Genomic DNA, 72,089 nt, shown 5'->3' on the forward strand with positions numbered 1-72,089 from the left:
GTTTCATGTGTCGTTTAACTTGTGGTTATTCAAATCAAATAATGTTTCAGGCACAAGCAGTGTATCGTCTTGTATAACGCCAGAAAGATTACTAACCGTGCTCGATTGGTTCTTGTAGTGAAGTGATATAGATGTGAGAGAGAGGAGCTGTCTATGATCTGTGGTGCTGTACCACGCGCACACTAGGCTACTGGAGCGCTTTGCTGCCTGATATATTTACTTATTAGTCTCTTTTGTTTATTTGATAATTTAAAGGTTGAGTAGCTATAATGCATAAAACACACCATTAATGATATTGGTAATGTGATGACTAAATGTGACCGCAGGGTACGAATTATGGGGTGCGGGAATTGGCTTGAACACCGTAAAGAAAGTCAAAACAAAAGGTTGGAGGGGGTCTTACAATTGCATAGTCTTCCTGAGGTTTATTACAAAGTTACGTGGCAAGTTAGTCGGAACGCCTTAAAAGATCCACACGTTTTGGCACAAATCGGCAGTGGAATTCCAAAAAACCCCGCAAGGTCTCGAGACGCGTTTTATTTTTTTTAATTGAGCGTCGCGTTTAGAACGCCACGTCATGCACAATATGATGCAAAAGAATCTCATGTTTACCAAAAAAAAAAAAAAAAAAAAATAGAAAAGCAGCGCAGAGGAATGCAAAAACGCATTCTGTGTGCACGGTCTCTCCCTTCATATGTATGGCAATTGTATTCCCTATACCCCTAAACCAATCCCTATCCATAATTTATCCCTAAAATCAGGGGGAAATGATGTGAATAACACTGAAGTAGAAGCACCTAACCCTGACTGAAAGCCTAAACTTGACATAAAGTGTAAACCTATCCCTCAAATCTAATTTGTTGGTTGGAATGTTGTTCCAGGGTCAACAAAGATGTTGCATGTTATTCACCCAGTTGCAGTAGTGGTTTTAAAGGGATAGTTCACCCAAAAATGAAAATGACCCTCACCCTCAAGCCATCCTAGTTGTACATGACTTTCTTTTTTCAGACGAATACAATCAGAGATATATTAAAAAAATGTCCTGGCTCTTCCAATGGCAGTGAATGGAGGACGAAATTTTGAAGCCCAAAAATGTGCACCCATCCATCATAAGCGCACTTCACACTTCCGAGGGGTAACGTTTCTCGTTATAGACTTCTAGTTCGTGAGTGGTGTTTTGTTTTGCTCTATCCTCTGCGCTTTCACGTTCATCAATACATTATGCGTCGGGTCAGGGGTTACTCTTTCGCTTCGCTTACAGTTTTCACTTTTTTTTTTTCAGTTTAGATTTTCACTTATTTACCTATATTCAGTGTAAGTCGATATTGTGGTTTCAGTGCTGTTGTTTTGTCCATTCACAAGTAAATCATCAGAATGTACATCCTGACATTTCTTTTCCTCACATGCTTAGGCGTCTGTTGTGAAGAGGCTGTTAACTGAAGATCTCATCTGGGATTTTCCTGTTGTAATACTAATGGACATCTCTGATTTACAACACCCCATTTGATCCCTCTATATCTGAACCATTCCCAGCAGCCCATTCTCCTCTAAAGCGAATCAGATATAGAGATGTCTCTCCGTAAAGAGCTTTAAGTCGAACTGACAGATACTTTTTAAAGACATTTCACATCTTTTGCTTGACGAAGAAACAACACAAGGTCACGTTAAAAGGTAGACTCCATGAATGGGAGAGTCCTGCTTCAATCAAACTGAGGCTTTTAAAGATCGCCCGATTCACAGTGCCATCTCCCATCTCCCGCTGACCCTCCGCACTCAACTTTCTGTCAGCATGAGTGACTCTCAGGATGCCACGTCTCCAGTGGCAGGCATAGGAGGTCCCGTTGCTTGTGTTTCCAAGGTGGAGCTGCGTGTTTGCTGCAAGTCCCTGTTGGACCGGGACACGCTCAATAAGTCCGACCCCTGCGTCATGCTCATGGTACAGAACCAAGGTCAATGGACTGAAGTGAGTTTTCCTTTTTTCCTCTTTATTGGGTCTTTGCACTGTTGGAATATTTATTTTACAATATTGGTTTTGTTTTAATGCAGTTTAGTTATAAATACTGGTCAACCCATTTTTATTTTATTTTTAATGGCCGTGGGCTGATATCTAGAGAGCAGATTCACCCAAAATGAGAATGTTATTGTTTACTCACCCTCATGTAATTCCTAACCTGTATGACTTTCTTTCTTCTGTAAGAGAAAAATACAGCCATTAAATGGGAAAAAAAGATGCAATGAAACTTAATTGTGACAGAGGCTCTCAGCCTCAGTGGTTACTGTGATTTTGCCAAGTAAGTCATGTTATTGAATCAACATATTTTGTTGATCATCTGAACATTTAGTCCTAACCCTATCCCTAATACTCCTAAACCAAACCCTACCCATAACTTATCCCTAAAATCAGGGTTAAATGATAGGTGAATAACACTGATGTCGAAGCATCTATACCTGATTGTAAGCTTAAAGCTGCAGTCGGCAAGTATGGCAGATTGAGGGGACTTAGCCAAAATGTTGAATGTTTACAACTCTCATGCCCCTCCCCCACTACCACCGAGCACCCTCCCATCGAGTTTGTGCTCGTCAGTGCGTGTGCACTAGATTTTCTGTGAACGCACCCGTCTCTTCAGCATCGAAGCATCATTTTCTTTTCCTTGGTTGTTTTGGACCTCCTAGCTCTGGTTGTTAACCGAGGAACTGGAAGCTTGTTAGTAGATTTTCTCTCCGCCATCACGCTTCGTACAATCCAACACACCTGCGAACTTCAGGCGTGTGCATGTGATATTGTAACGTGCGCGAGGGGGGATCTGTGGCGTGTGCACGAACTGTGATTGACAGTCAGATCTCACACAGCCCTGCGCTGATTGGACCAGAAGAACCGGGAGCGGTGGATTTTTGCAAAACAAATAACAGGCTCCAGGTGGAGGTAGAAGCGCAGGATTTTTCTAAAACCGGCTGATTTCTGTCGGAAGATAGTGTCGGTTTCAGAGAATATGATCAAAAAAATCTTGCCGACGGCAGCTTTAAACTTGACAAAACTGTAAACTTGTCCCTCAAATCTAATTGGTTGATTGGAATGTTGTTCCAGGATCAACAAATGTCGATCCAGGGGCATGTTGTACTTGGTGAAATCACATTCACGCAGTTGCAGTAGTGTTTTTTTCACCAAGTAAAACATGTTCCTGGATGAACATCCTTGTTGATCCTGGAGCAACATTCTAATCAACCAATCAGATTTGAGGAATAGGTTTACTGAATTTAAACAGCAGAAACAGCAATCAATGAGCAACTCTCATTTCCCTCAGATTTTAGGGATAAGTTATGGGTAGGGATATGTTTTTAGACAAGAATGTTGTTCCAGGAGTATCAAAAAATGTTGATCCAGGAACATGTCTTACATGGCAAAATCACAGCGACCCATTTGGTATCATCCTTTTGCCCTCACTTATCAGTTTACAGACTAATCAGGCCTTAAATGTATGGACAAAGTGGCAAAAATACAAAGGCAAACAAACGGCAGTGTTCAAAAATGAAATCATTTTAGAAATTGTATGAAAGAAAGTCAAGTTTGGAACAAGTGGATGAGTAAACAAGGACAGAAATAATTTTTTTTTTGGTTAAACTAACCCTTTAATGATAGGAAATAACATGTACACAAAATTGCTGAGTTAGAATCCAATTTGTTTTAAAGAAAACACTTACACTTCACAAAAATATTGGAAAACGGGCAATGAGCGCTATTTACTGACAAGGTCAATACTTTGCAAATTACCAATATTGACCAATTAATTGGCCTGGCCAGTAGGGTTTGAAATGAATGGGGCAAAAAGGCCACCAAAATGAATAAAAAAATGCTCCAAAACTCAAAATGTAGTGACAAAATAAAAATGCCACTGTATAAGATTTGTCTCATATTTATATCATATGATAGAGGCTAGTTAAGCAGTATCACATGAGCAAGAGGGCCGTTTTCCCAAATATCAGCATGATAGTCTGAAGTAAGTACATTGGTATTGTATTTTTAAATTGTACACTTGTAGTGTGTAGCCATTGACCTCTTTCATGATTCAAATTTAAAACAGGCCAAAACAAAACAAAAGTGTTGCATTTGAAGGCTTTGGGTTAAGAAGTGTTGGATGGTTATAATTTCGCACAATGCCTTCAGATGACATTCTGATAGTAGGGCTTGATTGTGAAGGTTGACTGGGCTGTTCAAAGTGCATGCGAGTGGGGGGAGTGGGCAGTTTTTGGAACGAATCTAGGCAGGGAATTGTCGCACACCAGGAAAGGGCGCTTGAAGCAAGGAGAAAGACCACTCTGGTGTTTTTTTTCCATATCAAAGCAGTCACTGTGAGGGGAAAAAAATTATCTGGAGCCACAGCAGTGGTTCTGAAGACAGCTCGGCAAAGCTGCGAAACTGTCTACAGCAATGTGTCAGGCTGAAGGATGAAATCTTAATCCTGGCCCCATTATTCCAACAACTGTGTCACGTTCAACATCACAGGGAACAAGAGAGATGCCATCCTGCATCAGCTTGCATTTCAAAAGATTCCTTTTAAAGCAGGGACACATAAAACAGGAAAATGAAAACGAAAAAGCCATTGAGAGGTTGTTGTAGACATTGAATGAATCATCACTTGCTTCGCTTTCCAAGATGTTTTTGACAATCAACATGAGTTGAATATCTTGAAAATACACAAAGATGAGTCGTGTTGCAAGGAAAAAAAAAAGCCTTTTCGTCAGTGTGGATAAGACAATCATATCCATAAATGCATTATCTTCACACTGTGTGCCAATGATTAAGTCTGACTGCAGCAGCAAGTTGTGATGGTTTTAGATGTATTATTGTGAACATGATTAGCTTTCGTTGTGAAGTGTTTGTAGTGGTTGATGATAGCCACTGGATGAACAGCCTCTTAAAAGGGATAGTTCACCCAAAAAATGAAAACACTGTCATCTTTTACTCACTGTCATGTTTTTCCAAACCTGTATGACTTTCTTTGTTCTGTCGAACACATAAAATATCTTTATTTTAGCTGTTTTTTCCCCATACAGTCAAAGTGGGATCTGGACAGTAGCCACAATTGACTTACTGTATTGTATTGGATTTGTACTTTTTAGACATTCTTCTAGCTATAAGTAACATGTCACCTACATGTCAACTAGCAGTCATTAGAGTATTAGTAAACTCTCTCCTTAATATCTGCTAACACATTATTTTGATACTGACTGTAAGTAACGTTGCAAGTACATGTCAACTTATTCTACTAGCTCTAAGTCTACTAATACTCTAATGAGAGTTGCAAATTAATGAGAGTTATTTGACATATTGCAAAGTTATTTATAGTTAGTGAAATGTCTAAAGTGGATTGTCGAAAAAAAACGTGAGAAAGTGAGTAATTAGGAATTTTCATTTTGGGGGAACTATCCCTTTAATGAACAGTGATCAAAGTGTGTTGTGTAAAATGAATGAATGTGAAATATTGAGCTTTGGTTTCGGAGAATCCATTTATTTTAATGCATTCTTCTGTGAGCATAGAAGATCCATATTTGACAACCTTCCGTGTCTCATGTCTCAATACAAGTCAAACTAATGACCGCTTTATAGAATGCTATCAGAATATTTACAGACTGCCGTATTAGAGGTGTCACTGCCATCAATATTCTACGCATAGAGAAAATATAGACTCACTGTGAATATCATTTGCATGGTTTTACACTTCAGTCAAAGAGCGGCAGTATTTATGTAATTAATGATTTTGATCTTTTCCCTGACATTAGCTTTTACACATTCCAGATTTCTTTTCACAGGAGCAGAAAAACCTAATATTAGACAAAGGCATTTTGCCAAAGTGAGCGCAAAAAATATATATGCAAGGCTGTTTTCCTGCCATCGTCATTAGTCTACATTTTCTGTCTTGAATGTCTGCCAGCCGATTTCAGGGATCTTGGCAAGTTGGCATGCATGTCTAGGATGTGTCGATATAGTCTAATTTTGCTTACAGGAGACCCAGCTTCACATATTCCACGTTCTCAATCCCATCCTATGCATATTCCCATGTTATTCCCATTACATCCCATGGCTTCTTAAATAAGTGGAACACGTTACATTGATCCATGATCATATTATCAGAATGCCCATGATAAGTAAAACATTAGGCTTTAATGTTCTCGTGTAAGCAATGAGCGTATGAATTGTCACAACATCACAATTGTTGCTGCTGTACAATTGAATGATCAAAGCAACAGATATGTTCACCATTGTCCTGTTTTGCTAAACGTATCCATTTAAATCATAGCTCGATGAACACGTTAGGCAGTTTTGTTGAGATGTCAAGTGGTTTGTAAAAAGCTTCCCAAATCTCTGACTACTATCAGTTTTTGTTATCTTCCAAATGCAGACCCTTCACAGCAAAAGCCTGATGTTAAAACTGGATTTAAAAATGCACGTTTTTTTAAAACATTACTTAGGGCACAAAATATTAATTCAGTATGTGTTTATGCACTGCACCGCAGAAAAACTTGAGTTCATAATTTAGTCCAGTGTATTACAAAAACAGATTTTCAGATATTCTGCCAGAAAATTCTTATGCAAAACTCTGAGTGGTTCGAAGACATTCTAAGCTGTTGTTAGTGTTGCTATGTAACTGCGTGTGTATACTAGGCAGCTGCTAGCATGGATATGTGTGTGTAGATGCCACATTCGACCAATCCAGACACTACGATGCGTCCGCCATCTTGGAACAGACAACATTTCAGATGCTGTTAGCACTCGCTGTTAAAATCAATAGGGCTTTTCACACTTGAAAAAGTTAACCCTGGGACATTCTAAACCCTGGGTAAATGGAATCCTGGATTATCTTGCTTCACGTTTCACACTGCTCATAATTAATAGTTAACAATTAATCCTGGGTATTCATAAGATGACGTTTCACACTGGTCGTTCGTAAACCCTAGGTTAACATTCTTATCTGCTGGTTGAGTATAACATTCTTATAACAGGTCGAGTGCTGCAGTCCAGTCAGTGACGCTGAGTCACTGACTGGACTGCAGCACTCGACCTGTTTACATAAAAGCCCCAGCATTGCGCATCCTAGTATTGCCGACTGTACTATCAAGTTTATACTGAATAGACATTTCGGACTATAAAGGAAAGAATGAAACGTGTCTTTTTCACTCAAATTGTCATGTTTTTTGTCAGCCTTTGACATTTTTGCTCTCAAACGCTGAATTTACTGTTTATATACAATGCACAGTGTTTCCGAGACTTTCCAAAGCACGCAAATTCGAGTTTGCGATTGTCTGTTGCTAAGCGTATAGCTGTAACATTCCAACACCGCATCGTTTCACACTGTACATGTTCTGCTCAGAAGCAGGGTTTCATAACCCCGGGTAAAAAGCGGTGCTAACCCCGCTTGTAAATAAGTGTGAAATGTTCCTTTACCCGGGGGTTAAAAGCGGAGTTTAGAACGACGTCTATTTAAGTGTTTTAAACCTTGTACGATATGATACACGAATAAGTGTTAATATTTGTATAGCGGCCCAAAATAAGTTGCTGCCTTAAATTTATAAGTACAATCAACTGGGATGATCAAGCAATTTCAATTTAAATGACATTAAACTGACTTAAAAAATGTTGAATCTTGTATAACTTAAAAAACAATTAGAAAATTGCTTAACTTACTTTGATGAGTTGAAGCAATGCAAAAACATATGATAACTTATTGATCATATAATTTTTTTTACAGCGTAGAAACAGCCAATAATGAGGTATCTATGTATATATATACAGTACTGTGCAAAAGTCTTAGGCATGTTAATACCCCCCCCCCCCCCCCCCAGTTTTGCCATTAATTGTAATAATCCAGTGAGATTTCTGTATGCACAAGGAATCTGACAACAGCCGGTATGATCTGATCTCACCATCATCGAGTCCGTCTGTGATTACATGAAGAAACAGAAAAAACTGACATCCAGAAGAACTGCGGGAACGTCTCCAAGATGCTTGAAGAAACCTTCCTGGGGGGATATTAACATGCCTAAGACTTTTGCATAGTACTGTATTTATATGACTGCTAAGGTATTCCGGGTGTTTGCTGCTGAAAAATCCGACATTATCCAGCAGGAATTCCATGTTGGTGAAGTCTGGTTTATTCTGGTTAGACCTGGTAGTGCTGGTGGAGCAGCATAGTCATTCTGTTTTCAAGGACACTAAGCTGGTAAACCCTGGCTTACTGGAAAAACATGGCTGTGGCAACATTTCTGCAAAATATTATGTTGCCTCTTGCACATTTCTCTACACTTTCAAAGTGAAATGTCCTGTGTGTGTCCCTAAAAGCGGGTTCAGTTTTATCCGAAACAGATGAATGTGAATCTGGCAACGTTTTATCACACTGGTTGCGTATGTCCAGTAAGTGGCTCTTAAAGGTTCATGGTTTATTGCATTTGAAAATAATGTACCACCTACACTAAATGCTTCCCTAAACCTAACCGATAGTGTTAACAAAAGCAAACTTAATATAAAATACATTTGCTTAAGCAACCATGCCATTTTAGCTTGCTTCTACAAGTCTTTGAGCTCTTTTATTGTGACTGGTGTTTCAGAGGACTTCACCAAGCGCTCCACATCACGATCTTCAGTAGTTTGTTGTAGTTCTCTTTCTTTTGCTGTGAAACGGCCCAGGGCCAGTGTTGCCACCAAGTGTACTCTCTGCACTGCATGCATAAGCTAGTGTATGCATAAAAAAATGCAAACCTATACATACAGTTTCCAGCTGAAATTAACAATAGAGACAGTAAAACACAAACATCTTGTTTTCCTTTTTTTACAAAAATTATGATTACAGGGGCAAATTATCTATTAATAATGATTTTCATGCGGTTTACCAGACATAGTGTCGGCTCAGATCCGGGCCGGACGTGTTACAGCACTTGGATTCCAGATGTGGAGCGCTTGGGTATGAGTCCTGTGAAACCCGAGTCACGATAAAAGAGCTTGAAGACTTGTAGCAAGCTAAAACGGCTTGCTTGAACAAACGCGTTTTGATTTCACGTTTGCTTTTAACACTATCGGTTAGGTTAAGTGTGTGTGGTAGATCATTTTCAAATGAATGAGCATTAACCTTTTAGCGCCACTCACCGGACATATCACTTTCGAGCTGCAATTATAAGCACCCCAGAAAGCAACATAGTGACGGCCCAATCCGGAGTGGAATCCACATGTACCAGATGTGGCCCGGATCTGGGCCGACACTATGTTGCTGTCTGGGACAACAGTAATAAAAAATGACCAGATTCACGTTAATCAGTTTTGGTTAAAACTCAAACATGCTTTTAGTGACACTCTCTAGACATTTCTCTTCGAAAGTATCATGAACCGTGCTAGAAGCAGCGTAATATCATCATGCAATTTTTCCAATGAGCCTGGGTTTGGCATATTCGTATGCAGCTATATTGTAACTATTCGTAACTGGATTTGACCACGTGGATTTTTGCCTCAATATTGTACTGAGTGCTTCTCTGGTGCTCTTGAGCCATTAGGTGTTCCACTATCTGCTCATGCAGCACCTATCAATGGGAAGTGCCATTGTAATGCAAATCAAGAGCTAAAATTGAGTGGGAGCTAAGCCTACTCGTATCTCTCTTTGCGCTCTCTTTCACTTACTCTCTCTCATGGTGAACATTGCATAGTATGTGTAAATTTAGCATATTCTGAAGCATATTTTACAATATTCTGTTGCACTGAGACCCTCAAGAACCTGCTGTGTAATCTCTCTACAACACTCTTAGAGACTCTGTCCATCACTTCCTTTCTGTCACTGCTTCTCTTAAACAGCTCCAACATCATAAAGCAGCCACCGTAAGGGGTAAAGAGACAAACACCGGCTCATTTAACAGCCCCTTTACATCTAACTCACTATGATGTTCTTCATGTTGACAATAAGATCCTCTTGGTTTCTTAACTCGCTGTACTTGAAGATTTGTTCCGCTGAACTAAGCAGAAGTTTGGCACCTATTTGTTTATTCAAAGCTTTTGACAATCTTAATATGGCGATAAGTCAAAACTCGCAGTGAGCAAACAGTAGTAAATGATAAATGTCGCCTCGCCTCACCTCATAACTTGAGAAAACAAGTTAGTTGGAAGGTTAACAATTTCATAATTTCATTTCAGACTCCACGTGGCATAGACGCACGATCCAGTTTTGGCTGTGTGCGTGAGTTGACTCAGCCAGAGTTTTCAGTATAGGGAATGTGTCTGATTTCGGCATGTTGTTGTCGGTGGTCGTTCCATAACTAGGGAGTTCTGTAACAAAATGGTTTTCCAGCAGCTGATGTACTTGGAATTGATAAGAGGTCTGCTTTCCTGTGATTGGAGGAGCCGCGGGAGGCATTGGGTGTTTGGAGCGATAGCAGAGACTCTAGTTGCAGCGGTTATGAACTAGCTGTAGCCTATATAGGGATTCAGAAACCATTCGGCCAGCGCAGTATTGCAGTAATCTAGTCGACAGGTTATTGGAAGTAATGCTTTCTCAATGTCATGCTCTACATCCAGGATGCTCCTCAAAAGTCCTCCCAGGAGGAAGTCGTTTATTTTAAATATAAACAGTCAAGTGCTATAAATCGTTTGTATGCAAATCTCTCTAAAACATGTCCAGGTCTATTGGAAAATTATATTTTCTATAAAGAAACTCTATAAAAAAAATAAAAAAACAACATAACATTAATGTAGACCATTCAATTTTTTTTGCATTGTGACATTTTTTTATTTAAATGAGCATAAATTAAAGGCAGTACGTGAAACTACTTTTCTGTACAAATACTACTTTACAGTATCTCATTATAGTATGAGAATTTGATGGGGAAATGCACTTAATTCTCATGAAAACAATATCACAATGGATTATATATTAATGGTCCTTTTCTTTATGCTGAATACAATGTCTTATTTCCTTCTTTTGATTATGGATGAATTATGACCTGGACATAATGTTTTTTTTTTAAGATTCGTCCCATACCAGCTCCTTTAGTTTGATTAACTACCACTCGCGCTATAAGTACGTATGACTTAGTTCAAGGGCACATGCATAGTAGATTGAAGGGCTGAATATTTTATATGTGAATCTGCATGTAATCGTTGAGAAAGACTCTGTCAAACATGGGCTGATGGAGGAGGGTCATTCCCTGCTTGATACATACACACACATTAGAGGTTTGAGACTGTTAATCTGATTTACTGGGAGTGTGATTGATTACCTCACATGCTGATTTTAAGGGGTTATTTTCCACATTTGTGTGACAGTAACAAATGACCTTTATAGAAATACACCAGAGAATGACAGTCGGTCTAGCAGTGTTTGGATGCTACTTTAAAACTGTATAATTTCCCACAGATTCATAACCAGACCTTCCTTTTTTAAAAAGTAGTCAGCTGCACTAAGCTACTAACAAAAATAGAAACTACTTTGACGCTGTCTAAGGAGGCAAAATCCCATAGCTTCCTTTTTTGCAAACAGAGCAATAATTTTCTGGCTCAAAACCAGTGACTTATTTTGGGATACATTTATACTAAATGGGATTAGTAAAACCATAAAAAAATGTGTCAAAAACAGTGATAAACATCAGCATTTCTATGCAGGGTCTCCAGTGATTTGGTGGATTGTTTATTTGAACTTATTGCAACTAAATGTCAGCTAACTCTCAGTAGAGTATTAGTAGACTGTTTGCTTAATATCTGCTGACTCTTTATTTTGATGATTTCCCAACAGTGACTATAAGTATCTTTGCAACTACATGTCAACTTAATCTAACCCTAACCCTACCAGTCTACTAATGCTCTACTAACACTACAATGATAGTTAATAAACATGTAGGTGCAACATTACTTATAGTAAACAGAATGTGTTAAAGGGACCATCGAAATAAAGTCAAACCCAAATTTCCATTTGAGTAGAACTTCCATTCTTTGTTGGTTCAGACTTTGCTTTGGTATATTGGAAAGTAAAGCCCAAATGCTTGTCTCGTTCAATGCCTATACTGATATTTTCAGATTGCATCTCTAAACATAACATTTTCTTAATGTACTTAATGTCTTGGAGAATGATGCATTAACTCCTACAGCTAATTGCCTCAGTGAGGTTTTAATTCAGAAATGATTGTATTTGCTCTGTTTGTTTTTGACGTGCACCAGAGAACAATAGCAAAGCAGGGGGAGGTGAGGCGAGAGACAGCTGATGAATGAGAAACGAGAACAAATGCATTTTGTACGAGAGCAAGGCCATGATCATCACAGCTACATGTGTGGAAGCTCTCAACAATCAGACTCATGAGGCCTTCATCCCCGCTGCCGTCGCTTCTTTGACTTCATCCAGGGACAGCGCACAAACAGACCAATAAACAACACAGCCTGTGATCTGACTCTTGATAATGTGGAGAAGCCAGACGCTTCCAGACAGTTTTCAGCTACTGGTGACTGATCTGTTGTTTTGTCTTTCAGCTGGACCGTACTGAGGTGATCAAGAGTAACCTGAATCCGGTCTTTGCTAAAGTCTTAATGCTGGACTACTACTTTGAGGAAGTGCAGAAACTGCGCTTTGAAGTTTACGACATCCACGGAACCCACAGTATTGGAACGCGCGATGACGACTTCCTGGGGGGGGTGGAGTGCACGCTTGGACAGGTGATGTCACTTTTCCTGTACAACTTATTTAATATTGCTAAAATACACTAAGGGCCAGATTTACCAAACAGGGCAAATTAGCGTGATTAACCTGGAAATGAATTGGAACTGGAAATTAACCCAAATCCCATAGAAGCGCCATTGGGAGTTGGGAATTTCTGCAGGTGATCTACTGGCAATCTGCAAATTAAAGAACAAGCTGCCAACTAATTTCCTTAACGTAATTTACTAAGAGCAGCACAAATTAAAAATAACTTGGCAAACGATATGTTCAGATAATATCTTCTTCTTCTTCTACCATGCACTCTCTGTTCTCTGTGATGCCACTACAAACTCCTAAAACTGCATATGCAATAAAGTGGTCATGAAATGGAAGTTTCCTTATTGTGATTTAAATCCGGCATCTCTAACAAGAGAAAAAAGTAGGGCGGGACATGATTTTGTCCATGGGGAATTGATTTGATGGTTGTGGTTTGCCATTGGTCGATCTCATGTGAGTGACAGGTTGCCCCGCCCTCGAGTCAGTAAGCACGTCATCATAGAAGAGATGTTATTTTGATTATACATTACGAGGGAACATGAATTAAAAATATATTGATGTGCATGGATGAATCATTTATAGTAAATACTCCATTAAAAACAATAATTGTCAATTTTGATTTCATGGTGACTTAAAAACCTTTTAATCTGTTCCATAGATAGTGGCCCAAAAAAAGATGGTGAAACCTCTGTTGCTGAAATATGGAAAATATGCTGGAAAATCCACCATCACAGTGAGTTGAAACAATCTACACACATAATTCATATTTAATTGCTGCTGTTCACATTTACACATTCACTGAAAGAGCTCTCCTGGTAGAAGTTTCATCTGGCTTTACTTAATTTTAGCATCCGCAAAGGCATTTTAATTTTGTTCCCAGAATAACAAAAAAACACAATTTGAGTTACTTTACTGGAGACACAAGACAGTCAGATAGCAGACATTGCTTGCCAGACCAACCACTGTTTGGCAGTGGTGTCTAAATCAATGTGTTCAGTTAGACAAAATCAATCACTGTCTCTCTTTTAGTATTAGGTCTGTAAAGGTTTGTTCACATCAATGATAACTATAAGGATAACTGTATTAGCGTCCACACCAACACATGATAATGCACATATTAATCGCATATCAGCTGAAAGAAATCACCCTGAAAGATATCGCAACTATATATTGTTGTTATCATTGTGGTGTGGACTTTTAATAATCATCCTTGCTGTGAACAGTCCTTAACTATGGGTGGGTTGTTGGCACCTACACTCACCCCTATACAAAAACAGTTTTGCATTGAGTTATCACTCAGAAGTGATATTCGTCACTGTCTATAGGACCACCCTTTTTTTTTTTTTTGAAGTGCCAACTAAATGCCAAATCCTGCCCACGTTGCTCATCACTATACTCAGAGGATGACTGCACACTACACAATTTGTGATTTTTTTCCTAATACTTCTGGAATGAAATGTCACTTTAAAATATTTCTTGATACAGTTGAGTGTAACCGCTAGTATGTGTGATGGCTGAGTGATAGATAATGTGGAATCTCTATAACACTGGTGCATTAAAAAGTCATCAGGTTTCAGGAATACGGTCTAACCTGTGTAAGGACTCTGTGTAGTTTGGGCGGTTTGACCTCCAACTTAAATTCTGCTGTTTGCTTGGCTCATATCATATAACACGTTACGTGCACTGGAAGTAGACAGGTCCTAGATATTCTTACAATATCTGCTAACATGGTGTAAAATAATGTAGAATATCAATTCCAATATGTGAAAATAGTATTTCAATAACAATATCACAGCTAGTTCAACTCAATTCAAACAAGCCACACATGCAAAACAAATCACATTAAAAAGTGATGCCCCAAGCTTTTTTTGCATGTTTCTATTGCAGGCAGACAAGGTTCATTCGTAAGACAAAACGTAATATCCCATCCTTATCATAGGTGTTGATTCTCTGCTTTCTCATCAGTTTTAATGCAGTTTCTCTGCAGACTAATGGCGTTTTCATGTTTAAACGCCACAGAAATGACTGGTTTTGCTGGACCTCCTCATTGGATTACACTTGGGTTGTAGATTTTTTTTTTTTATGCTGACGAAATCACATTTTGATCTGAGGTGAGACAAAATGGGATGGTTTAAGCATTTCACCCTCTCTTTTCTTTTCAAACAAACTAATAGAGGTCAAAGACAACTCAAGAAATGGCTTCCTTAATCAGTACTGTTCACATTCAATTATGTAGTTAAACATTTCCAGAAAAAAGCAAGTTAAGAACATTTACACTCAAGACTTTTGATCAAGTGCCTACAGTTTCTCTTCAGTTTATACGGTACTTATCTTTGTGTACCGTATAAACTGGATGAATGGAAGGACAGATGGACGGATGGATGATTGGATGAATGGATCAGCTGGGCTGAGCAGATGGATGGGAAGGGCAGTTGGTTGAATTGACAGATGGATTTATTGATTGGATGAGTGGATCGATGTATGTATCGGCTGGGCAGATGGACAGACAGATCGGCTGGATGGATGGATGGATGGATGGATGGATGGATGAACGGATGTATGGATGTATGGATGGATGTATGAATGGGTGTATGGATGGATGGATGAATGGATGGTATTTATACATCTAAAAACTCACAAAGATAAGATGGGTGGATGGGTGGATGGATGGATGGATGGATGGATGGATGGATGGATGGGTGGGTGGATGGAGGGTATGGGTGTATAGATGTTATCTATACATCTAAAAACTCACAAAGATAAGATGGGTGGATGGATGGATGGATGGATGGATGGATGGATAAATGGATGAGTGGGTGGATGGATGGTATCTATACATCTAAAAACTCACAAAGATAAGATGGGTGGATGGGTGGATGAATGGATGGATGGATAAATGGATGAGTGGGTGGATGGATGGTATGGGTGTATAGATTGTATCTATACATCTAAAAACTCACAAAGATAAGATGGGTGGATGGGTGGATGGGTGGATGAATGGATGGATGGATGAATGGATGAGTGGGTGGGTGGATGGATGAATGGATGAGTGGGTGGGTGGGTGGGTGGGTGAATGGATGAGTGGGTGGGTGGGTGGATGGATGAATGGGTGGATGGATGGATGGATGGATGGATGGATGGATGGATGGATGGATGGTATGGGTGTATAGATGGTATCTATACATCTAAAAACTCACAAAGATAAGATGGATGGATGGATGGATGGATGGATGGATGGGTGGATGGATGGATGATAGATAGATAGATAGATAGATAGATAGATAGATAGATAGATAGATAGATAGATAGATAGATAGATAGATCTAAAATAAAATGTTTAAAAAGCACATATGGATGTGGAGTCTGGGTGTCCAAATATAGAGTACAAACAATAACAGTATGTTGACTCTGTCTCAGCTAATCCCTTTCTTATTTCCCCAGATTCATGCAGAAGAGATTTCTGGGAACAATGGTTACTTGGAGCTTTCCTTCTGTGCCAAGAAGTTAGATGACAAGGTAAGGAGGGATGTTTTTCTTTAAAAAAAAAAATAATAATTAAAAATCAGGTTGTCAAGCATAAACAAATCACCAGAATTTACATTCATTAAAGTAGACTTAGTGACAGTAAATGATGTTCTTGGTTTGTAAAGCAGTGATTTTTCACCTTTTGAAACCAATAATCGCAGCTGCCAAAGAACCTTTCAACTCACTTTTAATGTTTTGGATTGTCCATTTCAGCCCTGTTAAGAGCCATTAGGGCTATTATGGCTACATAAAATCCCACTCTCTCGTTTTGGCTTTGGCATAATGTTTGAAACCCTATTCATTCAGTTGAGGTTTCCTAATGAGAATGTAAGCTCTGTGAATAGGGCTAACGGAGGGAGCGTAGGGCGGCTGGCTGACTCTCTCCCACACAGCTCGGCCCACGGCGCAGCTCTCTCCGTGCCCTGGAGTCCTGCAGGTGTCTGTACTTACACAAACGCCTCTGCAGCCCTCGTCCTACTCTCAGCACTCATCTCATCTGCTTCTCCTACTCTTTCCTCTTGTTTCTCCCGCCCTCCCTCTTCTTCTTTCGTATGCTGCTGTTCTCTTCCTCTTAGCCTGGGGCGACATGTGTGCTTAGCGGTTATCTTTAAAACAGCTTTTTTATGTTCATTCCTCAACCCTTTTTAAATCTGGCTTTCATGAATTCATACATCTCAAGTAATGAAGGGAAAAAGCAAATCAATATCTATGATTTGTTCACTCAAGCTTTACATCCCCTCAACCCCACATTAGGAGGTGAAATCAATATATCGTCTATTCATCTTTTTACAGTGAGACAGAAATGCTATTTGGCATCTGTTTCATGACAAAAAGCACAGGCTGTGATTCTGATTGGAGACGCTTATACAGTAAGCCAAAGCACCCACGCAAACCATTGGCTGACTGTAATTTTGCCAACTAGGACGTGTTCCTGGATCCTGGTGCTGGAACACCATTCCTCTTCCCTTTTAATCAGATGGATGGTTGGTTGATCTGAATGGGAAGCCCTAAACTCTAACAATTCCTCTTTCACTATTCCAAAAAATGATGCACCTCTTGATGGAAATAAAATGTTGTGATGTTATTTCCATCAAGAGCTGCATCAGTTTTTGGTCAAGATCTTCTATTGACAGTGCAAGAGTCCAGCACTCTGTAAAGTCTCCTCCAGCACATCCCAAAGACTTTCAATGAATTTTAAAGTCTGGACTCAGAGGGGCCAATTCATGTGTGAAAATGATTCTTCATGATCTTCACAACCATTCTTTCACAGTTTGAGCCGGGTGAATCTTGACATTGTCATCCTGGAATATGGCCATGATGAATGAATGAATGAAAAGCTACGCACTCCATCAGTTATAGGGTTAGAAGAACTGTTGCCAAACATATAACATGCTAGAAACATAATAATCACTGGAATAATGATCCAATCATAGACTCTATAGACCTATTAAAATCCAAACCGCAACTTTTTTTTTGGCCAGGCGGTGTATGTTTGTAATAATATAACTTGTGACGGCAATTTGTGCACCTAAAACATTTGATATGCACACAAAACAACAATCAATGCACGTTTCCTGCAATTGTCAATCTGTGTAAATACATTTATGCCATCTCTGTGCCTCTGGTTAAACTCACAGTATATCCACAGCTTCTATGCAGTGTGAAAACAGCTCTATACAAATGTATCCATAATATAATATCATTTGGGGCCCTCTCATATTCCATGCCTGTAGATAATCCTCCATCTCTTAAACTTAAAAATGCCTTAAACTAATTCAGCATGTCATCTCAAGTTTGTTAAAGTAGGGTTTCTCTTGGTAAAATACATTTGCTGACGCGGTAAAACGTGTTTAGAATATGGAACCACATTCTTTGCACATTGCATATGCATGAAAGCAGAGGCTACATGGTCACATCACTAATTTATTTCTGTACTAGCAACGAACTTGTCCGCCTGCCCAACAGAACATTAACTAGGCTAATTCTGAAAGGCTAATGATGGCAAATTCCATAAGGCAATAAAATTGAATTCTCACTTTCATTTCAAGCTATCTCTGCAATCAGCCCCGACATATTCATCAGCTTACCATTTTAATGCTCTTTTTCAGGGACGGGGATTTTATTGTCCCCCCTCTTGTAATTGCTGTTTAAATTGCAGCGCGCTTTTTCACATTTTTACCCTCAGGTCTGTTAATTATTGCTCACTGGACTTCATGTACTTGTTAGGAATTGCAATCATTAATATGGGAGTTCTGAATGTGTTGCAGCGTTAATATTAGCTGTATTACATGAGCTGATCGGCGTTTCTTCTTCACACTCATCTTCAAAATCCAGAGTTGGCTCCGTCCTGGCCCGGAAATCATAGCGAGAGGATGGCTGGAGTCTAATAAACGGCTAGGCAGAATAATAGCCGTGCTGCTATCTTAGGACAGGATCTCTCTGTTCAAATAACGCTGGCTTTCTCTGAATACAGACTGATATGATTTAAACAAAATGGACACGTTGGCAAATCAAACTAAATTGGACTTCATGACAGCTTCTGCACGTGACTCATTCTAGAGACGTCTGTGCCTTTATGTGAATGCCATTTCTCTTTATGAAGAAGTCGCTAATGCATCTTGAATCGATAAGTCGCCCTGGGTTATGTGACATTTATCAAAGACTCTTCACATGGCAATTTCTCTGTGATTTTTAATGCTTAATTTGGCGCTGTACCTTCACGTCGGGTTCTTTGCAGATATTAGCACATATTTTGTCTTTTTCAGGGGACATTGATAGCTCTATTTTTCCTCGGATCATAAAAGACAAGCACGGGATTAACCTTTAATCTGTGCATTAAGCCATCTGTTAAAGGAAAATGCCGTTAAGGTTCTTGTCTCATTGGAGTCTGGGAGCCTTAAATGTCTCCTGGGAATAATGAGCAGCCGGTTATCATCATCGGTCCATAGTGAACTTTGCAAACGCTATGACATATTTCAGAGGTGCGATGCATGTGATGAATGCGAACAACAGACAAATCACTTGTCTAAATCAGTCTTCACTCAAACCACTGGCAAGATGTTACCTTGACAACCAGATAGTGGGGGCACCTCCTCTTTCAGCGTCCCTGTGGAGATGTCGCACACTAATGCAGCGAGAAATGGGGATATTAAATGGCTCGTTCTTTGCTCTACCCATTTCTCGCTCTCTCTCTTCCTTTATCTCTCTCTGCCTAGTTCTCTCTCTCTCACATCTGCACACACTTAGGAACAAAGTCCTCAGTGGCTTCTCCGGAGAGCCGCAATTCAGAAACCTTATGTTGAATCATTGTTTCAGACAATATTGTTGATTTGATTTTCCACAGCTATGAGCACAATTGGCAGGAACACACATGGGCATGCACTCTGAAAAATAATATTGAAATATGCATTTTCCCCTGACCAATTATTCCACCCCAAAGTGTTATTGTACATCTGTATGTTCCCTTTACTATAGTTAAAGTGAACTCAGAATTTATTTTGTTGCCTTTATCCATATCAATATGGAAATATACCCCTAAAACGTAACAAAATACACTCGTAAATAGGGGTGTAATGGTACATGTATTTGTCCCGAACCGTCACGGTACAGACGTCATGGTTCGGTGCATGCATACAGTCAGGCAATGAATACAGTCAGCCACAGGCAATCCACACTTCACTTGGCACGCAAGAGCTTGCTAGTAGTCTATATGCTGAGTTTCAATTCAATTTTGGAAAGCGCTCCACAAAACTTCATGGAAAGGAAACCAGGATGGCAGAAAGTGGCATCCTGATTATTTTCTTTATTTTACAAAAGCACAATGTTTTTGTATTGTGAGTGTGCACAAATAAAAATAGGCTCTTTACAGTTTTGAAGGATGACCAACGTCAACCTGTAGTGAAATCTGTTTGGGGAAATATTTCAACCTCACACAAAACTCCTGATCGTGTGGATTTCTATTGAAATGACTGGATTTTGCCCAAGAAAATGTGCAGAACAATGGTAAAGGTGAAAATACCTTCAGAGTTAAATTTACAATCTTCAGGGGAAAAGGACCAGAATTACTAATAGCTAACCTTATTCACAGGACCTTTCATCGCCTATAATAGCGCGCATAGGTGTCAAGTTTTGGCTGGTTAGCCTGGCTAGAACAGTTAGCATGGCCATAACTGCCAATGGGTCAAAAAGCATATTTTTCCTTTGTCAGCCAATCAAAAGTAGTCATGCGTTCGAAAACAATTTTTGTTTAAATATAAATGTAAAAATATTGACATGATATTATCAGCATTTTTTTTTTTTTTTGATGCCAGTGATTGTTTTTAGAGGGCTTTGAAAAGAATGACATGGACTTTGTCATCACAGCTAGTTTTGTCATGAAGTCATGTTCCAGATTTATCAGTTACGTGACATTTATGGCTTTTTTCAAATTGCATACATCTGTGATATCGGCGTCAGCCGAACAACTAACATTCAGATGAATGTTAATGCTAATAGATAGCTTTTTCCAGGTATTGTAGATCTCTTTGATGACGTCAAAACCCAGAAGATTAATTCGCCCCTGGTTCTCTCAAGATTTTTTCTTCAATTAATGAGTAAAAGCCTGTGGTAAACATAGCTTAATGATATTTTGACTTTTTGTTCTATAACATAAACCCCCATTATAAAACCCCATAGAAAATTCTCTAGGGAACCAGTGGCGAATCAGTCTTCCACCACTAGATTGGCCTGTTAAAAAGGTTTTAACCTTATTTACAAAGGATAACCTAGATTACAAAGACAAAAGCCTTTTTTTGGTCCTCGCCCAACTTCCTGTTTCAGAAAATATCTTAATTCAGAAAAGATTGCATTCATAAATCCATGGGGGCTTTTAGAAAATGTCCATTACATGATGTGCTCCTTTGAATGCGTAGACTGTACTGAAATTATCTTGTGACTGTATAGGATCTCTTCAGCAAGTCAGATCCATTCTTGGAGATTTACCGGATCAATGATGATGGAACAGAACAGCTTGTACACAGAACTGAAGTAAGTAGTTTCATCCCATGGGATAATAATCTTTCTTTTGCCGTTCAATATTCCTATTTAGCTTATACAATGATATTGTTTTTTATCTGCAGGTGATTAAAAACAACTTGAACCCTGTGTGGGAACCCTTTAAGGTGTCTCTCATTTCTCTGTGCAGCTGTGATGACGAAAGGAAGTTAAAGGTGAATATTAATGGAATAGGTCACTCCAGAATGGGCATTCTATCACCCATGTGGTTCCAAACCTTTGTGACTTACTTTCTTTTGTGCAGCACAAAAAAAGATGTTTTGCAGAATGTCCAAGATGCTCTTTTACAATAAACGCATATTGTGATCAGTGGCTGTCAAGTTCCAATAAGGACAAAAATAAAAGCACATCAACATCAAAGTTGTCCTTTACGACTCCTGCACTAATTTCCAAATATTATGACAACAGTTTTAGGAACAGATCTGAAAATCTTCCCAAGTTTGAAAGTGCAAGAGTCAGTGGAGTTTGACAGAGGACGTTGACTTTGTTGATTACATTCATTACAGTCTTGGGAAATGCATGGACTACCTTTGTGGTGAATTTATAGTGCTTTTTCATCATTACTGACCAGTGATTGACCAGTCTACATCTGTTGTAAGACAGAATCTTGGACATTCTGCTAAATAACTATTTTGGTGCTGGTTAGTTCACCCAAAAAAATGAAAATTCTGTCATTAGTTACTCACCCTCATGTCATTCCAAACCCGTAAGATTTTCGTTCACCTTCAGAACACAAATCAAGATCTTTCTGATGAAATCTAAGAGATTTCTTTCCACTTTGAAGCTTCAAAAAGATCATAAAGAGATAGTAAAACTCTTTCTCAGACTTCATCAAAAAGATCTTCATTTGTGTTCCGAAGATGAACGAAAGTCTTACGGGTTTGGAAAGACATGAGGGTGAGTAATTACTGACAGAATTTTCATTTTTGGGTGAACTAACCCTTTAAATAATCCGTGCAGATTTGGTATGTCAAAATCAAACCTTTTGAGTGAACTATTCCTTTAAGAGAAATAATGACAAAAATAAAATCAAAATGAAACATGGAAACATAAGAGACACGTGAGTTAATGAGTTGTAATTGTCTGTGAACTGCAGTGCTTAGTCTGGGACTATGACTCGAGGGGAAAGCATGACTTCATTGGTGAATTCTACACTAATTTCAAAGAAATGCAGAAGATTTCCTCAGGAAACAAGGTCAGTGTGAGACCTTCAGCCATACGTTGGTTTTTTATATTGGTCATAGCTGTTTTCTGCCCGAGGACTAGAATGGATTAAAGAAATGTCACAGCCCTTCTGCATGTGTGGTTAAAGTGACTTCGCTGCAGTGCCACCTTCAATTTTCATCTCACCTCTTTGATCTTGTGTTCCTGAAGGTCACGTGGGAGTGCATCAATCCAAAATACAAACTGAAGAAGAAGAACTACAAGAACTCTGGGTTGGTGATTCTCAGTGATCTCAAGGTAAGAGCCTGACAGTTTGTTTGCAGGCAGAGAGAGCTTTATAGATATGCCATCCCTGTTTTAGGAATGCTAGTACTGCACAATGCTGGCCAACAAGCTGTCAATGAATAGACATAGTTATTATTGTTGTGGGTGGGTGTGACAATCAAGCTTAGCCTAAAGACATTAGCGTGGTGGGAAAAGGCTAATGCGTTCGTCTTGTTTGTGCACATTTACATAGGGGAGATTTTTATTTATAGAGCTGTTTACGTCAGTTTCTTTTGAATCCTTTTCACATTTATCAATTCAGATTGAGAATTGTGTTCTTTTTGTGTTTTTATTTTATTTTATTAGGGCTATTAATACATTCATAATTTATCTAATAACTGTTTTTATAGTCAATGCATTAACAGCTACTGCATTCAGTTTGGGGAAAACCAAACAACCGGCCAAACTATTAAGGTTTGGCAATTTGGTGGTTTGAAAATAATTCAGTAATAAGATACTTTAGACATGCAACATTAGGTTCATAATGTTGTTGCTGCTGGGCTCCAGTTCTCTGCTTGTATGTGTGTGTGTGTGTGTGTGTGTGTGTGTGTGTATACTGTATATATTTATAAATAACCCCCATTGTAAATCAGGTTTATTGGCAACATTTACAAATTGTTTGCAATGAACAAATCAAACAAAAGTAATTGAAATAATAGCTCAGTTTCAAGTGGTTTCTCCAAATTCAAATGAAAATGCAACTTTCAGTGACTTCTGCAGTCTCAAAATTATTCAACCCCTGAATATAGAATCCCTCACAACAGCACTTTTAAAAGTAAACACAATGCATTACAATATCGTGTTACTCCATGAAAAAGTAACTAATTGTGTTACTTAGTTACTTTTTATGTGTTACGTTACATTTGTGTTACTTTTTTCTCACCTGGGCTGGGCTTGTTTGTTTTTTTATAACAGAAAAAGTAATATTTTGGGAATTGTAAAGGCCCTTTCACACCAAAAGTGAAATGAATAAGCCTCAGGCTAAAGGAAATGCAAATTCACGCCTGTATAGCAGCTCAAACAAGCCTTTCAGTGGATTTTTCAGAAAAATAGGATACAGAAGAAGAAAGTTCAACTACAACTACAATAACCACCATGTTTAGACAGCGCACACAACTCCTCTGCCTTTCTCCCCATTTCTCTCAACATGGAGACTGGAGAGCTGTCAGTCTGTAATGAGAAAACAAAGTAACTTGCGTTAGTAACAGATATTTTGTTGTAGATTTAAATGTAATGTGTTACTTTACTTCTTACTTGAAAAAAGTAATCTGATTACATAACTCTCTCTTCTTGTAATGCATCACCCCCAACACTGTGTATAACCATTCAAACACTATTGTGTCTGTGGTGGTACCATGGTACAGTAATGGTATAATGCCATTTGGTATAATATTTTCGTGGAATCCCAAGGTAAAAAAACAAACAAAAACATGATACCATTTTTTTGGACACCATATGTTTTGTCCTCTTTTTGTGAGTTGCTTCATAGCTCATGCTCAGTGCATGTGTGTGTTAGTATCAGTGTCAGTATCATAACTTTTGCCGATAGTCTTGCAGATAAATGCGGCAGGGTTTCTGCTCACCCTCCATTCTTCATTTTGCAGCTTCACAGAGTCTATTCCTTCCTGGACTACATCATGGGAGGCTGCCAAATACACTTCACAGTAAGTGGGAACAGCAGTGCGCTCCACATTTAGCACAGCGGTGCGATCCAGACCCTTCACAGATTCACTGCCCAAGTTCTCCACCAAGCATGAAGACACTGATGCCAGACGTGCTGGACTGATAACTGCCTCCTCGCGGCAAATGCAGCTCATTTATACATGATGTTGTGAGGCAGACTGCAAAACGTAAAGTTCTTGATTATTTTTGCCAGTACAAATAGCTAATAATTCTTAAAACCAGATCAGAACATGTTATTTAATCCCCATTCACGTTTGTTTGACCAGCCTCTCTTGAGTTTTATTTTGAATAAGAATGTGATTGTTTCACAGCTGGAGGCAACAGAACAAATTAATACCTCATCCAAACTGTTTTTAGTCCCCCACCTCATGCTCCCTTTTAGAGCAGCAAAATGGGCCAAGATTATTAATGAATCCAATTGAATATTCATTATTTAAATATCTGAATTCTCCCGTTGCCTGTTAAAATGAAAGATAACCAGATGTCAAGGAGTGAAGCCTCAAAGTGAATGGTTTCAGTCAATGTTTTGGAGCAGGATTCAAATAGGATCTTCATTTAAGTGTAGTGCACTGGTTTAATATAATATATCGAGTGTTTACTGGGATATGAGCTGTATCTCTGTATTACAGAGCATATGGTAGCCGTTTGTGCTATTTTGGATTATAACATCTGCTTGATGAATGAGTGTACAATCAGCATGCCTCTAAGCAAATACAATCTATATATTGTCCATTTTAAGCACTTTAATTATTTATACAGATGGGCATTTGATTGCAGATCTGTTCTAGTCAGGTTTTGTGTTGCTTCCTAGGAAAGACAGCTCTTGAGTGCTTGACTTTTTGTAGACAGACGTTTCCTTTCAATGTTCTACAATGGCGACAACTATTGTTCCAGGCGTAAAACTAAAACGATTAAACGTATTTGACGATCGATCAGATTATGTAACCCATTGCATTTTTGTCCTGCATTTCGCAGTTTCATCAAGAGTGTGTCATACTATTATCTCTCTAGGTTGCCATTGACTTCACGGCGTCCAATGGGGACCCTCGCAATAGCTGTTCCCTGCACTACATCAACCCATATCAGCCAAACGAGTATCTGAAAGCTTTGATAGCCGTGGGCGAGATCTGCCAGGATTACGACAGGTTAGTGCTGATGGAGGTGGACACTATCATGCAGGTTTGCAATTTTTCATGTCTGGAATTTAGTGCGTGCGGAATGTCTCTGAAAGTTAGTGACTAAAGCTCAAATGTAGAGTCCACAACTTTTTGGACTTTGTCACTTCTGAGTCTTCGTAATATTTCTTCAAAAGGATTTGCTCGGCCTCTGACTATCCTTTTTGGGTAACGGGCCATTGGTATTTTAACCAATATCCATATAGATGTGTAATATAGCTGTTTGTCCATGTAAACAATCTGCAAAGTTACAAAGTCCATGCCAAAGGGAGTTCCTCTCTCCTACATAAAACACCTTCCTGAAAGGCCTCGTTTGTAGTCTTGCCATTATATCCGTGACATTTACATAATGCTCACCTAATGGTTGCTTTGGCCCACTGTCAGTAAGTGATTTTGATTTGGCGAGAAGACACTGTTTTTTTTTTTGCTGCGCGAAAAAAAAAAAAAACATTGTATGGACTTCCAATGCTGTTACCACAGATATAATACTGTTTACAGCTGCTCATGAAGCCTCGGGAGATGAAACCAGTATGGCACATTTCTGACACACACTCTAAGCGGTTGAACAATAACGAGAATGCACCAGCTGACCAATCAGATCAGACTGGGCTTTTCGCAAGGCAGGCTAAACTAAAACAGTGTTTCAGGCAGAAGGTGAAAAGAGGTGCTGCAGGAATGTACAGTATGAGACAAAATTATTTTATTTTTTTACTTGTTTTTTGAATTATGAACCAAGATTTATTCTAGTAGACGCCTAAATGAAGTGTTACAATCTGAACACATCAGGGATGTTCTGGAGGGTGAACTTCTCAGCCTCCTCTTTTTGTTCAAAACGCCCCTTTAAGAGTGGATGCCGGCAGTGTTTCAGGAAGAGAGCACTGCTCAGCCGACTCGCATTCAGACCTGGAATGCCCACTTTTCATGACCCAATGATCCCAGCAGATAAAAACAAGTCCAAGGATGGATTATGGACCAGGCCTATGGGGCCAGTGCCTCAGGGTCTCTGACTATCAGAGGCCTCAAACTGAATCCTAACAACAACAACATGCCACAACAGATGTAAAATTAACATAGAAACATCTAGAACAATTCTTGAATGCGTGCCGCTGACTGGTGGCACGGTATGACATTTTTTTCCTGGCACCTTGACAGCACTTACAGAGTCTTTTGAACAACTTATCGCAGCTGTGATGTTGTATACTCTTGTCGCATGTTATTGTCTCTTGCAATATGCACATGAATTTATTCTCATATTCTCTGTGATAACGTGGGCTTCCGATAAGAGTGGTGCCATGAGGCCTCATATGACTGCAATCCGTCCTTCCCTTGTGAAGTGCACTGAAGAAATGTGTTGAATGTGCATTTGTAGTGTACTTCAAATCTTACAATTATTAAAAGACTTTTCCAAAAAAAGTATTTCCCCCCCCCCCAAAAAAATGTATTTGCAGATAATATAATATTAGTGAAATGAGGCAACTTAAGTTCACTTTAATCCTAAGTCCCAATAAAACTGCATTTGGATCTTCAACCTGTCTGTCAGAGCAGTTCCTGACAGTATCTCTTATAAACGTGCCTTAGAAAAAAAAACCATTAGATATCTTGAGATAAAACAATGGCATGGACATATTTTAAGATATGTCAGTGCAAATTGCTTTCTATTAAAACAGCTCAAACCAGGCTTAAGCCTCATCTGTGAAACCAGGGCAGTATAATTTTAAGAAATACACTTATTTTAATGTTGACTAACATACTAAAACATATATAATTTGAACTGTAGTGTTATTCAATGTCATATATTTTTGTTTAGTATATTTAAAATGTACTAAATTGCCACTTTGTCTTTACAAATGTGTAATTACAAATATATTTAAATGCATGACAAAAAATTACATGAATAGAGATTACATTAGAGTCTATTTTAGTTTACCATAAATGCTTGTCAGTACATTCATATTTATGACCAAAGACAAATGAAATTACATATACCAAATGTCCTACTTAAGTGTGTCAAAAACACTCCAAGCTCAGTTTATTGCATTTAATATAAATTTAAACTATAGTACATTTTCATTTAATTGCAGTTAGCGTGTAATTACGTTTCTGACAAAAATTACATTCAGGTCACACTTTAATACATTCTTTTCAAGTCTGTTATTTAAGTAATTTGCACTCATTTTTAAAAGAGTTAGTTCCACCCAACCTTTTTCACATTAAATATTCTGTTTATCTAAAAAAACGGTCACACTACAGAAGTAAATTGGGCTGTGAATCCATCTTTATGTAGACACTTGGGCTGAATAGTATGTATCCTTTATTTAAAATGCATGAATAACCCAGTTGGATGTTTGTTACTTAAATGGCTTAAATAACAAAGATCTTGAAACAATTCTAGGGGGATCGGTTTAGTAAGCTTGTTTGGAGGCTGTTTGCTGACTTTGATGCATTGTTGGTTAGCTCAGGTCACTATTTAATTTGTTCCTGGTAGTTCACTTAATGCCCAGTGAAGGTATCAGGGGTCTGTCCAATCCAATGACTGAGGCTGAGTTCTTCCTCTGGGCTACATCCTAATAACCCATGTCTCCACAGATCCTGCCAGCAACTCGCCTATGTCTGCAGTCTGTGGCTTATTAAACAACTGTGCTTGTGGAACCCTAGTGTGAGAGACAATTGGAAGAAATCTGAACTGACTAATCAGCCAAACAGAATTTCCCTTTATTATTTAGTCTTTATTTATTCAAACCGAGAATAAAAGCATTGTGTGTGGGTGGCTAATATAGTTAGTGTATTTTCTCTAATTGTGCAATGTTGCAATTTTCACCTTTCCTTTTTCCTGCCTGATTCACTGAACGGTGCATTAGTGTGTTTATTTCCGGAAAGGCGTTCACTGTTTATCTGTTAAACAGCCGTATCCCATGATCATTTATTATGTCCCTGTTTAATCTAATGGTAGTTCTGGACTCACAATGACTAAATCAATATTTGCTTAAGTTGTTGTGGGTTTACTACAATTAGCCTTATAGGATCTGGTTAATTACAGTCATACACATTTATAATGAGATCTGTTCCAAAGGGAGGATTCTCTCCTTAGATCAACGCCAAATGAGATATTAACAGATATATCCCCCTAATGGACAAAAGAGAGGAGGCATTATGCTTAATGAAAAAGCTTAACATATGAGGGTGTTTCTTCAGCTTTGGCCACGTTTAGCCCTGTGGACTATTTTCTACAAACTATGTCCAACAGTGTTTATGCATGACAAGAGAATCAATGCAAGTCTTGATTTATTTATTTTTTGTTTGTTCGGTAACACTTTATTTTACAGTGTCCTTGTTACATATGTTACATGTGCTTACCATAACAGTAAATTATGCATAATTGCATGCAACTTACCCTCAACCAAACCCTAATCCTACCCTAACCCTATGGTAAGTACATGTAGTTAATTACTATTACTCAATTATTAAATATTAAATATGTCCTTGGTACATGTTACATGTACTATAGTAATATCTGTAATTTGTGCATAGTTACATTATTGCAACTAACCTAAATCAAACCCTAATACTAACCCGAACCCCATAGTAAGTACATGTGGTTTATTAATATTACTCAGTACTTAAATGTACAATTACAGTGTAACAAGGACACCTTAAAATAAAGTGTGACCGAAATTTCAACCGAGCTTGCTTGACGAATGAGAACCAACCAAGCTTCCGTTATCAAATCTGCTGTTCTTTTACGTGTGTTGATCAATGTTCATATAAATAATAGCAACCATATAAATCATTATAAGATAAGATCTGGATTCAACTGTTCGATTCACATGGATCACTTTTTATGTGTGAAAGTTTTAGCTGAGGGAATATTAAACGTATCTTCATTTGTGTTCCCGAAGATGAACAGAAGGTTTAATGGTTTTGGAATGACATGAGTGTTAGTAAATGATGACAGAATTAAAATGTTTATGTGAACTATATTCGCTGAAGGATGGTTTAAAGATCTCCTGGGTCGTACACCTACGCTGTGTGGGTTCTTTGATCAAGCTGAAAGTTACTCATCATTACACATCAGTTGACCACTTGAAGTTAAAAACAGGATGGATGTGATAATGCTAGTGGGATGGTGCGGGCGTTGTTTGTCCCCCCTTCTACAAGAAGTAGAATTTGACTCTCGTGAACTACCTATTATCTTAAAGTCAGCAGGAAATGGAAGCTGCAATAGTCTTTTTATCCCTATTCTTCTCGAACATGAAAAAATGTCGGGCGGGACTTGATTTTGTCCATGGGGAATTGATTGGATGGTTGTGGTTTTCTATTGGTCAATCTCATGTGAGTGACTGGTTGCCCCGCCTTTGTGCCAGTAAACATGAAGAGAAGAGATGTTGCTACAAGAGGGAGGGGAGGTTATTTTGATTGAAGATTATTAGGCCACATGAATAAAACTAAACGAATTGTTGATTTTAACTTCATGGTGACATGGCGACAAGCGAGGATTCACAGTAACGGTGAGATACTGTACATTCATCAATAAGAATTGTCCTTCGCAAACAATTTTACTTGATAAACCAGCCTCATTGTTTATACGTAGATGATCTCATGAGTATTCGTACGTATTTTACATAAAGTTTGGTTCTACCCCACATACATTTACTTGCGTTTATAGGCACTAAAGCGTACCATATTGATGTATTGAGAGCAACTAAAACATAAATCATTTAAATTAATTTTACTGGTGTACAAATGCATACTGAAATGGAGCTTGACCTTTTAGTGAGTTTTAGTGAGTTTGCTAAAACATTGCCTAAATATGAGTGATGTCAGATGAAAAAGGAAGTTTTTTCTTCTTCTTCTTTGCAATAACATGCATTGGTGAATTGTTCACAAAAAGTAAATAAGGACTATGCAAAAGCAAATTTTGTGCATTTATTAAATGTATAAAAACATTTTCATTATTTATTTTGTCTTATTTCATGTGTGGATAAAGACTTTTTGTAGCTCTTATAGAAATGCTTGTGTAAATCTTTTTCTCTCCACATATAACCGCATCGTAATCCTGTCTGATGCATTAACAGATACACATTGCTTTGGGGGAATATACATCCCATTGCTTTTTTTTTCTGATAATGGTAGTGAAAATAAGAGGATGTTGATTTCATTTTGCCTGCTTAATGCATCATCTTGGTGGGCAGAGAAAATGGCAGAGAGAGCATTTACAAAATGGCTGTTTCCTGAAATACACTCCATTTCACATGTGGTACAGCTGTGTCAGATAATATCTAAAACAAAAGTAACCATTGAGACCTAATCATATACTAATTAAGACTTAAATACTGATGTGTTTGCGTCTGAGATTCGTTGCAATAATTGTCTAAAAAAACTTTGGCAGCATGACTCACTCAAAGGATAAAAAAAAAAAACTCAACATGGTAAGCTAATTACTGGTGCATGTATTGTTGCAGTTGTTCACATTGTGACTTTGGCAAGCAGCGTCATGACTAATTTCACTCTGTTGCTGCTGTATAGCTCCCTGCTGGTTGTCCTTTGGGCTTTTATTAAAAGCAGGATTAGTCCTTTTACAGAAGTGTGTGTCCCTGCTTCTGGTTTGAGACTGGACGGTGGTGGCAGTCTGACTGCCCTCATCAGATTCTGCTGGAGATGTGCCGATGTGATCTCTCGGGGGAGCCTTGAAAAAAGTGCATTTTCTCCTCGTGTACTGACTTGAGAGGGAGAGAGAGAGCAAGGAAAGCTCTTGCTTTCGTAATTGTTCAGCTTTTAGAACCATTTGTGCCTCTGTGGACGGCATGATGGATGTTCTCTATCTGACATGCCTGAGAGACACCATAACCAACAACAGTGCTTGATATTATGTTGGTGCATCCACATATAGTCGTGCTCAAAAGTTTACATACACCTTACAGAATCTGCTAAATGTTCATTATTTTAACAAAAAAAAGAGGGATCATACAAAATGCATATTGTTTTTTATTTAGTACTGTCCTGAATAAGATATTTTACATAAAAGATGTTTACATATAGTCCACAAGACAAAAAAGCCTTTTGTCTCCAGAAGGAAGAATGCATTAAGAGTTGGGGGGTGAAAACTTTTGGAAGTTAAATTGTACTTAACTTGTCTTCCAGGAAACATGTGTATCTCCCGTTGCTTCCGAAGGGCAATACTAAATGAAAAAAATAGATTTTTAAACAAAATAAGAAAAATTTGGACACCTTCATCCTGTTCAAATGTTTTCACCCCCCGGCTCTTAATGCATCATATTTCCTTCTGGAGGATCAGTGAATGTTTGAACCTTTTTAATATAGTTGTGTTTGAGTCCTTTAATTATCCTTAATATGAAAAGATGGATCTCAAAATCATACAGTCACTTCTGGAAAGGGTTCAAATATGCAATCTCACTGCTCTGGACAAGCAAGGGACTCAAGGACAACCATTACAAAACAAACATAACAGTTGTGAATCATCCAGGTAATGACACACAGTATTAGGAATCAAAACTATGTAAACTTTTGAACAGGGTTATTTTTTATAAATTCATCTATTCATTTTTTACTATATGTAAACATATTTTATTTAAAATATCTTATTCAGGACATTACTAAATACAAAAATAACCTGCGTTTTGAATGATCCCTCTTTTTTTAATAATTAACATTTTGCAGGTTCTGCAAGGTATGTAAACTTTTGAGCATGACTTTAAAAAGTTGGAGGGAAGCTATTGTTTTAAATCAGAATGCTGAATGAGAGTAGCCTAAGGATGCAAGTGATTGGAATAATATATTGGAATATGAATAATATGGATGCACCCCTTGTGACCCAGTTTCACAGAGGCCTATGAGTAAGCTGAAAGCTTTTGGGAAGCTGAGAAGGCACTATTTTTTTTACTCATTTGTAAAGCAGTTGGCAATGGGGGAAGAAGCCACAGTTGTCGGAACAGCTTGCCTCGCGATCACGGATGTGTGAGTGTTTAGCATGTCAGGCATCATTTTATCATACATATAAATCATGCTGATGGATACAGCACAAAAATAAATCATTTGGAGTGTTGAAATGTGGCACAGAGGGCTTTGGAAGATTTTATATTTTTATATTTATATTATTAAAGTTCCCTTGTAGTCAATTATTTTATCCCTTAAAACTCATCTTTGATCACCAAAATTACATATTTAAATGTTTTTTCCTTGAAACAAAATTCTTCATGCCTTAAAGGGATAGTTCACTTTGAAATTAAATTTTGGTATGTTTTAGCTTACCTCAAGGGCATCCAAGATGTAGGTGTCTTTGTTTCCGCAGTAGTTTCAATTTTGATATTTTTAGGTCAAACCGTTCTTGTCTGTAAGCCGTATAATGCAGGTCTATGGTCACCCCCTCAAAGAGCAAGCACAGAGAAGTCCAAATTAAAACAATTCCCCATCGTCCAAATTAAACAATTCCCCATCGTAAGTACACATTGATGGCCTAAGACACGAAACGAGTGGTTTGTGTGAGAAAACGAACAGTATTTATATCGTTTTTACCTCTTGTACACAACCACATCCAAGTGATCTGAGGGCGCGCGCGCTTCCGGCGCTTTCTTCTTCTTGTTTTTTTTTACAGCGGATCGCAAACAAATATGTGCATTACCGCCACCTATCTCAGAAATGGACATTGACACTTTCTTATACTTCTTATGTCGAAGTATAGGAAAGTGTCAATGGTCCATTTCTGAGATAGGTGGCAGTAATGCACATATTTGTTTGCGATCCGCCGTAAAAAAAAAACAAAAAAAAAAAAACAAGAAGAAGAAGAAGCGCGCACGCCCTCAGATCACTTGGATGTGGTTGTGTACAAGAGGTAAAAACGATATAAATACTGTTCGTTTTCTCACACAAACCGCTCGTTTCGTGTCTTAGGCCATCAATGTGTACTTACGATGGGGAATTGTTTAATTTGGACTTCTCTGTGCATGCTCTTTGAGACAGTGACCATAGACCTGCATGATATGACTGACAGACAAGAACGGTTTGATCTAAAAATATCCAAATTGAAACTACTGCAGAAACAAAGACACCTACATCTTGGATGCCCTTGAGGTAAGCTAAAACATACCAAAATTTAATTTCAAAGTGAACTATCCCTTTAAACTAGCTTGATAACTCTACACCCTTGCCTCATTTAGTATACATGGTTCTATGAATATGCAAATGAGCCCCGCCTCCACTCACTCTCACCAGCTCAGAGATCCACTCGTTGACGATCACACGTTCACCTGATTGGTTACAAGGTAGTTTGTGACGTCAGAAACACCAGAGATTTCAAACCGCGTTTTTGAGGCTGTCTTTGGTTCACTGCAGTTTTAAGGAGAAAATACTCATCAATGGTGTTGACTTGTGAATTTGCACATGGTTTGTCTTAAAGCATATTAAAAACACCACATAGACATATAAACAACATTAAAAGCTGGATTTTCACCACAGGGGGACTTTAAAATTTATTAAACGGGTGTGACTGTATAAAAGTAGGCAAACTTTGCATGCAGATTTTTACTGCAGTTATTACTAAAGCTATAAAAAATCTATTTCTTGAAATAAAATAAACTGAAATGAATAAATAAATAAATATAATAAAATATTATAACACTGATGCAGATCATCTCTGCGGCTATGTCTCAATTATGGGATGGATAAGTGCTGTGGTTGCTTAGCAACAGGAATGTAAAAATATTAAATGACCCATAGTGACCCATTTCAGCTACGGACTTGAAATATAACACCAACTCTTCTCATGAAGAACAAATTTGCCTCTTTGACCCACAGAAATCATATTCTGGATTTTCTGCTTTTTGGGTATTTGATACACTTTTTTGCATATTTTCAAACTGATTTGCACAAATTTGCATGCTCATTGGACATAAATTGGAAATTAATGAAATAAAGTGTAACCCAAAGCTATTTTTAAAGTCATACTCTTATGCCATTTGTTTTAAAACATCTCTAGTTATCACATACTTTGTCAACTTTATTTGTCTGCTGGGCTTCAAAGGGTTTAGTAAGTCAGGATAGATGTAACATTCGTCTCTGTGTAGTCTTCTCATGGGTGTATCTCAGTAATCTCTCCTTTCTTCACTATGGTAAACAAGCCACAGCTCAATAGCTCACATTAACTTGAGCTATGATGTGATTATGGAGATGCAGATTGCATCATGCTAGAGATTAGTGTACTCCTCTTCATAGATCAGGAACATTCTCAATAGCCGTCACAGCATGATGTCTTCAGGCAAGTAAACATGTAAATGTGAGGAGAATCAGCTGAGCCACACACGGGCCCAGAGTTCTGCTCTAGGTTTCTTCAGAGAGACTGCATTGATGCTCCACATACTTCAGAGTCACGAGATCTGCAGTATAAGGACCCATGTGAAAAAGAAGTACACTTTAGCGTACTTTTAAAAAGAGTTCTTATTATGGAAATATGTGAATGTAATGTTTTCAGACACTTAACTGCATGTTAATTGCAGTTAAATGAAAATGTATTATTATTTAAATGTATATTAAATGCACTTAGTTTAAGTTTAAGTGCTGTTTTCAACCCACTTAAGTAAGACTTAAGTACATCTTTCCATTGTCTTTGAAATATGGCTAAGTGTGCTGAAGTTACTGACAAGCATTTATAGAAAACTGAAATATACTTTAATGCAATTTTTATTGAAACTTGTCATGCATTTAAAATATCTGTATTTACTAATTTGTAATGATAAAGTTGCAATTGAGTACATTTAAGATATATTAACCTTAAATGTAATATCAAGTATAAAGTACTTTAAATGTGCATGTTAGTCAACACGTTAAAAATAAGTGTACTTAAGTTTAAGAAACATGAATATGGAAGCTATATGGAAAATTTTTTTAAAAGATAATTGCAACTTTTTATCTTACAATTGCGAGTTTACATCTTGCAATTCTGACTTTATTTCTCAGAACTACTAGATATAAAGTCAGAATTGCGAGATATAAGTGCGAGAAATAAGCTCGCAGTTCAGACTTTTTTTCCTCAGAATTGCGAGTTTATATCTCACAAAACTGACTTTATAACACTCAATTGCTATATATAAAAAATGATGCGATAAATATCAAATATAAAAAACGTTATATCTCGCTATTGTGAGGAAAAAAAAGTCAGAATTATGAGATAAAAAATCGCAATTACCTTTTTTATTTTTTATTCTGTGGCGGAAACAAGCTTCCATACATGAAAGTGGACTCTCTGGCCTTTTATTTCATTAATATTATATTATCTGCAATCAGTTTTCTACAGTTCTTTGAAAACAAAAAACATAGTGAAAAATTAATTCTGCCAAAATGTTAATACATTTATTTTATGCCAAGTATACTACAAATAAATTAACATATTTATGTACTTAATATAAATACCCATGACATTTTTATTTTGGTATACACAATTGGTATACTTAAAGTCTGCTAAATTGGAACAACTAATTTTGTACTTAAAATACTTTAGTTATCTGGAAATAGTGCTGAAGTTCAACTAAAGATATACTTAAGTATACTTGATTGTGCTAAAGTGGAACTTTTGCAAGTATACTTCACGTACACTTTAAATATCTTGCATTTAAAGACTGTTATTGTACAGAGATTGCAATTCTGCATTCTGTTTGCTTTGAATGCCAGCTATGGATACAGGTTTTGTGCACTCACTTTTTTTTTTTTTTCATCCAGAGAATGTATGAAATTGTTGCATACTCCACAGACTTGGCTCAACTGGGGTTCATTCAAATCAGGTGTCATTGATTGGCCAACATGAGTGGTGACAGCTATCAGAACGGTGCTCCCTCATCTAGCTTTGATTAGCGACTGAAAGACTAGCTGTGTGCCTGAGGTGATCTTGTTCCTCATGTCTCAGCTCTGTGGTTGTGACCTCATGTCGAGTGACCAGCTGTGTGAATCTGCTGTACGGCTGAGTCTGTGTCTTCCCCTCTCTCTCTGGAGTCTCTTTCATTCCTTCAACACGATGATCTTACACACACCTCTGCCCATAGCAGTACACCATGTTCACCCGAGTGGCGTATTGATATTTGAACCTTGTTAAGCTGGCGAGGTATTTGTTAAAATCAAGCCTTGTGTGTGATTTGATGAATAAAATATTTCAGAAAAGACCTAAGAGTTGCACATATGTAGAAAGTGTTGTTTAACTCGTTTATTATTCGCTGTTTTATTTACTAATGAATGTTTTTATCTGATCACAGTGACAAACGATTCTCTGCTTTGGGCTTTGGGGCAAGAATTCCACCTAATTATGAGGTAAAAATATTTTTTTTTGTATATTGTATATATATATATATATTATGTGGTCCCTTGTGAAAAAGAAGTGCACTTAATTGTATTGATTGTATGTAGGTTTATAGTAGGTTTATTGTACTATGGTAGGTTTATTTTAAAATGTCCTTATATGTGTTTAATGTACTTAGTAATAACAGTATATTATGCATAATTACAAGAAACTAAATTACAAATACCCCTTGTTAAAAGTACACTTTAGCATACTTTAAAAAAAGAGTAATTATAGAAGTTATATACTTTAAAAGATACTTAAATGTGATTTGAATATGATGTATTTTGGAGACTTAACTGCATTTAAATAAAAATATAGTCGAAATTATATTAAATGCTTATGAGTGTTTTTTTAAAACACTTAGGGCTGAAGTACATCTAAAAATGTAATTTCGTTATTATTTTTGTATATTTGGTTAAAATGCTGAATACTGAAAGAATTTATGCTAAACTAAAATATACTTTGATGTCATTTCTATTGAAACTTGTGTCATGTATTTAAAATATATTTGTAATTTCACATATTTGTAATGATGATGAAGTTGCAATTTTGGTAACACTTTATTTCAAGGTGACGTAGTTACATGTTACTACATGTAGTTACTATAGTAATAACAGTAAATTATGCATAATTACAAGTAACTAACCCTAAACCAAACCCTAACCTTAACTCTATAGTAAGTACATGTAGTTAAAGTCAGTGCGTATGTTAATAAGTACATTGTCCTCATGTAAGTACAATGTAACTACGTCACCTTAAAATAAAGTGTAACCGCAATTTTTGTACATTTAAAATATAATTACTTTAAAAGAACACTCTAGAAATGGACTAAATAATTAAGTCCTTTGCTTATTCTTTAGTTTGTTAGTCAATGCATCAAAATAAGTGCACTTCTTTAAAGCATGACAAAAGATTATTAAAACATAATGATTTAAAATGTTTTTAATTTGACATGATCAAAAGTGTACTTAATTGTGTTAAGAAACATAGTCCATGGCCTTTTATTTCATTAATATCTGCAACACTGCAAGTGCACACTCAATACAATTAAGTGCACTTCTTTTTCACAACGTTGATGTATAGTTTGTAAATGTGGAAGTATCTACCATTATCAGTGTAGGCCGCAACCTTTATCTCACAAGTTGTAAGTCATAACCATTTTTATTTTTATTTACAGACTCGCAACCTTTACAGCAAAAAATGGGTTATTCTCACAGAATAATATAAAATCAGAATAATAACAGCTTGTAAAGTCTTCCCCTAAACTATCACAGGATTTCATTTTATGGTCTGTTTGTTCAGGCAGATTGCAGTCCACTACCTACCAGGTCTATTTCCTTTTCAAAGAAATGTAACAATAACAGTTATATTCAGAATGTCGTTGTCAACAAAAGAAATTCAATTTCAGTGAAATTTGTGCTAAGTACTAGAGGGGTTTCACAATGGTTGTTGATTACAATGGAAAATCTGTAGGGAGGATGCTATTTTGTTTTAACATCATCATCATCATCGGGTCATTTCATGCATAGTGTTGCAGAAAGTATTCTTCTTAGAAACATGCAAATAAGACCAACAAGCACTGTATGATTTATTGCTATCTTTTAACAGCAGAAATACAGTTTTTAACCAGAAACCAGGTGTGTACAAGAACGCTAAACCTTTCTGTTTGTTTTTATTCTCCAAACTACAGGTGTCTCATGACTTTGCCATCAATTTCAACCCGGAGGATGATGAATGCGAAGGTAAGAGTGACAGGCAATTTGCATTTTAGTGAATATCTCATGGGAGCTGAACAGAGACACCCTGATGTGATGTTTCTGAAGCTGTTGTCACAGTTATCGGAAAAGTTCAGTCACAAATCCCCTCATTGACGTTTCCGACTTTATATGACTTTCTTTCTTCCGTGGAACACAAAAGGAGAAATGTTGAGGAATGGCCATTCTTTTCAATAAGGCACTTTAAACATTTCATAAAAGTGGTCCCATATGACTTTCTCCTGAATCCATCTGATGCCATCTTTGTGTGAGGAACAAGAAAATCTTTCCCTCTGCTGTCACCATCCATTCAAACATTACGTGCCTTTAAGGCAAGTTTGAGCTCAATGTTATAGTGACGCCAATGTGACGTGACCAATTGTCCTTGACATCCGACCTGCGTCATGCACCATACCAATCATGGCATGGCAAATCTGTCAACAGGCATAAGTGTCAATGGAATTGCAGGAAAATCTAGTTTAAAGGTGAAGTATGTAGTTTCTGCAACACTAGTGGCACCTATCGGAATTACAAAAATGTACAACCTTGCAAACACCCCTTTCGCGCCTCTCCCAACTCAAACATCACAAATACAGCTCCTATGGGTGCTTGTGAAGGCATGTCTCAACAGGTAAAAGTAGGCTACTTTCAGTAAAAGTACATATGTGACCCTGGACCACAAAACCAGTCACATGGGTCATTTTTTTTAAATTGAGATTTATACTAGCCTACATCAAGATGTTAGGTCTGGCAACTCACCATAGACACTGCTCAATCCGAGGGGCGGGATAAACGGCTGTCTTTCAAATTCCCTCTGCACGCAATAGGACAGCGCTTCAACCAGAACGTTTTCCCAACAGCGGAGCTAACGTTAGTTGATAGATTCAACTTTTGAATCGGGCCGGCAAAACTACGAACACAAAGCCAAAGCCGATTCGCCGATTCGAAAGACTGTTCTCCAACAGCAGCCGCCATTCTTTGTTTTCAAGTAGCAGGGAACCGTTCAACTCTGTCGTCATCATGTTAAGCCCGCCCCGCCTACTCTATACATGACGTGATTGGCCTGACCTAATTTTGTTTGTTTTCCAGCTCGAAAGTCAACGGAGAGTTGCGAGACTACCCTGGCTGCAAAATACATTTTTTTAGATTTCTAGGCTAGATTTATACATCATCTGAAAGTTGAATAAATAAGCTTTCCATTGATGTATGATTTGTTAGGATAGGATAATATTTGGCCGAGATACAACTATTTGAAAATCTGGAATCTGAGGGTGCAAAAAATCGAAACATTGAGAAAATCGCCTTTAAAGTTGTCCATTTATGTTCGTGATTATGCTGCATTCACTTACAAAAATAAATGTTTCATACATTTACGGTAGGAAATGTACAAAATATCTTCATGGAACATGATCTTTACTTAATATCCTAATGATTTTTGGCAGAAAAGAAAAATCGATAATTTTGACCCATACAATGTATTGTTGGCTTTTGCCACAAATATACCCGTGCGACTTATGAGTTTTGAGATCCAGGGTCACATATTAGGAATACTTTTAGCTGTGTTGCTATGTGTCATTAACATGTATTACATACTTCAACTTTAAGCTGCTAACTTTGTTTGGAAGCTGGTAGCTGGTGTCTAGTTAGTCTAAGCTAGTCATGGTAGATGATCTTGGGTCAGCAACAAAGCAGTTGGTCATACCAGCTCAAGGTGGTTAAGCTGGTTTTTGGACCATGTGATGTCCAGCTGATGACTGGACTGAACCAACCCAATCTCACGGCAATTCGTAAGTATTTTACCAGGTGGCTAATTCGTACGAATTAGTGACCTATCACTAGGCGCGTTTCCATTACAGATTTGCGCAAAACTTTATGCGATTTTTTCTAAATGCCGACAAAAAACTATTGTGAAATGACGCCGTTTCCATTAACCGATGTTATGCGACTAAAACTAATTTTTTCCCTCTCGCGATCAATAAAATCATTCCAAAAACCATGGTAACAGACGTTGGTAGGATTATGTATATCCCAGCCACTGCACTAGCCATTATTATTAATTGAAAGAGATGTATGTGTTTTCCAAGCATTAATGGTAAGGAACGACCCTTATTATACTTGTGAGCGGCACATTTGAGCTGTTTCTGGGTGTTTCTCAGTCATTTCTGCTTCGAGGTCTTGATTGTGGCCTTTATTTGAGGTTTAGAATCCATTATTCCTGTAATTATTTTGTCTTATATGAATTTAATAAAGAGCTCAGTCTCGTATTCTGTCCAAACATACCGCGTCATCTATGTCAGGTGACCTGTAAAGTTTTGTGAAATATTTATTTTTCGAATTGCCTGAAAAACCACCTCATGCGAGCGTAAAAAACTTTTTTGCCATAAATGGGAGTTTTCGCGAAATTGACGTGTTTCCATTGGGCGTATTTTCAATTCGCAATTTCAATTTGCGCAATTTGAAGGGTAATGGAAACACGGCTACTGCCCCTGCCCCTAAACCTATCACTAGGGTTTAGACAAATTGTACGAATTCGTATACGAATTAGCCGCTTCATACTCACTCGTACGAATTGGACGTGAGATAGAGTTGACTGAACCAGCTTCCATGTTCTTCTAGCAGGGATTACAACATTTTAGACTGTTCCTCACACATATATTTTTAAAATGCTCATTAACAACTCAGACCCCAGTCTACTTTCATAATATGGAAAAGAGCGTACATAATATTGCTCAGCATTTTTGCTTTGTGTTTCACGGAAGAAGAAAAGACATGCGGTTTTGGAACGACATGAGGGTGAGTAAATAATAACCGAATTTTAATTTATGAGTGAAAAATTCCTTTAGCACTCAAAGAGAATGTGTGAAGACTGTGGGAAATTTTGGGCTTGCTTCAGTCCGTTCACATTTCTGCGAAAGATGAAGAGTTCCGACTCAGTCTGTCCACTGATTTGATCTCAGAATCTGTTGCTTTTGCTGCCAATACTTCAGCACTGCTCTCAGAAACCCGCAGAGACCAAGAGAGAAATACAAATAAGCCTCCAGAACAGAAGTGATAGCCGTGTCCCCTTCTCTCTCTGATCAGAGATCCAGGGGGTCGTGGAAGCCTACCAAAACTGCCTGCCCAAGATCCAGCTCTACGGTCCCACTAATGTGGCTCCCATCATCAACAGAATAGCTAAACTGGCAGCTGGGAAAGAACCCATCAAAGACGCTTCTGTGAGTATCTTTAAAGTGTCTGTTTATGGTACAGCACTGAAGGTGAAATGCAATAAAAATGAACACTGGAATCACTAAAAGAATCATGCAGTCAGGTAATGGTGAAAACACGGCCACGAAAGTGTTGCCATTGGAAATACTGTAAAATTATTGTAAAAATGATTTTTCAAAATTGTAGATAAAACAAAGACTACTAGAGTACGTTTTACAAGAAAATACCAGTCTCTCTACTTCAAAATGTCATGTTTCCTTCAATGCATTACTTGCCGAGTAGTAAATACCTGTGAAATTTATTAGCAATTTCTGAGTGAATTTTCTGCACCGTTTTTTCCCCAGTTTACAGAGGCAGTTTACAATGGTCAAAGTGTATTTTACTGCATCTGTCTGGATGCATGCATCTTCATTATTTGATGAATTACTAGTGCCATAATCACTCAAATGTACACAAACATCCTTTTAAAAATTAAATTACATTAACCACCAGCTTTCTATGGGCAGTAATTAAGGGTGTGTGGATAACACTTTATTTTACAGTGTCACATTGCATGTAGTTACTATATTAATATAAATAAAATAAAATACTATAAATTGTGCATAATTGCTTGCAACTAACCAGCCAAACCCTAATACTAACCCTACCATATAGTAAGGACATGTAGTTAAGTATTATTACTCAGTACTTAAATGTGTAATTACACTGTAAAACGGACACCTTAAAATAAACAGGGTGTGCGGTGAAGCTATTTTCTGTACATTTATCTGCCTGTATCCATAATCTGATAAAACCAGATGTGGACAGGGTTTAAACAGTAAACAAAATTTTAACTCTATTTTAGATGCAACTGTTTTTATTACATACATGCAACATGTCAACTAGATATTAGAGTATTAGGAGACTGTCTGCTTAATATCTGCTAACACTTATTTTAATGCTCCCCCAACAGACATTGCATCCAGGTCGCATTCAGTCACCATTATACGAGAGCAACTGCTATCATGTTTTGCCTCAGGACGGCAATTGCGAGTAAATTGTTTTGTCATCTTCGCAGAACTGTGATATAATGAGATCACAAAATAACATTATCTTTAGTAACAGTGTGAAAGCGAATAGCTCATAACAGGCACAATACCAGTATAAACATAGCTCTATGGGTGCAATATGCGTTACATTATTAAACATGCGTCATCGTTTTCAAATACCTCAGTTTTCATACACTGTTAAAAATTACCTGTAAATTTTACAGTAAAATACTAGCAGCAGGGTTGCCAGCCAGTTACTGTATTATTTACAGTAGCGTTTCTCCAATTTAATTTACAGAATTTTACTGTATTCTCTGATTACAGTAAATAACTGTTTTTTTTAATTGTTGTATTTTTTTACAGTAAGCTACAGAATATCTGTATTTGCTATATCTAGAGGAAGTATGTAAAATGGAGAATACAAATATATGATTTCTGAATATTAATGACCGGCAGCTGAATTTTAAATGTAAATTATTTAACAACATAAGCTTTAAACAATTGTTTTTAAAAACATAAAGTGTTGTATAATGCACAACTTAATTCCCCTATTACTTCACAAAACAAAAAAATAATTCAACATACTAATCTTGAAAAACAGGTCAAAATGTATTTAATTTATAACTTTAAAATCTTTATGAAAAGTCATAAAACAGTGTATTTTGTATTATTTTGATTTCATTTTTATTTACAAATTTTTTTATTTTTTTTTATGGACATGAAATTAAATATTTTTTAAAGGAGAACTTGGTAACTTTTTTAACTTAATAAAACTGTCTAGAAATCATTTGGATGGTTAAACAACCTGTTATGGTGATATTGGTGACTTTCCCCGCTCACTAATCACTTTACGGCAATTCAACATAAACACACACGCATGTATGATGTATTACCAGATTACCCACCTCGGTAGACAAAGCTCCACACGATTCAGTTGGCTTGCTCCGATCAAAACAAACGCACATGAGCAGCGGTAGACAGGGGTAGGAGGCCACCGCAAGTGAGTTTTTTACGACCGTGTTGTGACATATACGCCCCCCCACAGCTGTAGGGGGAGCTCGTGGGGAAAACATGCGACAACAAAAGGGAAAATCAGCGAAGAAGTGACTAGAGTTCGCTAGAGTTGCCGAGTTCTCCTTTAATTACTTGAAACAAATTAGCCATCATGGCCCTTTACACAAAGAAGAAATACGCAAACAACATGCATTTAAAACCACAAGTTGACCAACATGATCATAATAAAATTTCACCACTTCATTACCAGACCAACATGTCCAAACAACAAGGCCCCAAGTGAGTCCAACAAATTTCTGATCAAAAATGGAGAACAATTCAGCTCCAGAATGCTGTTCCATCACAGGATGCAAAGAGTGGCTAGAAATATCGAAAAGAACAAAGAGGACAATATATTAGATATATTACAAAACATAATGATACAGTCAGAGACAGATAGAGGGATGACAAATACAGTTAAGCCCCTTTCACACAGACAAAATACACGGATAAAGTGACCCCGGATTTGACCCGGGTTCGTTTGATTTTGGTTCATTCACACTGCCAGTGATTTTCCGGAATCAGAGAGTGCGTTCACACACAGCCCGTAAAAATCCCGTAAAGACACGTGGCATCGATGTGACTTGTAATGTCTCAGCAGCGTCTTAAGTTTGCTTATAAACCACGCCTGTGCATTTTTTTCTCTGATTCGATCATAAACTTGCGCATTACATACCGTTTCACAGCTGGCAAACGATCCCGGCTTCAGCGTCATCACTACGACGCGGCATTATTACGGCTTTTGTTCACACAGCGCGCGTTCCAGGACCGAAGACGGCAATGTTACTACTGTAGGTCCCCAACCCGGCATCGATGCCGGCATCAATCCCGGGTCGTGTTTGCGTTCACACAGAAAGCGTTCTGGCAATTTCCCAGGATCATCGCGCTGTGTGAAAGGGGCTTTAGAGACAGATAGAGAATATTAAAAGGTTACAATTAAAGGAAAAATAGATCTCTCTCTGTGTGTGTGTGTGTGTACTACTTACATTTCAGAAATTCCACTGATAATCCATCACTTTGCTGGGCAGAGTGGCAACATGTGGGTTTACTGCAACCTGTTTCTTCTGTACCATTTGCCCTTTCGTTTTAGATGGCGATTTTCCTCTCGACTTCTTTGTTCCTCTTTCCGGATTAATACATACAAAGCGCCTAAAGGGTCAGGAAACAGACAATATGTAATTAAGATTGGTTTTAAGTTTTTGAGGCTTGTAATCATGTTTTTGAAATTGGACCATATATTAGAGCAGTGTTTCTCCTCCCAGGAAGATGTCCACTCACCCGATTTAACTCATTAGCTTGCTAGTGTTAAAGAGGGAGACATCTAAATCATTCGCCCTAAAAATTCTCTCTTCTCGAGTTGAGAAACATTGTCTTAAAGGCCTCAACATGTCTCAGTGTGGACGGAAGGCCAAAATGGAGAGAAAATTAGTTTTCAAATGAAAACGTATTAGTGTGGACAAGGCCTTAGTCACACCGGCTTTACACACTCGCCAAATTAGAATTCGCCAAATTTATCCTTGTGCATGTTGGGTAATCAGTCTAAGGAATATTTTCAGCTTATATTATTCAGTAATATAAGTTCATTAGAGTTCATTTTTTGTGCCTTTCTAAATGAGGTATTTGGCTTTGAGTCCCTTGCAATAATATTGCAGTGTTCATTTTATCATGCAAATAGCAGTGATGGTTTCTACCCTTTCCAAATTTGCATTGAAAGACTCCTTTCAATGAAAGGAATTAATGTCAAAGGAGGAAGAAGTTAATTTAAAAAAAAGGTAAATATTCACAATGAAATATGCAGGTGAAAATCATTTAGATTCTGGACTATAGGTGAAATGTGACTAAAAAAAAAAACAGGATTTTTCTCTGAAATGCATGGTTTAATGAATTTGCCTTTGACTATCCTTTTGTTCCCCCTGTCATTGGTTTGTGCACATAACCTTAGAAATGTAGTCATGGTCCAAATAAAACCTTTTAGCTGATTATCTTGAGGGCTGTTTTGGTAATTAACGCAGCTACAATCAATTTAGAATTATATTAAGTCACTTAACATGGCATTTAATGGTTTCGGGTCAAATATTTGCCCTCAAGCTTAGCAATGCATTGCTCTATTGCATTGTTGTCTTCTACACACTATGTCCTTGTGTTGATCTTCATCTATTATTAAACTTGATAACCCCTTCCCCAAAAGTGATCGTTTTACAGTAAATGAGCTCAGTGAGATCAATGTTCAGAAACCAGGCCATTCATTCAAACTGTAGACTTTGCATGTTTAATGTTGGCTGGACCCCTGGGATGTTCAGGCCAGTAAATATAGACAATTTTAGCCTAGTGACTGCCTATTTTAGAATGTATCTAATATTCTGTTCATTACTATCGAGGCATTTAAAGGAAAAGTTCACCTATAAATTAAAATTCAGTTTTTATTTACTCACCCTCATGTTTTTCTTAACCCAAACTCTGTTTTTTTTTTTTCTTTACAACACAAAATAATAATTTGATAGATTTCTTTTTGCACTTTTTTGGGGGGCAAAAAATCCACAAAAAAATGTTTTTTTTTGTTCCACTGAAAACATAATACAGGTTTAGAACAACATGGGGCTCAGTAAATAATTACAGAATTTTTATTTTTTCATTTTTCATTGAAATTAAGTGCTTAGTGGATGAGCTTCAGACATGTTTATAACAGTGCATAGTAAAAATGAAACAAAATACCTGATAACAACCCTTTTCTCTGCCAGCTATATCATATCCTGCTGATCCTCACAGACGGGGTGGTAACAGACATGGCCGATACACGGGAGGCCATTGTTCGGGCCTCCTACCAGCCTATGTCCATCATCATAGTAGGAGTGGGAAACGCCGACTTCACGGACATGCAGATCCTCGATGGAGATGATGGAGTCCTGCGCTCACCCAAAGGGGAACCCGTCTTGAGGGACATTGTCCAGTTTGTGCCCTTCAGAGACTTTAAAACGGTCAGTTTTTGTCAGTCACTGGGAATTTGCAAATACATGTGTTATTGTAGATCCTGTTTCTCCTGTAGATCCTGCATCTTAGAAAGAGGGTATCTGTGTATACAAAATTAAACCTAAAATTTTAAAAATCTTTCTTAAAAAAAACTAAACAAAAACAACTAAACAAAATTGTAATATAATTTTTAAAATGTTTATAATGAAAAACAAAAACAAAAATATCAAGCTAAGTAGCAATTATTTTAATCCTCGCCCTTTCAAATGTCAAAGGTTTCCACCTCAGAGTAAAATATATTAAATAAAAATAATAATAATTAAAATAAGAAATCACACTGAGATATAATGTACACTCACTGGCCACTATATTAGGTTCACCATGCTAGTACCGGATTGGACCCCCTTTTGCCTTCAGAAATGCTTTAATTCTTCGTGGCATAGATTCAACAAGCTGCTGGAAACATTTCTCATGGGAGATTTTGGTTCATGGTTATTTGATATCATCACGCAGTTTCTGCAGATTTGTTGGCTGCAAATCCATGATGTGAATCTCTCGTTCCAACACATCCCAAACGTGCTCTATTAGATTGAGATCTGGTGAGTTTGGAGGCCATTTTAGTATAATGAACTCACTGTCATGTTCAAGAAACTAGTTGGAGATGATTTGAGCTTCGTGACATGACACATAATGCTGCTGGAAGTAGAACGTGTTGAGCGTTCAGAGATGCTCTTCTGCTTCGAGGTTTGACGTGTTGAGCGTTCAGAGATGCTCTTCTGCTTCAAGGTTTGACGTGTTGAGCGTTCAGAGAGGCTCTTCTGCTTCAAGGTCTGACGTGTTGAGCGTTCAGAGATGCTCTTCTGCTTCAAGGTCTGACGTGTTGAGCGTTCAGAGAGGCTCTTCTGCTTCAAGGTCTGACGTGTTGAGCGTTCAGAGATGCTCTTCTGCTTCAAGGTCTGACGTGTTGAGCGTTCAGAGATGCTCTTCTGCTTCAAGGTTTGACGTGTTGAGCGTTCAGAGAGGCTCTTCTGCTTCAAGGTCTGACGTGTTGAGCGTTCAGAGATGCTCTTCTGCTTCAAGGTTTGACGTGTTGAGCATTCAGAGATGCTCTTCTGCTTCAAGGTCTGACGTGTTGAACGTTCAGAGATGCTCTTCTGCTTCAAGGTTTGACGTGTTGAGCGTTCAGAGAGGCTCTTCTGCTTCAAGGTCTGACGTGTTGAGCGTTCAGAGATGCTCTTCTGCTTCAAGGTCTGACGTGTTGAGCGTTCAGAGATGCTCTTCTGCTTCAAGGTTTGACGTGTTGAGCGTTCAGAGATGCTCTTCTGCTTCAAGGTCTGACGTGTTGAGCGTTCAGAGATGCTCTTCTGCTTCAAGGTTTGACGTGTTGAGCGTTCAGAGATGCTCTTCTGCTTCAAGGTTTGACGTGTTGAGCGTTCAGAGATGCTCTTCTGCTTCAAGGTCTGACGTGTTGAGCGTTCAGAGATGCTCTTCTGCTTCAAGGTTTGACGTGTTGAGCGTTCAGAGATGCTCTTCTGCTTCAAGGTTTGACGTGTTGAGCGTTCAGAGATGCTCTTCTGCTTCAAGGTTTGACGTGTTGAGCGTTCAGAGAGGCTCTTCTGCTTCAAGGTCTGACGTGTTGAGCGTTCAGAGATGCTCTTCTGCTTCAAGGTCTGACGTGTTGAGCGTTCAGAGATGCTCTTCTGCTTCAAGGTTTGACGTGTTGAGCGTTCAGAGATGCTCTTCTGCTTCAAGGTCTGATGTGTTGAGCGTTCAGAGATGCTCTTCTGCTTCAAGGTTTGACGTGTTGAGCGTTCAGAGATGCTCTTCTGCTTCAAGGTTTGATGTGTTGAGCGTTCAGAGATGCTCTTCTGCAGATCTCGGTTGTAACGAGTGTTTATTTGAGTTACTGATGCCTTTCTATCAGCAGGAACCGGTCTGGTCATTCTCCTCTGACCTCTGGCATCAACAAGGCATTTACACCCTCAGAACTGCCGCTCACTGGATATTTTCCCCTTTTCTGACCATTCTTTGTAAACCCTAAAGATGGTTGTGCTTGAAAATCCCAGTAGATCAGCATTTTCTGTAATACTCAAACCAGCCCGTCTGGCACCAACAACCCTGCTACGTTCAAAGTCACTTAAATTTAATTTCTTCTCCATTCTGATGCTCAGTTTGAACTTCAGCAGATCATTTTGATCATTTCTACATGCCTAAATGCATTGAGTTGCTGTGATTGGCTGATTAGATATTTGCGTTAATGAGTAGTTGAACAGGTGCACCTAAGAAAGTGGCCAGAGAAATTAAATGTGAAAAAGTTTGAGATGTAATGTTGCATATTCTGAGAAATTAAGTCAAGATTAAACCATTAAACCATTAAACCAAACCCCAAGCCTAACCCTGTAGTAAGTACATGTTGTCATAATAATATTACTCAGTAGCTTATTGTACAATTACACTGTAACAAGGACACCTCAAAATAAAGTGTAACACAAATTGAACACAATTTTGTATGTAAGTACATAGTAGTTAAGAAACCTAATACAAAATGTGACCAATAAAATGATAGTTATAAAATTATAGTCTGAATTTTAAGGCCTTCGCAGACAAATTGTAATAGATTGTAATATTTTTCATGGCCTTAAGATTTGAAAACTAAAAGGAGCAACGGATGCCTTGCATAAATGACGTGGTGCTTTGGTGAATGATGCAGGCAGCGAGGCGAACCAGCATATGCCAGTGTTGCAGAAATATCTCTTAGAGCTGCACAGTTCTCTCCACAAGAGCGGTTTGTTCCCTCCACGCATGTAAACACCCAGAAAACAAAACAAAAAACAAAAAAACAATAATTTTAGAGAAGCGAGGATTAAAAATGTGTAAATACTCTCACCAGCCTGCTGCTTGGCTCTCCACCAAACAATTTAAATCGCAATTTGTACTTGCCTTATCCCTTTGTTTGGACACAATTTACCATGAATGTGGTTGATTTGCTCTTTTTCACTATTGTTAATGTTTTTCCCTCTCACCGAGGCCAATAAAAGTGTAACTTTTGCAGGCTTCACCAGCTGCACTGGCAAAGTGTGTCCTAGCGGAGGTGCCTAAACAGGTAGTGGAGTACTTCAGTCACAAGGCCATACCACCCATAAACCCAGTGATGAATTCAAACCCCAACTCCATCGCCAACACACCTGAATAACACTCAAACCTCCGGACAAGCCCTTTACTCCTCAACGGTCCAGCAAAGAGAGTGAGAGCTGGGACAGGGGTGCTCTGCCACAACACACAGTACATTGACTACATTTGTTCATTCATAAGGTGTTTACACACGACTGACGGTATGGATCTCGGTGGCCGATCTTACCCTTGACATCATGACTGCCCCCTCAGCATGCAAACTGGAGTACATTGGATTCCCATCAGCACCACAGGCCTTCTGATCCCCGCTGACTCTTTTCAACTGCACAAGGCCACTTCTGCATTCTGCTGTTTTGTACGCCCTTAAGAGCTTTCCAAGACTTTGCTCTCACTGCCTGTGGGCTCCTTTCATTTCTGGACTCCTGGAGAACTGGAACAGAACTGGCCACAATGTAATATGAAGAATTATTCTATAGATAATTGCATGTACATTGACTGACAGAGTTCGCTTTGGTTTCGCTGGAAACATATGCATATTTCATAGCTAAAATCATGATCATTTTGATGTAAAGATAATGGGTGTGAGAATGGTCATCAACTGACTTGTCAGTCAGGTAAACGTTTAAATATTTTAGCGGCGGTGCTTTGATTAGCATGCTGACAGAGCGCTGTTTGACTAATTGCACGGTGAAACCCACTTGGAAAACCTGTGTTTTCAAATCCATCGCCTTTAAAGTACCGGTGCAACAGCCATAGACATGCAGACATGCTGTTTTGTAAGCATCTTACGCTATGAGCATTCTTAAGACGCTACGTCAAGTAAAAAATAGCTGTTTTTCAGGATAATACCTTTTAAAAATGTATCTTGAGACCCTTGAAATCTATTTCATTATGTCTAACTTGAATGCATCTGTTAGCATCCCATAACAAACATGTCTGATTGGTGAAAATGAAACCAGCCTGATTATACAGGGCAGATAGCCAAACAGATAGTCCCGCCATAAACTCACTTCACCTATGAATGAAGTCTTCTCTTGTGAAAAAAATGATCTGTATTGTTTTGAATCTGCACTTCAAATCTTAAAAGTATATTTAAAAAAATATGATATAATATTAATGAAAAAAGGCCACTTAAGTGTACTTAAAGAGAGCCCACTTTTATGAAAGTTTAACACACTTAAGTACACTTTTAAAAAGTACACTTTGTAATATCAAATTAAAAGTTTTACTTTAAAGAACTTTTTAAATTGAATATTTTGTGCTTATACTAAAGCACATTTAAAGTGATTGATTCTAATTTGACTGTTGCGTGTTATGAAAAGTTACCTTTAAAGTTAATATATTTAGAATGTACTAAATTGCAACTTTATTACAAATATATTTAAATATATGACATATATTAAAGTATATTTTAATTGACTATAATTGAATAGTAATTCACTATACTTTCAGAAGTAATTATGAAATTACATTTAAAGATGTATTTAAGTCCTACTTAAGTGGGTCCAAAAACTTAGTTGAACTAATTGATTTTAATATAAATTAAAACTATAATACATTTTCATTTAATTGTAAATAAGATGTGATTAAGTGTCCTCAAACATTACATTCAAAAAAAGTATGATAAAATTTACCTATTTTTCTCAAGGGTAGCCACATTATGTGCGATAAAACAAAGCATTTCAACATTGAAACACATTTTAGCTGTTAAGCAAGTTTTCATTAGAAATGTTCAAAATGCAGGCAAAGTGAATATAAAAAGTGGCAAAAAAAAAAAAAATACATGTAAAGTGCTGTCTTCATTCTTATGTTTGGGTGCAGTGGCACTTACACAGATGCAGCCTACTGTTGAATTGGCTGCTGTTCACTGACACGTGGCATTACAGCAGGTTGACTACGAACAATAGCCATGTCTAATATGGATGGCTGTACAATTCTACGGTACATGCATGACCTCGAATACTAACATTGTATACGTACAACCAAACAGCCCAGACAGCAACATAGTGTCGGCCCAGATCCGGGCCACATCTGGTACATGTGGATTCCACGCATACCAAGATATGGGCCGGATCTAAGCCGACTGCTGTCTTGGAGTGATGGCTATATTTACATATTACTCTAGAACTTAACTGGGTGAACAGCGATAACTTCATTAAAAGATATCATGACATTCAGTATTGCCTATAGCACAAAAATACCTTGCCCTCGCAATCGACTGAATTGCAACTTTTCATACAACTAGAGCGAAACTGTCTGTGTGTTAGCAGCATCATATATCAGTTTGTCAGTTGCTTCAACAAAACAGACAGGCATATGATAATGTACTGAATTTTGACTCCAGATAAGAAAAGAAAAAAAAGTATTTTAAAGCGTTTAATGGATGTACATTTCTTTTTTAAGTGCAAATCAGTGGTTGGAGTTATCCATTAACAGGGTATAAAGTCATTTAGGATTTTGGGCACAGAATCAGAATTGCGCTCTCTCTCTGCTATTCTGAAGCCCTTATTGCACAACTGCAACATTATCACTCCATTGTGATATGGTTATGTAAACGAAGGACACCATATCTTAACATGTTGCTGTTTCTTGCTTTTTGAACTGTACATGTAGCCTATTGCAATTTCCGCAGCGGTCTTGTACATAGCATTTTATTAATACTTATTTCTTTTCTTTGCTTGTCTTTTTAATCCATTTCCAAATGGACTGCATTTGCATGTTCAGTGTATCCTGGGGTGAAGTTCGCTCCCTCTTTTTCAGGAGGTGCTGCTCTTCCACGGAGTAGCAGAAGGAGAGGAAAATGTTAAGCATGAGTTTCCTTCTACTATTCGTTTGGATCATGGGTCACGATCCTGGTGGCATTTTCTTGCAGCCTGAGGTTATTGCAGCTTTAGATATTCATGCAGACCTCGGAGTTATTAGGTAACACGTTATGTCTGCTTACAGACAGTCAGCTGCATCCTAAAGCATTATATCATTGAAAAGATAGGCAGATCATGCTGTCCAAAACGTAATTTTCATTAAACTGTATTGTTATTACTGTCAAAGGCGCTGGATCACAGGGAGGAAGAGGAGTCATTTGAACATATTTTGTCTCATCTATGCTTTAACAATGCTTTGATTTGAGTCAGTGCCATTACTGGGAGTATCTCTTTCAAAAGCTGTGATTTACTGCATGCACTCCTCTGTGTTGAAATGTACCTGTCGGATTTCTTTCAGTGTTATTTTGTTGGAAGCGAGTCTGCTGTTGCACCAGCCTGCTTCATGTAGTCTAGACTTCTGCATCGAGGCTAATAAATCTTTTAATAATTTGACTGAATGGTGGTATGTCAATTTGATGCAAGTGGAGGCATATGTACATTAATATGTCATAATATGTAATATAACAAATTTAATTATTTGTTAAAAACGTTCCCTGCTAGCATTTTTTTTTAAGTTGCCAGCGAGCGAGAGCATTTTTTATCCTTTTTCGCAAAACTTTCATGGCTCCCAGAATATTTTGTTGTATCAATATTTGAACATTTAATTCACTAAAAGAAAGAACATAAAAAAGCAACATTTGAACAAAAAGATGAGAAAATGCTTTTTTTGGTCAAAGACTACATCCAGATCGGATTCAGAACAATGATCAAAACATATATAGAGGAGATCAACACCCCCAAAGCTTCACAGCCCTGTACCTCTTCATGGGTTCAACATTTCATTTATTAACGTTAGGCAGTTTTGATCTATATGCTGTTGAATGTTTTATGTTCGCGATAACCCACATGCGCGTTAGCAATTTTCTATCGCTTATTTCTTCTTCGCTTGTTCTGTACTCTTTCAGAAGATGTGTAATAGCGCCCCCTACCGTATAACAGTGAAAACATGGATTGGCAGAAAAACTTGCCAATGGCGGGGAAGCATTGTGTCATAAATGACGAAAAATATCGTCAATGTCCGAAACTATGTTTGAAAGAGTCAAAGTCAACTTTATTGTAATTTTTAGCACATTGTGTGGCAAAAGGTTAAAATTAATCACAGTTCCTTCAGGAAACAACAGTAATGCATATAGTGGATATTCACAAGGACTAAGAAAAAAACTAAAGTAAATATAGACAATGGTATTACAAGGTACAGTAGGTACACATAAAAACAGACAATTAAATAAAACAATATATAAAGTGTTGCAGCAGTGAGATATGAATGAATTATAGTATTGAAGTGTTAACACAGACGGCAACATAGTGTCGGCCCAGATCCGGCCCACATCTGGTACACTGGGATCCCACACGGCCCAGATGAGGACCGGATCTGGGCCGACACTATTTTGCTGTCTGGGAAGTAAATAAATAAATATGTACAGTTATTACCATAATTAAGTGAATATAATCCAGTATTGCACATATAGTAAGTATGAAATAGAAAAATGTCTTTGAATGAGGTAGTGACGTTATTGTAGGTCAGTCTTAGTTTGTGTAGTGCACTATAAAAATTAAAGTCCGCGTGAACCGGAAGTTGCAAACGACTTTTCTCCAGTGTTGTGACGTATTTCCCAGTGAAAAGTAATATTGAACAGAGGGCAGGGTTTTACTCTAGCGCTCCTCCTCTCCATCTCTGCTCATAACAGACTAACGATTTGAGGGGAGTGGTTACGCGTTTCCCAAACCAAGCCGTCAAACCTACGTCATCAGAGAAGGTCTTCCAATGCAGAGGGGAGGGGCATTTTCAGATTTTGATTAAAGATTACGAAGCCAAAAAAAATTTGTGTGTGAATTGACTTGCATGGATGAATTGTTCACCACAAAACGACCAATTTAGGCAAACAAAGTAAATATGGTCAATTTTGATTTCATGTGGACTTTAAGTGAAAATGGGGGGTTATGGTCACATATTTCCCATGTATACTGGACACTTGCTGGCTGCTTCTCTTTCTCTATTTAGTCCAACTCACCCATTACATTTTAGCATGTTAATTGTTGGGGTGAACTAACCCTTAAGATCATGTTAACATTTCAATTAAGTGTGTCCAAACGTTTAACTAATAGTGTATATGGGTCGTTCCTACAGTTTGGCAGACTTTGGTCTGAGCATGTTTGTTGAAAACATTTTTTTAATTAAATTTATTTTTAGTCTTAACATAAAAACGAGAGAAATAAAGGACACTGGTTAAGCTCAGGCTAGTAGCTATAACCTAATAATCTTGACCAAAAATTTCAAATTTCACATACTGTGGCATTTGTCCATCCTGTTACAATGCAATGTGTAACAGGGTGGACCATAACAGGGTGGACGTTTTAAGCTAATAAAGCCCATTACTAGCTAAGAAAGAACAACATGCTAGCAGAAGATTAACATTCAGGAAGATTTGTAATAGATCTATAAAATCGAGAAAAAAAAAAAAAAAAAAATTGTCCAATATAAATCGACACAATTGGGTGCACGTTATGTTTTACGCTATTAGATAAGTCATGTAAAAAAGTTTATGATTGATTCTTACTTTGTTCTTGGAGTTGTTTTCTCACTTCTGGTAAGTCATGTGATTTAGGGCATACCTTAAGATTTTAAAGGGCAAGTAGCACCAATGTAACAGGGTAGACTGGAGTTTGAGGGACATAAACGAATTGTTTTACATTAAAATATAACATATGTATCACAATAAATTGTATTTTATGTCAAAGAGAAGAAGGAAATGTACATACTAATACTTAAAATTGCTAATTTAGAAATGTATATGTAGCCTTTACTTCAAAGTGAAGATGAGAAAACATGATTGAGGACAAGGGAATTTGCCTGTCAAGCACTTCGGTAGCACTTTATTTTACAGTCCTGTTTCGCATGTACATGTACTTATAGCAATTACAATAACTGGGTTTTAATTAGGTACTAACCCTGAACCTACACCTAAGCCTAACCTTAACCCATGTAGTTACCTTACAGTACTTTCTACATTGTAAGTACACTTTATTTTACAATATGTGTACAGTGTAACAAGCACTTCAAAACATTTTCTTTGGTCCTAATCATTATGAATTTGTGTAAATTGGGGTACATCTATGCATGAAAAACCATGTGACATGAAAGTTGATTAACATTTCATGTAAAATATGCAGTAAAGTTTCACGGGGACATAAAATCCGCCAAACTGAGTGACCCATATCTTATTGCAAATCTGCAAAACCTGAGATTTATTACCTGAGAATAACTGGTTCCAGAAAATTGTTTTATTTTATTATATGTGGTGGTACTTTAAATGCATCCAGCAACATAAATGTGTCTCAAGATTTACGGCAGAAGCTATATCTGTCATTACATAAACATCAAGAAAGCATCTAATGCGCATCTAGAAGCCACCCAGGCAATGCAAAGCATTTTAAAGCATACAAGGTCATAATTCCAGGCTATTTCTGCTAAACCCAATGAAAATGTGCTGCTTTATTTCCATTCATTCTCATGCAGATGCTTGTGTGGAATAGTCTGTACATATTACCATTATCAGGTCCATTTAGTCCTCAGAACAGGTGTTTTAAAGAACTATGCTTCAAAATTATATTGCAATTATTGCTAAAATGATAATCAGTGAAAATTACATGTCATTGGAAAAATGGGCTTTTCTAATTGTCAATCATGGACTAAAATGTTATGTGTGTCTGGTAATTTAATTGAGTATCACTCTTAAAAATAAAGCATGCAATCTTTCCATCACACAAAAGGTTCTTTATTGTGGAAAAAGGTTGTTTAAAATGGTTATTTTATGAACTGTTAAATTTCTTTTGGGATCCCAGAATAATTCTTTTATGGCAGACATTATTTTTTTTTTTTTTCATTATTAATCAGCATATTAAGAGCATTTCAATAATACACAATGTGTTTAGATACAGTTTGACAAGGGGGAAAAAAAAACGTTGAAATTACTAGTTAACTTTGTTTTGTCCTCATGATGAGAGATTTGATTATTAGATTATGTACGTTGTTTGTTTATGGTAGTTTATTACTTTGTGCAAAATATAAAAATGGCCCACACTTTTCTTAGGAGGTAAACCTGCATCCCCATTATGTTTTCTCAGTCCCAAGTGTCTAAATGTAAAAAAATTATTATAATAATAATAGCCTGAGAAAACATCTGATTCATATTCATATCCAGTTCAGAGAAATCATCACTTTAAAAATTCTCATAAAACCTCTTAGACATCACTGGTTTGGCTAATAATAATGGGTTAATATACAAATCTTTCAACAGCAGTAGCAACTCATGGCTTAAGAGCTACATGAGAGTTTGGTAATGTCTTTGAAGAGAAAGTCTATTTCTCAGCATGCTTTGCCGATGGCACTCGAAAGGGAGAGTAAATGCTAAAATTAAGTGTAATATAATGGGGGGTTTTTTGTGTGTAAAATTAATGTTTAGTGTGAGATTTAGTAGTGTGATTAATGTTTTGTTATGCTAATTTAGAAGAATTTCTGTTAATGTTGGCTTTAGGATAGTTACCATCATGGTGACAAGTGGTGTATGCAGCTTGATTTGAGAGCAAATAATCCCTTTATATTGTTGCGCTCATACAGCAAGTGCTTCTGTATAACATACTGTTGCTAATATGTTAGCGAATTAGTATGTTAGCAGAATAGCTTTTTAAAGCTAACTAAGTTTATACTAATAAAAGTGTTCACATTGAGATTACATGAAAGTTTTAAGTTAATTGTATGAATTAATGTACAATATACATACATTTTAATTGTTCTTAACTTGAAATGTTTAAGTACAAAATACAAATCTGCTAGTTCTGCTTACTTAATTGATTGCCTTAAATGTTTCGAGTTCTGCCAACTTATTCGGGTTTACAGTATACTTCATAGATTTAAGTTATATTAACTGAATGGAATTAGTACTATTAACTTTATTTACCCAAGTTATCTTAACAATAAGTAATTGAGTTACTTGGACACAAATCAAATATTTTTTTTATGCTTAAATTGTTTGAGTTAATAAACTTAAATGATTTAAGACAATCGGTTTCCTCAAACGGTTTGAGTTGAACTAACTCATCAGGTTTTACAGTGTAGTATAGAGACCGGACCTAAGAGTGGAAGGTCACTTCTACATATAGAGTACACACAGTATAATTCTTGTAATTCACACCCTGCTATCCAAAATTGAAGAAAAGAAAGATTATTTAGAAAAAGAGATGTTTAAACTTGCCCTGATTGGAAAAATAGGGTGATAACGATACTAGATGCAATAAAAGGGTTAATTTTATTTATTTTTTTAAGGTCCCGTTGCATGCGATTCCATGTTTCAAACTTTAGTTAGTGTGTAATGTTGCTGTTAGAGCATAAATAATATCTGTAAAATTATAAAGCTCAAAGTTCAATGCCAAGCGAGATATTTTATTTAACAGAGGTTGACTACAAAAAAACGGCTCGATTGGACTACACCCCTCTACTTCCTGCATTAGTGACATCACCAGAACCGTTTCTTGACTAACCTCCGCCCACAGGAATGCTCCCTCAACTCTACTGGCTACTTGCGCACTTCTTATAACTTAGCCTACTGTGTTTACTCAGCTCTTACAGTGATTTTCTGAAGTAAAACTGACGCTTCATCTTTTGTGTGATGTACAATAAACTTTATTAAACTCATCAGTATATGTTTGATCATCATTCAGACAGCAGACTTGTAGGCTATTAATAAATAATGGATACATAGCCTACAAGCAGATGACAAATACGTTATAATAACCGTAATTAAACTACTAAACTATACCTGTTTCATCTCTATACAGCAATCTGACTCTGTAGGCATTATTGTCCGACTCGAAATGAACGCCGTTACTGAGAGTTTCTTATATTATCATCATTCCGTGAGATGAATTTTTCCTGACAGACTGAGCACGAGCTCATGAAGCTCCGCCCCCTGTGTCGTCCAGCAGCACCTCATTTGCATTTAAAGGGGACACACTGAAACGGCTCGTTTTTCTGAGCCCCAAAAAAATGTCAATTTAAACATGCTGTAAAAAATGATCTGTTGGGTATTTTGAGCTCAAACTTCACATACACACTCTGGGGACATCAGAGACTTATTTTACATCTTGTGAAAAGGGGCATAGAACGGGACCTTTAAGGTCCAAGCTGAAATTCTTGCCCTCGCTTAAAAATCTTTGTTTTATTTCTGTGTTACATCTCAGCATTTTTTACAAGTCATAAAACCTAAGTCATATTCTTTTCTGCCCATGACCAGTTTTTGCACATATTTTTTATGCTTTTTCATTTCACAGTCAGATGAATTCTGTTATAAACCTATTTCAAACCACATGTAAATGAAATCCACAATGTTTTCAATTTGTCAGCCTTCACACCATGAGTATTAAAGCGAAACTCGCTGCACTAAAGCCACATCTAAGTGAATCTTGTGATTTGCGGCTCCAGCTCCAGTAGGATCACTGGTGTCCTCACTAAAGATGATGAGGTCTTCTCATGCCGCGTACCTCAGTTGTGTCACGTCATTGGGTGACTGTATGAATGATTGTAGTTGCCATGGCGATGGTGCTGGGTGCTTAAAGGCCAGCCATGAAGAAATAGAGTGAGAGGAGCTGGAGCAGATCATTGTTAAAAAAGGAGCCGAACAACCTTGAGTAAAGTTCAGGGCTTTCAAAGAATAGCACAGAACTGCTTTGGTCTCAGATGTTGACACTGTGTTGAATTATAAACGGCTTTTAAGACCATAAAAAATGCGCTTTTGTATGAGCATAAATACTTATGGTCCTTATTGAAGATCTGTGTGTATTTTAAAAAAAAAAAAAAATTGAAGAAGAAAAACATTCAGTTATCCAATCCTATTCAGGGTCAGATGCAAGTTTATTTATGTTCTTTACCATTCACTATTTCCACATACTGTAAATAACATCTTGTGAAGCTGAAAGCTGAATTCAGCCAGCTTAGAAAGCTTTTCATCATAAAGATATATAGCTAAAACAGATCATACAAATCCTAGTTTCAGTTTCAGTCGGCAAGACCATGGGCATTTATGGTCCGTCTTCTTATGGACAATGGTGAGAGCAGGCTAAAAATTTGACAAAGTTTTCTGGTATTCTTTAGATATTTAAACTATTTTCAAGATTATGCCTAATAAATATGGCTTCGACGGTCGACGCGCGTTCACGGGAGATGGATGCCGGCGTATGAAGTAGGACGTAGCGTAGGAAGTGTTGTGACGTAGAACGAACGCGACAGCGCAGCCAGAGAGCAGAGCAAAACAAAACTCCACTCAGGATTTCCGCGATTTAAAAAACGTGTATTTAAAAGAAAATGTCAGAGGATTTTGATATTAGAGAAGAGGATATTGAGTTCTACGTTCTACGTCACGATGCTTCCTACGCTACGTCCTACGTCATACGCCGGCATCCATCTCCCGTGAACGCGCATCGACTGTTGCCGGAAGCCAGTTATTTTCATTTATAAAGTTTTAAATATGTATATTTTTACGACAAAACTGCACGGATTACCCTCAGAAGGCCTTCGTTTATCCCCCTGGAGCCGGATGGATTACTTTTGTGAAGGATGCATGCACATTTTTGGGACTTGAAGGAGGTGGACCCCATAACTTGACCTTATAACCACTGAAGACATTTTCTAAAATAACTGAAAATGTGTTCGTCTGAAAAATGATTGACATATGCATCTCGAACGGCTTGAGGGTTAGAAAATCATGGGTTAAATATCATTTTTGGCCGAACTATCCCTTTAAGGTCAGGCGAGTTTGAGGCCAATCAAGCACAGTAATCCCATGGTCATTAAACCAGGTTTTGGTTCTTTTGGCAGTGTGGGCAGATACCAAGTCCTGCTGGAAAATGAAGTCAGCATCTCCATAAAACTTGTCTGCTGAAGAAAGCATGAAGTGCTCTAAAATGTCCTTGTAGACGGCTGCGTTGACTCTGGACTCAATAAAGCACAATGGACCAAAGTCCTCTTTTCTGATGAGAGCAAATTTTCATTCTCATGCCTGGGAAACCAAGGTCCCAGAGTCTGGAGGAAGAATGGAGAGGCACACAATCAAAGATGCTTGAAGTCCAGTGTGAAGTTTCCACAGTCTGTGTTGGTTTGGGGAGCCATGTCATTGGCTGGTGTTGGTCCACTGTGCTTTATTGAGTCCAGAGTCAACGCAGCCGTCAACCAGGACATTTTAGAGCACTTCATGCTTCCTTCAGCAGACAAGCTTTATGGAGATGCTAACTTAATTTTCCAGCAGGACTTGGCACCTGCCCACACTGCCAAAAGAACCAAATATCTCACTTTGCCTGTAATGAGTCTATAATATATTAGTTACACCTTTTAAGTCGAATTACTGAAATAAATAACCTTTTGCACGATATTCTAATTTTTTGAGTTTCACCTGTATATGGACGAAAGTGTTAGGACACAACTCTTAATTATTTTAAGGTTAATTATCCAGGTTTTTCAACCAGACCGACTGCCACAAGTCTATAGGATCAAGCATGTGTAGTCTGTGCACATGACTAGCCATTTAGTCTGCATTTACAAACATTGAGTGCTGAGGTGCATGGTGTGTAAATGTCACCAGTTCCATAGCTATAGATTTCCAAACTTCCACTGGCATTAATATCAGCACAAAAACAGTGCAGCAGGAGCTTCATGGGACGGGTTTCCATGACTGAGCAGCTGCAAGCAAGCCTCACATCACCAAGTACAATAGCAAGCGTCAGAACAGAACGCAGAACAGAATAAAGCACACTGTCACCGGACTCTGGAGCAGTGGAAACCTGTTCTGTGGAGTGACGAATCACGAGTCTCTGTTTGGCAGTCTGGGTTTGCCGGATGCCAGGAGAACATTACCTGCCTGACTGCATTGTGCCAACAGTAAGGTTTTGTGGAGGATAATGGTATTTCAGGCGTTGCGCTTGGCCCATTACTTCCAGGGAAGGGGAAATCTTAATGCTTTCGCATACCAAGACATTTTGGACAATGCTATGCTTCCAACTTTGTGGGAACAGTTGGAAACCCTGTTTCTGTTCCAGCATGACTGTGGCTCAGTGCACAAGTGTCCAAGATTAGTCCGAGATTAGTGGAAGAACTTGACTGGCCAACACAGACCCCCATCGAACACCTTTGGGATTGAGCTGGGATGGATTTTGTGAGTCAGGCATTCTCATCCAACATCAGTGCCTGACCACTCAAATGCTCTACTGGATGAATGGCCGAAAATTTCCACAGAAACACTGGAAAGCCTTCCCAGAAGAATGGAAGTTCTTACAGTTGTTATCTAACCCTACCCTAATAGTCTACTAATACTCTAATGAGAGTTAGTTGACATGTAGTTACAAATTAATGAGAGTTAGTTGACATGTAGTTGAAAAAGGTACTTATAGTAGAATGTCTAAAGTGGACTATTGAAATAAAGTGTTACCAGATTTTTAAACATTTGTTTTATATAAATTTTTTATATTTTGTCAAACTTGGTAAACAGGCACACTAACTTTTGAAAAGAAACTGGGCAAAACTGTTAGTTGAGATAGAAATTACATCATTTAAATCTTTTTTTTAATTTTTTTTATTAAATTATTAAAATTTCTTTGAAAAGTAGTCTTAGTTTAATATTCAATTTGAACCGAAGCTAAAGAAACACCCACATGCAAAAGTTTCAAGACCAAGTCCAATTCTACATTTTTTTCTTTTTCTTTTTTTTGGCAACATGCATGATATCAGCAGTAGAAAATGTGTTTATCATTTTAGCTTTTATAAGAGAAATGAACTGGCGTTGTGCTACTAATCATATTCACTGGCAGTATTTTAGCAGGGTGACAGGCAGTTCCATTTCCATGTCTTGATAACGCACACAAACAAACAACTAAATAGAAACTTCAATTGAGCTGCGTGTATTTGATGTCTGCCCTCTTTACTTTGCATTTCTGATGTAAATGAATGTTCAAAGCGCAGGCTGCACATCAGAACAGTGGCATTTCACCCCACTGACTCCACAGTGCCCAAAAACAGACGTTTCTATCACCAACTGCAGCGTCTGGAAAAGCAAATAGACTCTGTTGTTAATCTGGATATTAGCAGGTTATTTAGATTAGCTTCTCGGAAAGGTTAGTTTCATTATACTTCTTCAAAGATACACATTCCTAATTATCAGTGGAATGGTGAAACACACGGACACCCCATATTACAACAAACATGATTTTAAGACTGATTAATCACATCAGTTGCAAACTGATCTAAATATCACGTTGGTCATTTATTTATCTAACTACATTTTAGAGATAATTTGGGAAATTATAGCCTTTTTGGAAAAAAAACAACAGTTTTATTATATATGGTGGAAATATAGTGAGTAGCAGTGCATTTTAAGTTTGTGTTTTTATAAGAGGTTGTCACACTCATTAATGAATCAATCTCAAACTCATTAATGTGGTTAATTTCAACAAGGCTTGTTCTGATCGCACACAAAGATGATGATCCCTTGGGCTAAATTGTTCATAGATCTGTATTCCACTGCAGCTGTTTAATATTTTATTTTCCTCTGCAATAAATGCTAATGTGCAATTATAATGATCGTCTTCAGTCCTTTTGAAAAACACCAAGCTAACAAACCACTACATGATTTTGTAAGAGTTTCATCTAGTGTGCAACCGGTCCCACAACAAACAAAGCTAGCTAAATCTTCTGTTATGATAAAGAGCAGTAATAAACAAGATCTGTAATATGAGAAACACCAAACCCCACAGGTTAATATCGCTTTCTCACACTCTTTGAACGTGAAAATTGCAGATATTACGGAAAAATGGGTAACACTAAATTTTGATAGTCCACTTTAAACATTCTACTAACTTTGCAACTACATGTCAACTAACTCTCATTAGAGTATTAGCATTAGCAAATGTGCTTAATATCTGCTAACACTTTATTTTGAACTTTTATTTTTTATATCCTCCAACAGACATTCTACTTTATAAATTTTAAGTTTGTCATCTAATTCTAATAACCCTAAGCCATTGAGAGTTAGTCGACATGTAGTTGCAAAGTTACTCAGTTAGTAGAATGTCTAAAGTGGAATATCAAAATAAAGTGTAACCGAAAAATGGGGAGCACAGACTGCAGACTAAGAAATGTGGTATTTTACAGTCCTGTTCCCCATGTTCATATGTATTATTAAAGAAATTGCAATATCTGGGTAATAACTAGGTATAACCCTGCACTCTAAAAAACGCTTCGTTGGCTGAACAACCATTACTTATAAAAGTAATTAGATTAAACACAAAAAACTTTTCAACCTCTACTTAACATATATAGTGTGTGTAACACAAATTACCAGTTGAACTTAAATGTATGCATAAATAAAATGAAAACACACTAGTCAAATCAACTACTATTACAATTGTGTCAAAATTAAGTAAATCTAACATAACATTTTAAGTAAGTGATATGCAATTTCCCGTGATGCCTTTCCAGCCAAAAATTGGAGCCATTTTGTGAAGCACATGTGAAGATGGTGAAAAGGTAAGCTTAACTTTCTATAAACTTAGTCAAATATTAGATTTTGACGTTTTAACATTAATAAACACTTGTTTATTGTGTTAGTAGGTGAAGATTTTCTGAAACTCAACGTGATGAGGACACTGAAAAGAGGTAAGCTTAACTTTTTTAACTTAAGGTACACTCATTTATTGCATTTTTGGTCAAGAAATAAACTTTTAAACTCAATTTCAGAATTGCTATGAATTTTCAACAATTCATAAGAAACATGTTACTTACGAATACGTACACTGTTAACCCTTGCTGTATTCTGACAATATCATACCATTTTCCATTAAAACAGTAATATACCGTAGAAAATAAAACTATCCTACAGGAATATACTGTGAATTAACAGTGCTCAAAGTCGACAATCAGAGGCTGTTTTCACAATCACACCCTATATCCTCAATCACTATTCCCTACATTAGTTCACTAATATAGTCCACTTGAATGAAAAGAAATGAGTGAATTGAGACAGTGATGAACACCTGATAAGCAGAATTACTGAAGGACAGAGAAACAAGAACAGAAAAAAGAGAAACACAGAAACTACAACTGACTTCCAGCTACACAGAGTGTGAAACCAGTTTACAAACCAGTTTACCATTATTTCTTTCATACATGTACAAAAGTTCTTGTTGAGAATTTACAGAGATTGAGTTAATAATAAAGTTTGTTGTCACCATGATGGAGATTAGTATTTGCTTTAGTTGGTCTCTTGTCCCTTGACTTCTTACCAGTCATCTCTCTCTCTGGCAGCTGTAACAGTGAGTTTATAAAGCACATTTGTTATGGCAAGAAAAAGTCAAGAGGAAGATGATTAATTATTTTGGTTTTTGTGATTGTTTAACAATCATCCTGGACATGTCTGATTTTCAGATCTTTCCTCTATATATTCTTTGAATTTATGGGTATTTCATATTTAGCATATTTATTGTGAATCTACAACATGAAATCAACATTTCTGTAATCAGATCTTCTGAACAATATCATAATCATAGTGCATTAAAACATGTTTGACTCAGACACACACAGATATCAACAATCAGCATATGAATCTCAACAATGGTGACAATCAAAAGTTTCATGTCGCAATGCATGCTGGGTTCCAGGATAATATAAAACTCCCAGCATTCACTGCTGCATGAATAGAAAAAAAATATTGCAACCATTGTTGAGATTCATGTGCTAAATTGTGATATCTCTGTGTTTCTAAAAGACAGCATAGCTCTGTTTTTTTTTTTTGGTTTATGCATGATGTGTTAAAAAAAATAAGTAATTGTAATTTATTGCTGTGGTTTCACAGTGGTGGTAATGTAACACTTTTGATTGAGGATTAAACTCTGAATGAGTAGGAATGAATTCCTTTGTGAATGAACAGGCAATATGATGATTTTATCACCATAACCGCAATCATGCATAAACTGTGTGTGCGCACATGTGACTTGCACAAAAACACAGCTCAAGCAGCAAAAGAAACACTAATGTTTTAGCATCAGCATCCCAACTAAAGCAAACACTGATCTCTATAATGGTAACTTCAAACCAAAAATTTTCAATTAAACATCTCAACAACAACTTCTGTAGATGAATGACAGAAATAAAGTCATACTGGTTAATAATAAGTGTAATAATGTGTAATGGCTGGAAGTCAGTTGTATTTCTTGTGTTTCTCTATTATCTGTTCTAACAGCAGGTGTTCATCACTAATGCTCAACAATAACTTACATATTATCTTAATTATCTCACTACAACACTGTCTCAATGTTACTTTTTACTCTTTGTAGTGTGGATTTCCCTGTGGGGTTGAAAGGGTTAACAGTGTAAGATAAAAAGACACACCCACAAAATGTATTTTAACAGTAATAAACTGTAAGTTATAAAACAGGTTTATACTGGCAACACTGTTGCCAGTAGTTTACTGTAAAATCTTGTTTTTTGGGTCACCGTTGTGCAGAATAGTAGAGCCTGAGCTTCAGTCCAGGAGAAGATCTACAATCATTGATGATATGCTGCATGTTGCTTTATTTAACAGACAGTGACTGTGTAGTTACTGATCCAGTGGAAATCTCTTTACTTACCAAAAAATTTTGTGGTTTCAAATGAAATAAGTTCACAGTAATACTTTGCTCACTTTATTAATGCATTATAAATTTTAGTTAATACTTTTAAATGACAGTTGGTTAATTTAAGACAGTCGGTTTCTGCAAGTGAAATTAGTTAACTCGAGTTTTAGTGCATTTTTACAGTAACATACTGTAGATTACAGTAAATTACTGGCAACAGTGTTGCCAGTATTTTACTGTAAAAAAACCCGGTAAGGTCTAACAGTGTATGAAAACATTTGTAGACTGTAGATTAGTTGATGTAGCCTATGAAATGAGTGACTGTGCGCGAGTATTCTTATATATATATATATATATATATATATATATATATATATATATATATATATATATATATATATATATATATATATATATATATATATATATAGGCTATATTTTATTTGAATTATTAAGCGAGTGAGCTTCCATCGAATGTAAGGTTAAGTGTTTATAGTAGTCAGAGTATTTATTTAGTGTTATATGTACTTATATTTTTAAGTAAAGAATGTTGTGTCAACTCAAATATTTAAGTACATATAACAAATGTTTTCTTGTTAATTTTAAGTAAAATTATTCCAAGTTGGGATTACTTGCTTTTTGAATTACGCATTGTGTTGTGCTTTAGGGTTAAACGAAATGTCCATAAACTTAACGGATAATGTCCTGACAGAACATTACAAGTGCCGTTTCAGTTTTTGTGTTTTTTTACTTATAGCATGACAAGCATTCACTCAGCAACAAGGAACAAACTGTGTACTTAATGTCAGTGCTTACATTAGGTCATGCTTTATTGACTGACTGCAGTAAGGTAACTTCCACAGAGCCTCTAATGCTGTGCCAAACTACTGTAAGGGCTGGAAAAACTTGCTGAAAGTAATATGAAGTCTGATGATAGAAGCTGTTGATTGGTGTCCCATGTGCATTTATTGAGTATTAACCAACAACCACAATTCTTAGTAACTAATTTGTGAATGGTTTTACTATGCTGTAGGATTGAGTGCGAAACAAACACAAATGAATCTTCCAGGTGAATTGTTCAAACATAATTTCTCACAGAACTGAACATTCCAGACACCAAATCACCAACCCCAGAGCCATAAAAGAAGGCTCCAGCCAGCCAGTCTCCGTTGACCAACGAAAACCCCCAGCTAAGAACTTTATGGCCATGCAAGCTTCAAAGAAGATGAGCCCAACTAAAGGAAGAACTGGTCAATGTAAGATAGCTTGGAAAAGAATGATTGGCTCAGAGATAGCACAATTCAGCCCGATCAAGATAACAGCAGAAGCTGCTCGAGCCCACAACATTCCAGACTCCCCCCTCCGTAAGGACCTCTGATAGACCTCAGGGTGTAAAATCGTTTCAAACCACAGAGCTGAGATTTTACCTATAACATAAATAAAATCATTCAAGAACAATTTTCAATGGACTTATAGATCAAGCATCATGCAACGACATGATTCTATATTGTTCCTACAATAGATGGGTGTATCTGATATGCTTAGATGCCATACAATTCATGTAATTGTTATAATTGTTAGATTTTTGAATGAAAATGTGTTGTGTTTCATATCGATATGATCGTATGTTCTTAATTCAAAGGATGGCTTGATTGAAATCTGTGGAAAATGTTTCGGATTCTTATGATAGTAATAATGTCTTAGCTGTGGCCTCTGTACTCTTTGCTAGAGCTTAGAGAGTAAGGAGAGCACAGATAAGCTTGATTTATGATAAGAAGTGAAGAGAACGCCACCTCCTAAACAAAGACAGTGTCTAATTGGTTAGAACTGATCCAGGAGGCTGGGCGGACATTTGAGTTTAAAATCTTAACACAGGAACAAAGTTTAGAGTTTCAGTGCAGAACCAAAAATGCAGCGGGAGATGAAGATCTAAGACAGACAAGTAACCATGTAAAACGCGCAGACGAAATAACCCAAATCAAGATCTGAAGAACATGGGTTAAACAGCTTCATTCAAGCCATCACCTACTCTTCTCAATTTCCTTTCTTTTCTTAGTTTCCTTTCTTTTCCGTTGTGAGTCTCGGTTCTAAGTTAAGTTTTGCGACAAGATTTCGAGCCACGTTTCTTCTGCAAAGCCAGCTTCAAACAAAGACTTTCATTCCGCCAGCACGCCACGTGACTGACCACGTGACCCAGACATCAGGCACGCGGAGACCAGCCAACGAACGGACCGGGAAAACCCTTTACACTCAACAAAAGGGAATCCCCAAAAGCAAAGACAAGCAAGTACTGCCTCCAGACTCTTAAACTGAACTGGTGTATTTGATACTGATTTAATAACCTAGGAAACGATAAAAGGGTTAAACTAATGATTGATGGTTCATTCAGGTTGTGTTTTATAAGTGCATAGAAACTTGGGACTACATCATCTCACTCTTAAACTCACTCTTAAAACTTAATCTTTCCTTACTCTCTTTCTTTCTGCAACGTGTATGAATGTGTGTGTCTGTGTTAGATATTAGTTGTATGTGTTAGAATAATCAATAAAGTCTTGTTTGTATTTTAAAGAGAAATATTACTTGTGTTACTGTGCTTACAAATTTAATGTCTTAAACTTCTGATCTAAGTTACCTTGCTAACTATATAGTGTTTCACTATAGTTCGGATATTTATATCCGTTGCAGAGTTGATAATTGCAGCCAGTTCAAATGAACCGCGAACGAGTCATTTGCTCGGTTGTAATAAGTGACTCTTTTGAATTCCCTATAAATTAATTAATAATTCCTTTGAGCTAAATTGTAATCACTACAAATTACAAATATCTTACAATGCAGATCATTTATGGCCATAATGGAGTCTGCAGACTTTCCCCCACATTTGCTGCAAAATCTATTACAAAATGGTCAATTGTTTTCAATGCAGATGAAAGCACTACAGTTATTATAAATGAACAAAACAGACAATATATGAGCCTAAACAGTTAATAAACTAATATGGAAGAGGTGCAGGATGTGTATAATTTTATGAATGATTGGATTCTGTGGCAACCCGTGGGCTCGGATGTGTGGTCATGGGGTCTGGCTTACAGGTATTCTATTAAAGAACAATGGACTCTACTCTCAATGCATATGCCAAGTTTCAGTCAGTCATTGCTCATTTAGTTTCACATTAATGCAGATTCCTTTCAGCCAGGTTGGTGGTTGGTGTTTAAGCTAGAGGAAAAGGATCTGGTGAAAGTATTGTTATATTAGCAGATAAAAAAAAATGTTGTTAGCTATAACATTACATTAGCATTATAGAAAGATTTTGTGCAAAGAGGTAGATACACATTTTAAAGGTATAGACATGTTGCAAAGTTTGTCCCTTCATTCTTGGTTAATTGTGCAGTCACAATTTATATTATGTGTCTTTAACTATTACGTTACATAAAAAAATAAGTACAATGTACTTATTGTGTTCATATTGTATTGCAAAACACTTGTGCTGCTATTGAGGTGGGATATGGGTAAGGTTAGGGACAGGTTTGGTATAGTATGGGTGGTTTTAAATGTTAGTAAATGAAGGGTCAACAGAGTAATTATAGATGCAGTTACAGTAATTATTAAAGCTGTAATTACATGCAGGTATATTTTTTAAAATGTGACTATAATGTAAAAAGATGTATGTACACAATAAGTGCACTGTATCAAATGATTAATTTAAATGTTAGTACAAGACACTTAGTATAAAGTGGGACCAAGTTGGTCACGTAAAACATCTTCAAAACCAAGCACGAACCTTGCCATCTGGTTGCATCAGCATACAAATGCCCACTGGTGCCCACATGGTAAACTGGAGCAATAGCTGTATTAGGATTATAATGTATATGTAAGTACATAGTAGTTTAAAACAAACACCTAATATAAAGTGTGACTGAAAATCCTAATAAAGCTGTAGCGCCAATTTACCATCTTTACAGAATGTAAATCACCTATTTAATATTCATGAGCCTTGTTCATAAGGCTTATATGGTTTATAATATGCCTGCCTTTTGTATCGTCCATTATCCCCAGCTCTGATAAATGCAGTCATGATGAACGGTCGCGCCACCTTGTTCACAAGATTTAATATTCTGTAATTGCTCAGTGTCCATTCAAAGGCGACATTAATCAAAACTTTCTCGGCTGTGGTCCTAAATTCAACGCTCCGCTCATAAACCTGACACGGAGAGCTGTAATTACATTAAATTCGTTCTGTACTGAAGATTACTGGCTTGTAATAATCTGGTTAATGAGGTAACAGTTTACCTCTGATTGTTGTAATAGATAAACACAGTGCAGTCTCCAAGAACTTCTTCAGTGTTTTTGAAAACTTTTGACAGGAAGCTCGAAGAGATTCTCACATCCATCATTGTGTTTAGTAGCATCCTAACGTTTGTTCGGAAATATTGTGAGTGTTCTGGGTGGGAGGAGATATGGTTAGTGTCACAAAGAAGCTAAACGTTCTGAAGCTGCCAGGATAAGAGAATAACATGCAGCATTTAAACAAGCACAGCTTTTGCCTGGCTTCAGTCTTCCTCTGAGAGAACCTGAAAAGATGTAGATGAAGGCACTTTGCAAAAATGCTAATATCTGCTGACAGCACCTGATAACAAAGAGTTGAACTAAAGGAAAAACTACAGCAGAGGCTTACAAAGAAGGGAACATTGCTTTTAGTTTATCATAAAATTGATGGTATTGTTTGTTGCACACACACACATTTGGGTTTTCATGGGGACTTTCCATAGACATAATGATTTTTATACAGGATAAACTGTATATTCCTAACCCTACCCCTAAACCTACCCATCACAGAAAACGTTCTGAAGTTTTAGATTTAAAACAAAAACAAAAAACACCATAATTTAGGATGATTTATTATCTGTTTTTCATATGAGGACCAAAAAAATTTTCCCACAAGGAAAAGGATTTCGGATAGTGCCATCTTTGTGGGGACATTGTGTTCCCATAACATAGGGTTTACCAGGACACACGGATGGATGGATAGTTTGAGCAACTTTTCGAAGTGTAAAATTCATGAAAAGTTAATCAACTATCCTCTAGTTCAACCTGAATACTTTTCAAGTTCTCTGACCTCCAGACTGACCCAACAACATTCACCTGTCATGGTGTGGCACAACAGCCAACATGATTCGCAGAGTAGGACGTGTTATGGGATCAGTATCTTTGTTGTCCCTGGAACAACATTAGCGCTAACCTTAACTTCATGCCCACCCCTTCAGCAGTCTGACATGTAGGTTTGTATTCAGGCATGTAAATCTCCACGCTGCCTCTCAGTGGATGGGATGTGTGGTGTGTCTAGACTAATGTGCAACCCTATCCGTAATACAACTCTGCATGCAGCTTCAGACTCAGACTGTAAAG

The 72,089-nt window shown here is 37.3% G+C and overlaps 1 protein-coding gene across 1 annotated transcript; it reads left to right on the forward strand.

The window, feature by feature from the left end:
- Positions 1-1,789: 1,789 nt before the first annotated feature.
- cpne7 (copine VII) lies at positions 1,790-50,176 on the forward strand (the record flags this gene model as incomplete). The annotated part of the gene is made up of 15 exons (XM_081351942.1): positions 1,790-1,963; positions 12,491-12,673; positions 13,372-13,446; positions 16,155-16,229; positions 21,180-21,263; positions 21,356-21,445; positions 22,387-22,485; positions 22,665-22,751; positions 24,383-24,442; positions 25,473-25,606; positions 36,889-36,943; positions 38,665-38,716; positions 41,810-41,943; positions 46,755-46,991; positions 50,036-50,176. 15 exons carry the CDS (start codon positions 1,790-1,792, stop codon positions 50,174-50,176), a joined length of 1,680 nt encoding a protein of 559 aa, XP_081208068.1.
- Between the last annotated feature and the right edge of the window lie 21,913 nt (positions 50,177-72,089).

This window comes from Scardinius erythrophthalmus (assembly GCF_964197995.2).
Source record: "Scardinius erythrophthalmus genome assembly, chromosome: 2".
Taxonomy (NCBI): domain Eukaryota; kingdom Metazoa; phylum Chordata; class Actinopteri; order Cypriniformes; family Leuciscidae; genus Scardinius; species Scardinius erythrophthalmus.